Genomic DNA, 72,089 nt, shown 5'->3' on the forward strand with positions numbered 1-72,089 from the left:
CTGGTGGAACCAGCTTCGCTAGTTTTAGGTTTTCAGGTAAGGTGTGGGGGGTTGCCATTGGTGAAGAGTGGATAAGCAGGAGCAATGATAACAGCCTAGTCCTGCTGTCAGATCACTCACAAAACTTTCTTGAGGGATAACCTTCTTTGGGAAATTCAAGTGTGCACTTTTGAGTATAATTTAGGCACTACTAACCAACAACATCTTAAGGTAAGTCAAGAGGAAATACACTAGGTGATTAAGTTCACTGGTGGTAAACAAGTGGTCCTTATGTTTAATTAGGGACCTAGGATCTGCTCATTCAGTTTAGATACCTAAGACACTAGACTCCTAAATGCTTTTTTAGACTTATCTTTCAGTTGTCTGAAAGTACCCCCTTCCCCTTCAAATGGACAGAATTTTTTTTCTTTCTTCTTTTCAATAATGTTACCTCACCTCTCATGTCTGATATGAAGAAATATGAATCTTATGTTGACACACACCTTTCTAAAACCATTATATAAACTTACCTGGGGTAGCTGCTCAGTAATATGGCAGAGGGAAAAAATTTAACTCTCATCCTGAGCCTCTGCATCAGGATTTTATGCTTTGAGAAGGGCAATGTGCACCACTGTGTGGTCTTTATAATGGAAGTTCTTCCTGTTGATTTAAATAAAGTAATCCAAATATTAAAAAGCACTCTAAGTGAAATTGTCTCAGAGTCATTCTGTTGATGAGTTGGAGACACTGCACAGAGATACTTGGCTCTGCTTTTCCTCTGAAGATCTGTATTTCGTTTGTTTGGGAATTCAGTTAAGTCAAAGTAAAAGTTCTCCGTGGGAGGTTTGTAGGGTATTCACTGCATCATTATACATTTCTTTGTTATGGCATTGACTGATTTGTATCATGTTCTTGTGGTACTCAGCAAGCCTGGGAGCTCAGCCAGGTCTCTTATTACACATTTGACTACAGACATGAGTACATTTGGGAAGACAGAAGTGTTATTAAACTGAATCATGTTATGTCTTCATTTTTCTGCTTTAGAGCAGCATGATTTAGAATGAATTAAGCCAGGTTTGGGGCCTTTGCGTGAAAGCAGTGAGTTAAACATGAATCTGGTATGGACAGGGCAGTGATTTCTACAAAATTTCAAATAAATTCATTAATCTTAGAGTAGTCACAGTTTCCTCTTGGTGTATCTGTCAAAAAAACCCCCAAACCTCTTTAGTGTGACTGCCTCTTGATCTTTAACACGGTTTTATTACATTCATGCTTAGTTTGGCTCAGAGTCACGTATCAGTCTTAGCAAAAAGATGGCTTCTCCAAGTATTGCCCCTTCACATGCAAGCTGATCTAAAGATCAAGCTAACTTCTTTCTTGTGACTCATCAAGAACAATAATGTTTCTGCAAGACAATTCTGCCCTTAAATTCATGGCCTCACATTCATCTGCGCAAATAACTAAATGGAGAATTTGATCTTCAAATAAATCACTTGGGAAACTGTATTATTCTCCACAGGGTTCTGCAGGGATTCTGTGAGGTTAAGGCCCCCTCAACCTGTGCCTTGCTACAGATTTTCTCATATTTTTCACTCTAAAAGCAAATAAAAATACATACTTTTGTTTCTAAAGTAGCCAGAGAATTCCCTCCCATACAACTTTTTCTACATCTCTTCATAGTCTAGTCACAGGTCAGAACTGGGTTACAATTATATATTATACATTATCATTATAATACAAATTGGAACTGCTGCATTGACCAATTTTCTGGGTGTTTTGATATTATGTTTCAATTCAGATGCCTATCTAAATATCTGGAAAGTGAAAAATTTCAATCAGAGTAGTCTTAAATAAAAATCTCTTTTTATGAAACTTTTTCCTTCAAAATCAAGAAAGAAATATAAGTGCTCCTGGTTAAAAACTCACCAATTATGCAAGCCATTTTCAAAACAATACCTATTAAAGGAAAACTAATAAAATATTAAAGAACTGAAAGAAATATTAAACTAGCTGGTAAAAATATCAGCACAAGAGAAGGAGTTACACTAGCAACAATTCTACTGGGAATGAAGGTAATTGAGGCAGGTTAGGTTGGCAGGTGTGAAAATAAGGCACATTTTTGGAACAAGAAGTGTGGTTGAACACAATGAGAAGATAATTTATGATGAGTAACTAATGCAAGAGAAAAATAAATAAGAACATTCAGTAATAAGCCTGAAGGAAAGATGATCCACCCATAAGCTTTTCTAACTTCTTCATCAGCAATAGCGGTTTAATAGCGGCATCCCCAGCGAGGCAGGACCCAGCTGTGAGCGTGAGCACAGTGCAAACAAGGGGCTGTCAGAGCAGCAGAGCCACAGGTGAGGAGCCGCGTTACCCCTGAACCTGGGATCAGCTTCGCAGCTGATGCAGGAGAACAGGCCCCACGGTCAGTGTGGCTGCCGTGGCCAGGCCTGCACGCTGAACAAAGCTTCCTCCAAGGCAGGAGGTCAGAGAAAGGCAGTCACCCAGACTTGTCGGGAAGAGTACAGCAAAGGGTTTTGGGCTGTAGCAGGCTGAATGCCCCAAAGCACATTGGAAACAGCACCAAGTGTTTTTACCTTCCCAAGCATTGCTTTCAGCTCGCTTCAGACAGTCATCTGAAGGGCTATTCCCTGCCCTTTGCTGATGCATTTGACATAATTACGTGAGCAAAGGACAAGAAAGCAAAGGAAAAGAGTAGGGTGTTATCATTCTGTTGTTGGTAGCTGAGTGTGGTGGTGTGCTTTTATTGTTAACTGTTTGTTTATCCCAATGGTTGCCCCCAAATATTCCCCCCCCCCCCCCAAATGGAGTGGTTTCTTCCTAAGTTCCTCCCACTTTCCTTCCACACTCCGTAAGTGTCTCCTCTGTCACTCACCCCAAGACCCTTCCCTAAGTTCCAGAAGGGTCCAGGTCAATCCCTCCTTTGTCCAGTCACCCCAGGTTCCTGCTTGTCCATCATTGAAAACCCTGCCTTTTGTTCTAGACCCTTCCCTGTCCATCTCCTGACCCTCGAGGCCCCATTGGCCTATATGAGTGATCCTCTCCACCCCCCTCACACCTGTTGCTCGCTGTGTTGTAACCCCCTCCCCTTGTTCCTGCTATTGGTTGATGATTTGTTCTCCCCTCTTGCTCCTCCCCTGCATATAAGCTGCTGTAGCCCTGAATATTTTGTTTTTTGATCTCTGACTCTTCTGGAGAATAAACTCTGTGGACTTCATACCAAAGACCCCTCCTTTTCTTTTACTCTGGTCCTCAGTGCTAGCCTATCTCTGCAAACCACAGAGCATTGTGTCCCAGCCCACGGCTCCTGAGCCAGCTGCATTCTAGTCTGCCTTGCTTTCTGTGGGCAGGCCACTCTTGCTGCTGTGCCCAGAGCTGGCCAGACAGAGAGGTCAGGCACTCTGACAGCTAAGCCTGTGGTGTTTCTCCTTCCTCTTCTCCCAGAAGTCTCATGTGCATTTTGAAAAGGAAGTAAAAAAACTCCAGTTTTTCACTGCAAGGTTCACAGAAAGAGAAGTTGCATTTAATAAACCAGGAAGATACCTGGAAGACCACGCCTGTATATTTCTGCTACATGACAAAGACCAGTGCTAATGGTAGTGTGCTTTGCTCTGTAAAGGACATCCAGTAGTTTCATCAGGAGTGTTTAGTGTGTACTTATGGCCTGGAGGAAGTTTTAAAGTATCCTCAGCACTCACAAAACCAGATCATACACCAGGGCTAAGGTTGTCTTTCAGGCTTTATGATAGCAGGAAGTCCAAAAGGAGTTAAAGTTAATGTCATTGTCCAAAATTCCAGGATAAAAAGCTTTACAGTGTTTTGGTTACAAATAAACTAATCATTTACTAAAAAAAAAAAAACTATTTTTAAAAGACCTCAAAGATCAGTATTTCAAAAATTGAAATGAATGTTATGGAGTCTAATTTCAGTAGGAACAAAAGACTCTGAGATCATTCCCAAATGCCACTGTAAAAATATATATAGAACAATTTTACAAGAGACATGAAATGTGAAATGAGCTTGGATTTGAATATTGTTACAAGGAGCCAAATAGTAAACTCAAAAGGCTGGGGTTTTTTTTACAATGGAAACATCAACAATTAACAAGCAGGTCTGCTTCAAAGCTCAAACAAAAGCCTTGAATGCTTGTAAAACATTAATAATTTCTAAGGCCATTCATTCACAACTGGAAAAAATAATTTCATTTCCATGTTTTCTCCTCAGATCATTTAGGTTGGGCTATACTTGAAGTGCTGACCACAGTAAGAACCCCAGACATATAAAAGAGCCTGAGCAGTTATGCTATCTGCCAAAGACAACTGTTAGTTTAAGAAGTTGTGTGGTGAAAGCACGTCACACCACTTGCTGGGGTCAGACAAATGCACACAATTTAAAGAAAGAGAGAAACCAACCATAACTTAACTAAAATGTTGAAGACCTGGCATGAGTCTCCTATCTTTTTTTCACTCCAATTCAAATATAGGTAACACTTCTTCCATCCTCAGGCCTACTAAAAATAGGATTAAAGCAAAATCAAAGTGATGTTTTCATGCTAGGTGAATAAGTAACAGTGTAAAGAACAAGCTGGGCTCAAAGAGCTGCTTACAGACTGGCAATTCTACGTCAGATTCAGCTAACATTGCTCTGAGGCTACAAAGTGATTATTCCCCTGGTACAGAAGTAAAAAGCAGTAATGCTTAAGCATCATTGTAAGCAGGAGACCTATCTGCAGCCTAATAGTTTTCTTCTTAGTCATTCAAAAATTGTTTCACTGTCTTCAGTAAAAGTGTTACCTGAGGAAGAATTACAAATCAAAAAAGGATGTTTTTCTATGACTGAAGATAATCTGAATTAGACTGATGCATGCATCAGGCACATCTGTTGCTTTAGGTCCTTATATTCTTCTTTCTCTCAGTATAAAACTCCTTAAATAGCCGGTTCAGTTGCTTTTCAAGCAGATGATTGAAATTGGCTCTTTTTGAAGACTCATTGTTAAAGGTATTTTCTAAGGACTACCCTCTGCTGATTATACTAGGCTGTTGTCAGTTTTTCTGCATCATTCTGTTATGCTGTACATTTCCATATTCAATGTCTTTTTCTTCCAGACACTGGAAATCACAGAGACAATAAACTAAACTGGCCATGTAACCAGTCCAATAACCAATACATGGGGGAAATACAGGATCTGACACTGTGCAACCCCAGTTGCACAAACTGAGGCACAAACAAAGGCAGAGCAGAGCTGACCACAGAGTTTGTAGGAAAGGGAAACAGAAGAATAAACACCGAGGGAGATTCCTTTTGAGAAAGAGAGAAGAGGTGCGTCATTTTTAGAAAGGGTTCACTGTTTATTCAGGGAGAGAGAAGGTACAAAAAATTCTATTAGCCTTGAAGTTTATTGTTGTGTAAAAGCGAAAGGAAATAAAGTTAGGTAAACAGGCAAGCCATGCTCATGGTTATCCCAACCCTTTCAGAAAGAAAAGGAATTGCTGATGAAAAAAGAAAAAGTGGTATAAACTGGGAATCTGTAGAAAGTGTGTGATAGGAAGGCAGAGTTTGCTCACATGGCAGAAGACACTTTATCTGTGAAAAAATCAGGAGTCTCTTGCAATGAGGAGCATTCCACTGCAGGATTGTCAGTGGATCAAGACTTAGGAAAACTGAAAAATTCTCGTATCTCAGCTACTACCTCTTCAATTTGAACATTGGTTCTTTACACATGATCTATTTTTTTATACTGGTCCAAATATGCCATCATTTCCCTTTCATGTGGATTTATAGGACTTTATTTTTTCATTTAAACATTTTTTTGTGCTGGATTTTTTTTTGTGGTTTAAAAATCCAATGTATTTTAGTAATTCTCATCCTCTATTCTACGGAAAATATACAGAATTTTCCCATCAAAACAAAATACATGACTGAGTTGGGGTTGTTCAGCAGGGAGAAGATTTCAGGGGGACCTTAGAAAAGCCTTCTACTGGCTGATGGGGCTACGAGAGAGCTGGAGACAAACTTCTTACCCCTTATCCTAGTGATGATAATCACCAGGTAACGGCTTTGAAGTGAAGGAGGGCAGGTTTCAATTAGATATTGGGAAGAAACTCTTCCCTGTGAGGGTGGTGAGGCAGTGGCACAGGTTTCCTAGAGAAGCTGTGGATGCCCCATTCCTGGAAGTGCTCAAGGCCAGGTTGGCTGTGACCTGGTCTGACCAGCCTGGCCTAGTGGAAGCTGTCCGTGCCCTTACCAGGGAGGCTGGAATGAGATGATCTCTTCCAAACAATCGTAGGATTCTATGACACATTACAATGATATTCACTAGTTTGTGGGTTCACCCTATACTCTGGGCTAAAGCAAGAAGTTTTCCCAGTAAGTCTCTTTCTATTTCCGTAGCTGCTGATAATGTAATTTTCCTCTGTGCGACACATGCATGAGCCAAAGATGCTATTCATTTCAGAATTTGTCAAATGCCATCCTCCTCCCATAGTCCCAGATGAATAGTGAGATACTGTTCACCAATAAAACCAAAAGCACTACTAAGTTGCCACTGAGAAAGCGCTCTAATGTAAGAGGAACCAGAAGCAGAAGAAAAGATCTAAAGGATAAGAGTCTGAATGATGGCAGCTGGAACCTGCTTTTTTACCAAGGCCTAATTTCCTTACTTGAAAATACACCACAGCTGGATGATCACTTCAGGACATGGAATACATATTGAGATTTGTGTTTGAAATCCTGTCACTTTCCTGGGGAAATGATCTCCGTGAAGTTACAAATGTCTCAGATCAAGTGATTAAATTCCCAATATTACACTGGCACAGATCCATTCCACTTGTTTGTACTTAATAATGCCCAGCTGCAGTAGTCACAAGTACATTAGAAAGATGAGCAGTAAATGGAGCTGTGACTGTTAGTCTTCACCACATTTTGGGCTGATTTCTTCAAGCTTTATGCATGAATTTTGACAATAAAGGTGGCCCAGTTTGTAGTTATCTGTACTTCTGTTTTCTTTTTACATAGATCTGCTGCCTTTGACAGCCTCATGCTTGAGTAAAACCAGAACACAGTGTGAAACATGGATAAACTATCTACTGACCTGTCCGAGGTCATCAAATAAAACCAAAAACAATCTCACAAAATTTCCATCTGGAAGCATGAGCTGGCTGAGTTGACACACAAACCCTCTCAAGCCTTCCCTTAAGTCTCGCCAGGATATTAACTTTGAAATAAAGCCTAGTTTTTCTGAGCTCTGTTTTGAAGACTTCTGCCCTATTCAGAATGTCTGACTTGCCATTATTTTAAGAAAGAGGTAAAAGCCAAAGAGTGGAATTTGGAAATACGTGTGTCATCAGCTCAACTATATTGTTGTCTAGAAGCGAGTCATGCTGGCACATAAAACTAATTTATGGTTGCAATTACATGCATGGGACAGTCATAATACCTTTGCTTGCCCCTTCTAGTAGCTATGTCCACTAGAAGTACATACAACCCACATAAAATCAACTGTTGGTGACCCTCTGTAAACCCCATTTGTGCACCCTGCCTTAATACAATGAAAAGAAAGAGATTTGCAGGTCCATGAGAAATTTTTCAGAGAGCTCTCCTTGTAATAAAAGTTTCTAAAATCTCGTCCCAAATTCCTACATAGAGGGTCACATTCATGCTATGTAAAAAAATTACCACCTGGTTTTAAACCACTAGAAATTAGGGAATTGATTCAGATCCAATATCAATAGTACTCAATCCTGTCTGACAACACTATCATAGACCAGGAATCATGAAATGTCTTGATCCAGTGCCTACCTAAGTGAATAGAAAACCTTCTGTGGGTTTGAGGAAAAGCTGGTTGGGAAAAGGAAGAGATGCCCAACACTGATTCAGATATTAACATGGCTAGGTGAATTTTCAGACTTTAAGTCATAAGACTTCATGTTTCTGTGGAGAGGACGTGTGGTTTAGTGACTGGACAGCTTCATTTCTTTTAGATTCCTAATAGCATCAAAACAGTTGTTGGATGAGGATAAAACACATGCACAGACACAGACAAGAAAACATGTCACAACGTTTAGGCTAAAACCTTCAATTGCAAGTATTAGCCAGTTCTTTGAAAATACTAATTTTTAAAAATATTTTTTTCTGATTGGTTTTCTGCTGCTCTTTGGGAAATGAGGTTTTTATGGCTCACATTTTGCAAAATGATTCATCACTTTGAAACATTGATCATGTCTGGATTGTTGAAAAGCATGCTGTTAAAAAAAAATAAATAAAAAGTTTTGCCTGAGAATTTCAAACTGGGTGTTCTCTGCCCACATATGGATGGATACATTTTTTGTATTCAGTGCTAAAGAAATATTTAACCAACACTTTCACTCAACCAAGCTCATCTAAGTTAGTGGAAGTGAAGCCACTTACTCCTGACTGACCGAGCTTCTGTTCATTTCAAGGATACTACGTGTCAGATGTATTCAGATTAAAATACCAACTAGAAAAAGATAGGACATTATCAAAGTTAGCAAGAAACAGGAGATGAATTTGACAGATTCAGGGGATGTAGGCTGGTAACATATCAAGAAAGCTCTTCCCTGAGAAGGTATTATTGACTTAATAAGCAGAGATGATTAACAGGGACTACACACTTACACTACTGTCAAGAATTAGTCACAAGGTGCCATCACCTTCCCAGCTGCTGTCATTAGTGAGTCCAGAGCAGCAGTACTTCTACAGGCCCCAGGCTTGTTCTTTAAGCAGCCAAATACTTATAGAACCAGCTGGAAAAAAGGAGACACAAAGTTTTTATATACACACCACAAACAAGTAGGCCATCAGTGGTTCATTCTTGAACAACAGCATGGGAACCTCTCAGAACGTGTGTAAACAACAGCCCAAAGAGGGAACCCAAAGCAATGCAGCTGCATGATATCTCTGTGTGTGAAAAGTGAGCATGTGTGTGTCACTGCTGATGGAAGAGTGCAATTCCTCTGGAAAACTCATGTCAATAGTTTTATGTCAATACAACATAATTAAGTGCTTCAACATGATGTTTTAGCCCATTCACTAGCAAATAAATTATTTGCATGAGATGAGAAGAAAATAGGTATGCATTGCTAAACCCTCAGAGCATCCTCCCTAATTCTGCACCAGTAGAAATCATCAAACCAGTTGATTGTTCAGGATTTGCCCAAGTTATACAGCCTGCAAAGGGAAGGAGATAGCAAACAATGCTTTTCAGACTTTCATGCTATGGATAACAGACACATTCTTCATGGTAGGAACATAAAGTTTTATCTGTCATCTGCCCGGTTTAGTGACTACTGTAATGTTTCTCCTCTCAGCAGAGTATCTGATCTGAACAATTATCTGCAGGAGTATTTGAGATACACCTGAATCCATCAGGATCCATCCAATAAGACCTTTTCTTTATTCTAGGCTTTTTCTTCTGCTACCAGGCTGCCTCGTTCATGCAGCCCTTGGGAGCATCTTGGAAGAGGATGCTAATATGTTTGTGCATTGTTACTCCATCAGCTTATTAGTCCTTTGCTTTCAAGTTTACAATGTCTTTCCAAATTCCAAAAGTTCAAAGTAGGTATTATTTATGAATTCTTAGACTGGGATTCATGGCACCTATTTTTAGTTCTAAAAGTGGAGCAGACTGTCTAATCTGGCCATCCATATTCCTCCTCCAGGGAGAAGCAAAGCCCTCCAAAAAGCAACTCAATCCAGTCTTAAATGGATGCCTAAAATAAATTTAATGAATCACCCTTAAGAAGCTTCTGTTGTTCTGATAGTATGGGAAGCTTGGTAAACTAGTTAGACTGCAAGCCTAATTCTGTCTAAAGTTAGATGAGTCTAACAGAAACACTGTTTCATATTTTAAACTGTCCATTATGTGTATATTGTAACTTCAGAAAAAGTCTCGCTAGTAACTTTAAAATGCCTCTGAAGGAGGTGAAAAACTGCAGCTGCTATACTAAAACATAAATCACCTTGCTCTTAGAAAATATTCAAGAGCAAAGAGACCAGCCAAAAAGAAGAACATAGCTGGTTACAGAATTTCTACCACAGCATGCTGGATGCTCTAAGTTTACATGAGCCCAATGGGAGACAGAAAATGTTCAAGGCAGAGGGATCCATGAAGCTTACATATATCCCACACACCTTCAGGAAGCCAAATATTGTGACAGACTGGCATATTACCCTACACATACCTTCTCCTACACATCTGCTTTTGGCCACTGCTGAAGAGAGCACATAGGACTTAGGTAACATTGGTCTGACTGAGTAACCCTGCTCAGACCACAGACTCTCATGCATCTACTAGCCCCATTACCAGTTTTTGTTTCACAGATTTACTGGCTAGGAATTAACACATTTGAAGAACAGTGATCTAAACTAAATTTAAAACACTTGCCAGTTAGTATCACCTATCAATAAAGTTTTCATCTCAGCCAATTATTTAGACGAAAGCTCTTCCCTAAATTATACACATAAAAGTGGAAATGATAATTGCCTATTTTACTGACCGTATATATGCTTTTGGAGTTCTGTTTAACCCTGCTTATGCTTAGAAGACCATAAAATATGCTCAGCTGAACACTGCCTCATACTCAGTCTTTATTTATCATCTTTCCCTTTTTATTTTCTTTTTTAAAGGAACTACAGTAAGTTCAGCTGCACTATGCAGCCTCACTCTACTATTTTTGTTGTTCAACCTACCAAAAAGCCACATAAAACAAGGAAAAACTTACAGCTTTTATGTGGTCACTGCCACCCTAAACCAAACCAATTTTTTGGTATCATTGTACTCTAAGCATCTGGGTTTTAGCTTTGCATCCCGAAAAGGAGAGAGGTAATATCACAGGGTGCAGACAAGAAAAATAGGAGAAAAACAAAACTTTTAATGTAAAACCTCTGAATCAAAATTTTCAGACTGTGATGACCCTGTCACATGTTTGGGTTAGTTTTCAGTAGAAGCTGAGGGATGTGCAACAGTTGTGAGCTGTAAAAGTGGGGCTTGTGGGATGTTTCACTTTTCCTCTTCAGACTGAGAATTCATCACAAATATGCTCACAAGGACTTTAAGTAGCTGTCAGTATCATGACTGACACCACTGACATCCACCAGTTTGGACTGGGAAATTTCCTGCCCCTCAGTTCACACTGTGATCTGCAGCCACACAGTACCATGCCTGTAATAGCACTGACAAGTTACTCTCAAGTAACTTGATATACTTCCAAATGTAACCAGAAAAACTGGAGACACAGAAAGGGGCAACAAAATGGTAACAGGTCATATCTGGATATGATTTTTGTGTGAATTGGAAGTCATCTGAACAGGTCAGAGAAGGCTGATTTTTGTTGTCTACTCACTCTTGTACTAAAAGACCAAGGGCACAACTGACAAAACTGAAAAGCAAGTCATTTAGAGCTGCTGAAGGTAAGAAATACATAAAAATAAGGTTTTTTTCAATAATAATTCCCTAAGTATTACTAACATGTTACAGGAGAAATTGGAAGAAGAAAGCCATTATAGAACTTACAGAAAGATTAAGCACTATGTGGATTGTACAAATACCTTCTCTTGCACAAAACATGATTAAATTTTGGGTCTTTGTTCCTCAGTGAATAAGCAACCACCGAGAAATACAATTAGGAAGTTGCCCTTTGAGTATGCTTTACCATAATTTTCTATTCATGATTTTCTTGTGGATTCTCCTCATGATATTGCTCATGGATATCACTGGAGATAAGATACAGGATTATGTGAATTTTTTTGTATTCTAAGAAGCTCATGCCAAAAATCCTTAACAAATTATTCAGGTTCTTATCAACTATGAACTCCATTTGAAACCTGTAAAAACTGTTAAAAATTTCATGGCAGTCTTCCAAAGATACCTGAATTTAATCCAAAGAAGAAAAAGTCCTATTGAAGTAAATACTAAAATCTATGTAAAAAGAAATTTAAAATGAAAAGAAAAAATTTTCACTTGCTTTTCTATATCATTCCTAACTGTATTAGAAATTAGCTAATTAGACTATATAATCTGTGTGATTAACTTGCTCTTTAAGAACTATTTCTACGCAAGAGAAGCAATTAAATTTAAATCAGCAGTAAGACAAGAAAAAATTTTAGGATTTACTAATAATAAGTCAAAACACATCCAAAAGAATATGAGATAAACTGAATTAAGTACAAGAAGCGGTACATTCAAAGTAACACAGAATTGAATGAGGCTAATCCACATTGTTTAAGGAGATTGAGGGGCCTGAGGTGGTATTCTACATCCATTTAAAAAAACCCAGAACATCAAACAACAACACTTTTGAGAGATATGGATTACCTGGGAGAATAAAGACTACTTGGGAAAAAAAAGTTAAAAAGTAGCTATAGGGCTTAACTTTCTTTAGAAGAAAGAAGACCAAGAAAGACTTGATTGTAGCCCCCAATATATAGAAGACTGTAAACAAATTCATAGTATCACGGAATCACAAAATGGTTTGGGTTAGAAGGGACCTTAGAGCTCCCTGTGCTCCAAACCCTTGCTATGGGCAAGGACACTTTACACCAGATCAGGTGGCTCCAAGCCCTATCCAGCCTGGCCTTGGACAGTGCCTGGGATGGGGCAGCCACAGCTGTTCTGGGCAACCTGTGCCAGGACCCCACTATCGTCTGAGTAAAGAACTTATTCCTAATATCTAATCTAAATCTACCCTCTTTCAAATAAAATGATGTCTCATTGTTCCCCATAGCCCTGCACTTCTGTCATTTTGTGGAACACTACAAAGCAGACAAATCTCAAGGGAAGACTCCTTGTTCTTAGTGGGAAATCCCAGTAGGCTATGCCAAGGAGCACAGAAGAGAATTTAAGACATGAAAAGATCAAGTGCTTGTAGGTACACTGGAAAAATTGTAGCATACCACACAAGCAGCTTTTGTAATTCCCAAACCTGGTATGTATTCTTCGTTCAAAACTAACATGACACAGATGCCAAAACCTACATTGTTTTCTATGCTGATTTATATTGTGGTTAAAATACAGAAAGTGCCTACATTTTCATACAAAATATTGAATTCATATACAAAACCTCATTTTTTTGTCTTTTGAGTTACGGAAGAGCAAGGCCTTTTGAGATGCTTTGAGGCTGTAATCCAGACACTTTTGGGACGGACAGTAAGAGCCTCTCAACTGTCTTAGATGGAAAAGAAATGGGAAGGCCTAAAAGGTGAAGGATCAAGATTCAGTAGCAGGAGCTGCTGCATTATCATAGGCCAATTTCAATGTTTAATATCATATTTCTTTTACCTTTCAAAACACTAAGACTTAAATAATTTGATGTTATTAAGAAAATTTAGTTTTCCCATCACTTTTCAGTTGATTTAACTCTCAAATCTGGCTCTTTTTCTAATATTCGTCAACTAAAACTGCATCAAAATCAGATCCATCTGAATTTCATAAAAAAGATATTCTAAATCTTATTGAGTTAAGCAAGAATCTCTGCTATTTCATAATAATGTGTAAGAAAGGACTGATGAGAAAAAAATTTTCTATCTCATTCACTTTAGTTCAGATTCTTCCAAAAGTAACAGGGAAAATCACTTCCCTTGGACTATTAAAGAAGTAATAGTGAACTGAATTCTTTCCATGTCAGCCTTATTAATAATTATTATTAAGATAATGATTTTTCAAGAAGAGACACAGTGCTGTCAGGCACCGTATTAAGGCAAGATAAGCCACTGTTCATCTGAGAAAAATCACTTGTTCATTTGTTCTACGACACCTCCTGCTATGCCACTTTTTGGGTGCTCAGTTCCTTATCAGCTTGATGATGCACTTCAGGTCAGATCTGGACTTGGGAGCAGCTTTACAAATGATGTGTACAAAAGTGATGGCATCAAGGACACTGCAGACAGCAAAAGTTGAGGAGTTGGGGAATGATTTCATGTAGCAGGAACAAATATAGTTACAAAAAGTCATACAAGCAGATAAGAAAGGGTCAGACTGAAGTGTGGAAGGTGTATGCAAAGGTTATATTTATATATCAAATTAAAATTGTTGCAAAAACTCAGACTCTTTCAGTCAGAAGGGACCTACAGTTGGACATCTGCAATCCAACTTGCCTGACCAGGCTGATGAGAGTTAAAGCTTGCAATTCAAGGCATTGTCCAAATGCCTCTCAGCACTGACAGATTGGGAATATTGACCATCTCTCTAGAAAGCCTCTTCCAGTATTTCACCACACCATTATCAGTGAAACTGCTTTATTTTCCTGTATTTGTATTTATGTGTCAGCAATAATAGCACACCAGAAGACATGACCTCAGTTTTCTTTCATACATTTCATCAACTTCCCAATGTGTTCATTGTACATATACACCATTAATAAATGGTCTATAAATAAAGCAGGACAAGCAGCATGTTTAAACTCTCACTTAGCGGAAGAATTTAAAATGCAACGAAACTACTAGTTTTGGTATTTGACTGAAATTCTTAAACTTCACATGTCCTTCAATAACCCTTCTCCAGTCACATTAGTAGTGAGTACCTTGAAAGTTGGCAAACCTGGATGGGCACTGTGGAATTCAGTGTTCATGGAGCTTTGTAGAGCAAAATCAACTCTTAAAGCTTTCTGCTTCATGTGTACTTCCAGGTCCAGGGCAGTATATATCCTAGTTTTGCACTAAAGTATCTGTTTTAGAATATTTGTAACTACTCCCACTTTTCTATAAAGATTTAACAGCAGTAGCACTAAGAAGTCGCCATTCCATGCAATTCTGTGATTTTGAAATGATGGTTGGAAGATAAAGAAGTCTAACCTAAATAAAAAATTATTACCTCCAGAGGTGAGGCAAATGAATGAATTAACTTCTCCAGGGCTCCTCTGAATTCCATCAGTTCTCTGTTTGGCTAATATGGTAAGGGCATTCAACCCTTCACAGTCAGTCAGCAAGGAAGGTACTAAGGGCTTGATCCTGCAAAAGCTAAGTTACAAAATTATGCATGTTTTTGGAATCCCAGGAATGTGCAAAGATTTAGAATTTATACTTCTTGGATTACATTTTTTAACCCAATTAAATCTGACTGTGCCAGATGCAGTAGCTGAAATTATAGATTTGGAACAGCTATTTGGAGAATGTTCCAAAGTAGATGTAAATCAAGCACCATGATTATTTTTAAATTAACCAAGGAGCAATTTGTTTTGTTTAACAGAAGTTTTTTAATACCACAAATTCTTGCGTATTTGCATGTGTGTTAGCTGGAGTCTGGATTACATTGCATAATAAAGAACCAAAACGGAGCAAAAGTGTGGGGAGATTGTGAGAGATCACTTCTGTTCCCCTAACAGGATAGGCAAGGAAGGCAGTATGAATTGTACAGCATGTGTAGATGTGCAGTTGAAGTTCATTCAGACTATTCAAAACCTATGGAGATCTGATGCTGATAACATGTATTTTTGAATTAACTCTACTTCTGCAAGACCTACCACACTTCACCAAGCTCAGTGCTGGTACCTAACCCCAGCACACTGCTTCACAAATCCTGTGGAAGTCAGAAAGCAAAAATAAGAATGTATGAGTTAAGATTGTTTTCATACTTACCATCGTTGACAAAACTGGGCTATCTTATCACTGTGGCAACCATTTTCCTAACAGAACCAGGAGTTGTGCTGTCACTTAGGCAAACACAGTCAGAGCCTTCATCTGGACTCTGTGTGTGGAAAACATAGTATGTCCCTATTTTTATTATCCCTAGCTTTGTAAAAGCACAGAACATGCTGAAAAATGCTGAAAGACATTTTAAGTGAATTGCAAATTAGTTCTGTATCAGCTTAAGTAGTATTTTCATTGCAGTTCTGGATAGGAGACAATTCACTGAGAAGTATAGTTGTAAGAAAATTCCTTGGTTGCATTTGTCATAAGTTTGCATTTCTTTTCAGCAGTAGAATACAAAATTCCAGTGACAAGTGGATTAGATACAAAAACTACCTCAGCCAGTGACTCAATCTTTCAGTGTAATTATGGGAGAAACAGCAAGAGTCAAGTAGAAACAATATCACCAAACTTTTAACAACCTACCCACTGAACTGATGGGCTGAGCATGGATAACTTGGAGACCAGAATCCCCAAGGAAATCAATGATTTGCATGACACCATTAGTTTCCTGTGGCACAATTTTAATTTCCAGCTGACAATCCCATGAACTCATCTTTAAAGCTGACAGAACTTGTTCTCAGGCACAGCCTATCACTATGCATTTGTGTTTGTCACAAATCCTAAACACTGAAGTCACTGTATCTATCTTCCCGTGCCTTCTCTGTGGACTTTATTCTGTACATATCCCTCGTAACAATAAACAAAATTTTAAAAAAACACCACCACCACAAAAAATAACTTAAAAATAATTCTGCCCCCCCCAGAAAGTTCAAACAAACAAATAAGCCAAGAAAACAAAATCAAATCACCCACACAAGAATCACCCAGAAAGGGAGAAGTAAGTATCTTCCTTTTCTAAAGCCAATATTATTACTACAGTCATGCTGGAGATGGAGGTCCTAGGAGCACATATATCATTGTTTTGCAATATATTGCAACAATTGCAGGATTGGGGAGAAAACAAGCAAAGAAAACTAAGTATGGGTGCCATCCAGCTGCCTTTAAGAACTGTCTCAATTATGCTTAAATGGGAATGCCTTGAAACAAAGATTTCCTTATTAATTAATTTAACTTTTACAGAGAGTGTTGCTGCTTCTTGTTCCAAACTCTCTGAGGTAGGTCACAGTGGTAAAAAACCCCAATTTTATTCCTGTCATGAGCTTTTCCATCAGTTCTAAGACTAGAAACTGTTCAGACTCAGTTTCTAAAACACTGTATCCAACAATTCCTTTACTTAGACCTCTAGGTAGCCTATTTGTTCTCAAATGGAAAGAACCTGACTTAAAGTTAACAGATGAAGTTGTCCAGGAAAACAGTAGAATCTGAGAAGAGAGAGAGCAATAACTGACTCCTCTTGATGTAGCTGGAACTTGCCAAAAAAGTATTTCACTTAATCATAGAATTGTTGAGGTTGGAAGGGACCTCTCAAAATCATCAGAGTTCCTCAGAGCTCGTATCAAAGAAAGAGTCAATTCTAGAAGATCCCTTGTGGTCATCCACCCAGCAGAGACATGAGCAGGTAGAATTTTTCACAGGAGCCAGTCAGAAGTACAGTTCCTCAAAAAACCCCGGTATGTATTGCAGGAAACAGCTGACTCTGATGACTCTACCTGGTAAGTCATGCTGATTTCTGTAGAAACTGATGTGCAGCCAAAAGTCCATTAAGTCTTCAAGGTTTTCATGGAATCTTAGAATGGCTAGGGTTGGAATGGGACCTTTAAAGGTCATCTAGTCCAACCCCCCTGCAATCAGCTGTGACATCTTCAGTTTGATCAGGTTGCTCAGAGCCCCATGCAACCAGGCCATGAACACTTCCACAGATGTGACATCCACAGCTTCTCTTGGCAACGTGTGCCAGTGTTTCATTACCTCATATTAAAAAATTCTTCCCTATTGCTAGTCTCAATCTACCCTCTCTTAGTTTAAAATCATTATCCTTAGTCCTACTGCTTCTGCCCCTGCTAAAAAGTCCCATCTTTCTCATAAACACACACTAAACACTGAAAGGCTGCAGTAAGTTTTCCCTGGAGCTTTCTCTTCTCCAAGATGAACAATCCCAACTCCCTCAGCCTTTCCTCATAGAATATGTGCTCCAGCCCCTGATCACCCTTGTGACTCTCCTATGGAACTGCTCCAGCAGGTTCCTGTCCCTCCTGTGCAGGGACCCCAGCTCTGGATGCTCCAGCTGGGTCTCAGCAGAGCAGAGCACAGGGGCAGAATCCCCTCCCTCCCCTGCTGCCCACGGGGCTCTGGGAAATTTAGAGGGAAAGCTTTACAAGGAAGCTGTATCTCGCTCCTACGCAGAAGTTTCTGTGTCAGGTTTCAAAATCAGTATTTCTGGGATTGACAGAGCTCAGCCCAAACTGAAAATTCCATCTGTGGATCTGATCCTGAACATATCCTCAGAATGATTTTCATCCAAGACACACTCATTCTGGTACAGGAATTCTTTATCTTTTGTGCTCTTGAGTTATGGAAGAAGTGGTGTTTGGGAGGTGGCTCAACAAAAATGCTGGTTACCTCAGGTACTGAATTAGGCAAATAGTCAAAGATGGATGGAAAGAGAAATGGACCTTGAACCTCACCTCTGCACCTCCTTGGCAAATTAGGTTGGCAATTAGGATTTTCATCCTCATTTGACAGCATTCCAGCTCTAGGCCTATCAGAATAAAGAGAAAGGGGAGGCAGTTTGCTTTAGAACCAGTTCCATCCCCAGCCTGCTTTACTACCAGGGAGCTGACCTAGTACATTTAGTGCACAATATGTCAAAAAACCCCCAAAACTCTTTGGAATGACTGATAAATCTCTGAATGGATTACTACCCATTTTCTTTTACAGCTGGCTATTGAAAGAAGTGAAATATCAAGTCCACAATCCAGCTGTGAGACTTGGCAATAATCAAGACATTCCAGCATAAATAGAGACAAAAATGCATAATGTCTAATTTCTTACTGAATTTACTGAGATTCTTGATGTCAGTGGGATGATGAGATTCAGAACTGAGTTCACTAGTGCTTCAGGAGTAAGCCAGAAAACTGAGACAAAATACCTGGTTTTTTTCACTGAAGCTTGATATGTACAAAGACACTGAACTTTATTCAGATGCCTGAAAGATTGGGTTTCTGATATTCAGTGGCATTCTGAATGACCATGAAAAATGTTCCTTTCATCCAGTAATATGCATTCATGCCATCCTCAGGAAAAAGAGATTGTCACATCCATATCAGAACATGGACCCTGTGCCTAAAACTTAATTGGAATGTTTGCAGGCACCAGGAAAAAGCCAGTAAAGAAAATAACTTGGTCACTCATTCAATAATCTTTTTCTTAAATTTTAGTCAATACCAGCCTAGAAGGTGGGTGGTAATGTGTGGTTCTAAATCTCAGCTGCCAGTTATGTGCAAAGGTAAAGAAAACATGAAAAGAAGGCAGAAAAACACAGCAATTCACTATTGTATTTTATCACTGGATCATATTTTACTTAAATGCGCACAAAATGTTTCAAATTCTGAAGTTTAAAAAAATACTGCAGGAATCCCAGTGGGTGGGGGGGTTTCATAATAAGCTTATATAAGTGCCACTTTCTAATTTGGCAGCAATTTACCCACTGACCTCTCTCTGTGCTTTTTTCCCTGTTGCCTGGAATGCCCCTGAGAGAAATCCTTGTCTGAAAAATCTACCTGTGCTGTGAAGACTGAAAAAATGCACAGCTTGATATACACTTATCTGTATGTATTACTAGAAGTAAAGCTTTGCGCTTCATATGCATTATTACAGGAGGCAGCTCCAGTCTTACTGATAGCTGTTAGTCTTATTTTCTCTTCTTCTTGTTATTTGTAAATATAGCTCTGTTCTGAGCCGTGCCTCTATGCAGCTACATTAATTTAAATTGTTCTGAACGTGATAAAGCAGAAATTGCTGTGATCTTAACAAATTTAGCTTCTACATCTCCTTGTTAAAATGAACTGTGAGCTGAGTTTAGCATCCATTTTGACTTTTGCTGTCACTACATTTTAAACATCTTTTAGTGCAGAAATAAGAAGTAACCTTTGTAACACCTTATAACACCTTATACATTATGAGGGAATTTTTTATCATCACCCAGAGAGTAGCAACAACTGGAGAAAAGAAAAAAACTACATATCTCCTTGATACATATGAGAGGCTTTGAAGCACAGCTAGATATGTTTCATGTCAAGACACAACAAAAAATTGACCTGAAATACTGTATGCCATTCCCACCTCCCATGACTTGATGAAATGAAGTCAGAAGAGCTTCGGTGCATTGCTAGCAGAAGCATTCAAAAGGGCACGTAGGGAATAGAAGTTTTGTTTTTCTGAGTCTGAAAGGAGAGGGTATTGTTCTCTTCAAATACTCAGATAGACATTAGTGGTGAGAAAATATATTTAAACTGAAAGACAACCTTTTCAGTATTTGTACCATGACATATCAAAAGAATTAGCTAGTAAGAGCTAATAGTGAATGACTAAATCTAAACATTCTTCTTTAAAAGAGCTTTTGTAGAAGGTTTTCAGATGAATCAGACTACAAAATTCAATTAGTTTCCAGACAGGTTTTAATCTGCTTTCTCTGCTTTTCCCTATCATAGCTAGGTAACTACATTTCATGGTTCCTTCCTGAAGTGTCATTGTACACAACACAGCCATGATACACCCATTTAAAACCCTGGATTAGGTTTAACATTTTCAGATAGGTCGTTGATCTGTTGTTACAAGCTGGAACTTGGGAAAGACTACATATTTTAATTCACTCTATCTTTTTGTTATTTGAAGCATCAGAAGATATTCTTTCTCATTTATCTAAAGTGAGCATTCTCACCTCTTCATATATGTTAATTATACATAGGAAATTACATAAAGGACTCTCTACCTTCATACAAAGGTTAATAAAAAGTGCAGGAGGAGACTAGGAGACTCTTCAGAGAAGGCCAGCCATATGACAGATTTTCTCTAAAGACCATTTACATTCCATGGTAGACATCACAATTCTGTAAGTCCATGCAAAGCTCTTCAACCAAACTGGATCTCTGTAACACACTCGTCTCTCCAATAAAATGCCAAGCCAAAAGATCAATTAAAATCCTATGTCTTGTTTTCAAAACAAATGTTTCACATCCAACTATAAATGAAAATACTGACCTGAGCAGAAACTTGTACCTGCCTCTCTGTGATTTATTTCCAGAACCATTGTGCTGCCAGTACTTGGTAGTGCAATGCTGGTATAACAAAGTCCTTCCCAGAGAATATATTTTGGCAATTACCAGTTCACATATGACTGATAGACACAGGTACTGCACAAATCACCGACTGCTCTAGCTGTGTAATGGACAGCTTGTGTCCCACTGTGACTTGAATTTCAACAGTGGAATCAAGGTTAAAAATGAAACCCTGAAAATTAGTTCAGCTTTGGTGCTTCTTCTCTAGACACCATTTTCAAAAGCATGTCTCTCAACCACTTAGACCAGTTGAATATTTTAAATTTTAGAAATAATATTGTTATTAGATACTCAGGCATTTCTGCAGTGCAAGACAAACATCACTTACTAATTCATACCCTAAGACCTCAATTGTGATGAAGCCAGAGCATTTGTTCCAGGAAGGACTCCTATCTTTTTTTCAAGAGTCAGGAATTCAGATTATCACAGTTAGGTGCCCTCACAGAGAAAATGAGACCAAATCTCTGCATCTGGTCATGCCCATACTACTGTTTATTCTGTGAAGACTTGTTTTCCTTCTGAAATTCCTTTGTGAGCTGTGCTGTCTGCAAAGAGCTGTAGAGGAGTAACTCCATTCTTTCACATAGCACCACTTGGATTTTTGTTCTGTTTTACTAATAAAGACTGTGGGAAAAGTAAATTAGAAAAAATCAATTTAGAGCCTACACTTCATCTGGGAAGAGATGGACAAGATGACATGGTTTGTGGGGTTTTTTACTTGCAGAGATTTTTATTACTTCCTTGTATTTATGTCTAAAACCAGCTTGAACTTTCCTGCACACAGCTTTGGTGAGTAACTGGATACATTACAGTATCTCAGAATCTTAGTCAATTTCTGAGAAAATCTACGTGTTGGAGGGGACGAAATAAGGTAAATTACCAAGGCTTCTGCATAACAAAATGTGAATGTCCAGTGGAGCAATGAGGAACCAGAGCTTCACAACTTCACAGCTACTGGGAAGCTAACTGGAAAGGACACTCAAACACTTATGCACATGAGTGTCTCAAAATATAGTCCTGCATTACATGATTTTTTTCACAGCATTCTGCAATATCACAGGTCTGTGAACTATAGCAAATAGCCCTTAGCTGTTAAAATCAAGAAAAAAAATTCATCTTATCCCCTTTCCCTGAAAGCCTTCCTTATGTTGATTAGATAATTATACTTTTTTGTAGTAGTAGTTAAAAGAAACATCTCTGACCTCTGTGGAATCTGTTAGTTCCCTGAAGCACAAAATGTAGGCTTTATTTTACGAAATTGAGGGCACTTATGTTGGGGTTGACAAGCCAAGTAGAATTAATTTGAAGAAACAGGATTCAAAAGCGGGCATCAGTCCAGGAGAAGGAAAAGTTCCCAATGGGAACATTTGCAACCTGATGCTTTTGCACATAAGAAAAATTAACTTAGCTACCAGTAAATCCACTACCAGTTCTCAGCTTTGAGGAGGAGGGAAAAAAATCTTCCTCTCCAGACACTTCCCCTAGAGATCCAATCAAAGCATGCAGGAAATGCAAAAACACCAGCATGCCTCATCAACACCATTCCTTCAAAACCTCAGCTCTCACGCCAATGTGAAGAGTTTCAAAGCACTTGGAAAATTTCTAAACAAATTACTGACATGGAAATCATGTGTTGGATAGGTAACTCTGAAAAAGGTGCCTTGAATTCCCTGATGCCTTATTTTCTGCTGCTTCCACCAGCACTGTTAACGCTCCATTAAAACAATGGACAGTTCAGCCTAGAGAAATGGACATCCTTAGTCACTGTTTTATGAATTTGCCTTACTTGGAGGTAAGAAGAAACTAGTAGCCTTTCTTTTGTAATACTGAGCAGCACAAGGGAACTTCAGATGGTTTGGCACTTTGCTGTTGATCACACAGGTCACATTCACACCCCAACAGATAACACACATCCAACAAATGTAAGACAAAAGACTTGCACTGATAAAGTCATAAAGCCTAAACTCTTCCACATCTTCCCCCAAACTGCACAAAATGAGGAGAATTATCACTGCTTTTGCCTGTCCTGATTTAATTAAGGAAATGTTACTTATATTAGTGAGGCTGTGTGCTTTGGTTGCCATGAGTATCATATCATACTCAGTGAAAATATGTAATGGAAACTCATTAACTCTGAAGAGTGAGGAAGCACAGTTAACACAGTCACTGTTGAACAAAGATATGCAGTCTACTAACTGAGAAAAAATTCCAAGTGTAGATCCTAAAGCAGAGTGAGTAGTTGAAGTGATCCTGTGAAATATGGATATACAAGCCAAGTTAATGAACTTCTCAGAATAATAGATTCACATACCAAATAAAACAGTCCTTTCTAGCATAGTCAGCTATATGATACAAACTGACCTTTTGGGCAATTTTGTAATCACAAGAGCGAGGACAAAACTGGAGGATTTATTTCATTTTAAATAATGGCAATACTACATACTTAAGTTTTATTATTTCTGCATTAAAAGGATGCTTTTCAATAATAAGTGAATGTTATGCTTTACCTTGGTGTCCATATTATTGCTTTACAGTAAATTCTACAAACTATAATATCATGGAGCATTACAGGGCTTCACTTGGGAAACCTGAACAATGAAGGATATTCTGTTCTGGCAACAGTGGTTCAAAGGACAAAGATGGGTTATTGTGATAGCCAGTAGATTCAATTCCAATGGTTATGAACACACAGTAAATGATGAGGTGGAGATATTCTGCAAAGTGTTCCAAATAAGGAAAACCTTGGCTTTGATGTTACTTTAGATAAAGCAAACTGCAGGGAAAAGAGTTTTCTGTGAAAAACTCCCTGCCTCCAGTGTCTTGGAAACTTAGTACAAAATGCCTTTTGCTCTCGCAGGAGTGAGGCAGGGCTTGCAGAAGAGAATTCACAATGCACAAAGGAGGGCCCAAGGCACTCTGTGAGAAGGAAGTGCTACTAGCCATTATTAGGCCTGGGGCTGTGAGAAAAGTCACCCACTGGCAGTTCACTGACAGCAAAGAAATGGAAGGTTAAGTTGCCTGTGTTATAACAAAAAATTACAGTCACTGGTAGTATAGTTGCCTCTAGAATCACCACTCAAGATCAGCTTTACAGACAATCTATAGAAACTTCATAAAAAGAAATGTTATTTAAGGTTAAAAAAAAAATAAAAAAAAAAAAAAAATAAAAAAAATAGAGGGATTTCTGTCTGTTCTTTACATGAGGAAGTCTACTGAATTTTTCCTGGAAGACCAGGGATGCCTGGAGAACAGGTGGGATTATCACCATAGCATGTAAGTAAAACCTAAGTAATAGAGAGGGGAAGTGGTTTATTATTTGGACTGTTTAATGCTTTGAGTTATTTTTATTAACACCTACTTACCTCAAACTCTGAGAGACACCTGGAAGAAATATCTGATCCATCTGCATTTCAGTGGAGGACTGAGAAAGCTCATAAAACACCTATGGGGCTTCCAAAGAGCCTTTTACTGAAAGCAGGAGAGATCTCATTTAATATAGCTAGCTGATACTTTTAAAAGGAAAAGAATCCATGACTACAACACCCTAAAGGCATATAAAAGACGTCACAGCTTCTTTTCCCTAATTTTTCAGTACTTTGGCTGAATTTCTCATAATGCAGTAGGGAACAGTATCCTCTGACATTATCCCACAGAGCAAGGACAGAACAGTCTGCCACACCACACCAACACACCAAAAACTTGAGTACTTCATTTTGCCACACCAGGATTTTGTTTTATTTCATAGAAGTGGAAACCCAACCTAATTACAGTAACTGGTGATCTTCAGTTAGATTTCCCCCAATATTTTCTGAAGTTGCATGAGCATTTTGATTGTATTTTAGAAGTGTTTTCTGGAAGGAAAGGGTCAGGAAATGGCTGACAGCAGAGACCAGAAAGGAGAGAAAAGGTTGCTAAAAAGATACCTTAAGTCATAGTTAAAAGAGTTGAAAATAAACATGGTTATACTATTTTTAGTTGTAGTAATTGTAATTGGAATAGTTTAACTCACCGTTTGCATTGAAGGAGAAATCTTTTAATAGGAACATAGTACCTTCACAAATACAGATAGAAAAAAGACACCAATTTAAATGATGCAATGGAAATACTTACTGCTACTGAAAAACACAGAGCTATGGATTAAATCCATTGGGAAAATAGGGAAAAATACGTAACTAAAATAGCATTCAATACCTAGACTAACAAATACCACATCACAAACACATTCTCATTTAAAGGCACCTTCACATATGAGATTAAATAAGGTCACATATCCTTTTAAATATTTAGTCTCAAAAAAAAAAAATAAGCACAGGTTAGATGCTAAAATCTGAAATTTGTCTACATCTGGGGTAGACAGACAATTAAATAGGTCTATATGTCATATCATATGTCTCTAAAGACATTATGGTTAACTGTATTCTTTCCCCTTGACTGGGAGTATCTCCTAGAAACAAATAAATATTTTACTTATTTATTCATTATTACTTTATTTACTAAAGTAACCTTCCAGGCTATCAGGACTGTTCCTCCAAATCACAGCTCAAGACAACACAAGGTATAAAAGCCAAACAATAGTAGAAGAATAACCTCACAGCATTCCTGTCCCCAGTGGTATTTTGCAGTTTAAACACTGCAGCTAATGAATGCACTTGCTTTACAGTGAGCTTTATCTGCACTGCAAATGTCTCAGGCCAAGAGTTCAGAGCATCTAATAAAAAACTTGGATAATCAAAATGAAGTGTTCCAAACAATCCTAAAACCAAATCAAACACACAGATTTATTTACCCATTACTTCAACAGTACTGGCAAGCAAGTGGCTTTTTTCCCCTCAAAACACAAATGTTGTTTTGGTAACAGAAAACAGGTTCTCTAGTTATTCATATCCAATTTACAGGAAGTTTGGTCCCTACCAACATTCAGTTTCTCACCTTTGTTTTATACCAAATTCCTTGAACTAACCCCAGAAAGGTGAGTGGGTTTAGGCTAAAACAGCCACAAAGCATTTCAGTTATCTTTGTCAGAGTAACAGCATTTCCTAATCAATGCCCACCGTTAAGGTCGATATAAGAGCTAACATTTTCACATGTCATATTTTGCAAATTTTTCACTCTGGACTCAAAGTTTGAAAATGCTTAGTGAAAGAAATTTAACAGTCTATTTATGTCTTAAGAACTTTGCATTATTTACCTTTCACAATGAAACCATAGGGACAAATGTAGTGACATAAATCCAAAACACACACACACACACATGAAGTCTGCAAATACAGGAAAACTTTCCAACAGACCCGCAGTAGAGTCTTCACACATTTTGTATGCCAGTAGAATTTTAATGTTTCTTACCTGAAATCTTAATCTGATCCTGTTTTCATACACTACAATCTTAGCAATTTCATTACATGAATAATATAAGTAGCTGCTAATACCAGAATTCCATTATGCTGTAAGACAAGAATGGTCATGAGCAGGTGACAGTCTCAGTACACTGCCTAATCATTAGAATCAATATCTCCAAAAGCATAGTTAGACCTCCTTGCCTTTCACCTTCCTGAAGTCCTGTGCCTTTTTAAGGGTTTTGCCAGGGACTTCACCCAGCACATGTGCACTGCAGGGAGTGGGACAGAGGAGACTGGGTTTTGTCAACACATATCACTGCTCTTTAAGGCCTAAACCAGGTGCCATTTATATAACAGCTATGGATGAACAGTCAGGGAGGGGGGATATGTTCTGAAAGTGGCTGTGAATATATTTCTGTGTAAGACTGTTATGGTGTGTTTGTTATATTGTTAATATTACGTCCCTGAAATTGGTATGCTCTGTCACCCCTCGCTTCTGCTGATTTATTCCAAGTTGTGCCCTCCTACCCTAGTTGTCTATCTTATCCTAGACCTGGCCCTTGTTCCTGAATGTTCCCAGTCCCTCCTCCCCTCACAGGACCTCCCTTCCCTTAGGCCAGCTCCCTTCCCAAACCACCCCTTTGGAAATCCCCTATTCCATTGGCCCATGTAGACCCACTGGTTAATGTAATATGTAACCCTGCCTTGTACTCCTCCCCAAGACATCCCTCACTGGTTCATGATTTCTGTCCTCCCCTTGATCCTCCCCTGTATGTAAGTTGCTGTACATTTGTATTCTTTGTCTTTTGTCCCTGGGCCCTCCCTGGAATAAAGTCTTCCTTGGAACCCATTAAAAAAAAACCTCCTCCTTGTCCTTAGCTCCACTCAGCACTGACAGCTAAAACTGTGCCGTAGAACATTTGCTGTAAGCCGCATGTTGGGTCAGCCTGATCCGAGGTGTGTCCCGCTCCTGGCGTGGTGCTGGCTCTGGCACTGCGCCATGAGGCAGCTCTGGGACATCCTGTCTGTAGAGTACAAGCACCATCCTGTCCTACAGAAATCTGAAAATAAATATGCTAATAGTGCTAGCCTAAGAATAACAGAATCATTAGGAAAGGACCCCTGGAGATCATCCAGTCCAACGCCCCTGGCCAAGGCAGAGTCACCGGGAGCATGTGACACAGGAATGCACCCTGGTGAGGTTTTTATGTCTCCAGAGAGGGAGACTGCCATCTCCCTGGGCAGCTGTTCAGTGCTCTGCCACCCTCAATGCAAAGACATTATTCCTCATGTTTAAATGAAACCTCCCTTGACCCCGCTGATCAAACTCTTCCCAATGCACCCCAGGAGCCCGTTGGCTCTCCCTGGCTGCCAGGGAACACTGCTGACTGTCAGTCAGGGCAACCTATCACCCACCAAAACTCCCTGGTCCTTCTCAGCAGAGCTGACTTCAGCAGATCAGACCCACCTGTGCTGGTGCTTGGGGTTATTCCTCTCCAGCAGGATCCTACACTTGCCCTTTCTGAACCCGCAGCCCAACTCTCCCCCCTGCCTAAGTTCTTACTGAATAGCAGCACAGCCTTCAGGTGGATCAGCCAGTCCCCACAGTTCCATATTGGAAGCAAACCTTCCAAGGGTGCATTTTATCCCTTCATCCAGGTTCTTGATAAACAGGTTTAATAAGGCTGGACTCAGTATTAATCCCTGGGGAACACCATGGACTATAGGCCTCTAACTGGATTCCTCTCCACAGATGACAACCCTCTGAGCTCTGCTGTTAAGACAGTTTTTCATGCACCTCAGGGTCCATTCACCCAACCCACATTTTCTGAGCTTTCCTACGAGGATGTTAGGGGAGACATTGTCAAGTCAGGATAGACAACATCCACTGTTCCCCACTCATCAACCCATTCTGCCATGCCATCATGGAAAGCTCTCAGATTGGTCAAAGATGATTTCCCCGTGGTGAATCCATGTTGATGGTTATGGTGATTCCTCTTGCATCCCTCTAGGGAGCCTGGATGGTTTATTGCCTGAGGTGCCTGTATACAAACACAGCATGGGGAATATAAAAGAAGAGCTAGTAATCTCTGTGTGGCCACAGAGCAATGATTTCATTGGAATTACTGGGACAATGGGATTACTCATATGACATGACAGAATGCTGTCTTGGATGGCTGTGTACTTTTTAGAAAGGACAGATCAGAAAGGCAAGGGGGTGGAGTTCTTTATGTGAGAGAGCAACAAGAATGTCTCAAGCTCTACCCAGGAACAGACAAACAAGTTTTTTGAGAGATTATGGCTGAGAATTAAGGGTCAGGCTAAAATGAATGACACTGTTGTGGGAGTTTAGAATCAGCCATCTGGTCAGGCAGAGAAAACCAACAAGACTTTCTTTTTTAAATCTCTTGCAGATGCTCCTGGTGATTCCCCCTCTATGCCTGACTGGAAGAAAAACATGTGAGGAAAACAGCAATTACACCTTCAGGGAACAGTGTTACAGAAGACACAAAAGCAGGATAAAGCAAGGTAATTAAAAAATTAGTTGGTGCTTAGATTGTCCTCTACACACTAGAGGAACTGGAGTCCAAAAGAGGAGGGGGGGAAATCTCCAAATGAAAAAAAAATGGCACCTGATCATATATGTGGAGTACGTCACACAAGTAATTCTCTGAAGAGCACCAACCTCTTTCATAGCCTTTCATAGGATTTTCTAATCCCAGTGTCTGATTTCTCAGCTTTACTGGTGTATTTTACTGGAAATACCTGTGTGAACCAGCTATGTGACTGGAAATGTACATAAATAGCAAGAGACTAAGAGGAAACTTCAATTTTTCTCTTATGCAGCTCTAGTTTTTGAGGCAGTCCAGTCTAATCAGTTTTTCAACCTGACTGCATTTCACATTCACAGACATTTTTACTGATGAGCAGAACAATACTGTGCAATAGAGTAATACCTCCATTCAGAATCTACTGTGAAACAATGGAAGAGTTTCTAATTAAATTTTGTCTATTTCCTACTTTTTCCCCCATCCAACTTTTTTGATTTTACAATCAGATGACCATTTATCAAATGCCAAGAAAGTGTCTTTGAGAATTCATGGAAAAAGTAAGAACTAAGACTTAAGATCTAAATTTAGTAAGCCACAGTCTTGGGAGCAGGGGACGTGAAGCTGAAACACATCAAGAAGATTAATTGAACCTACCAGAGTCTTCTACCACTCTCTTCCCCAGAATGTAACCTCTGAATTACTGCATAAAGAGCACTTTACCACTTTGGCAGAAAGAGGCTGTTCCATTTTGTGAAGCTGAAATGCTCTGAAAACAGTTACGTGACCAGGAAAGAGATAAACACCTTCTGGTGCAATTCCAAGTAAACTGAGATGTGCTTATTGGTACTTTTAGTATTAATATCTTTGGCTCCTACAGATTTAGGCACCTTCAGGATTAGGCAACAACTCAATACAGATTTTGAGAATCTGGCTGTTGGGTTTAGCCACCCAAATCCCACACCAGCATCTAAGGCATTTTGTAGATCTAGGCCTTGGTTCAATAGAGCACCTATTGCTGGGAAACAGAGCAATGTCCTTCGTTAGCAGTAACAGTGAGGAGAGTTATTGAAAAGGAAAGATAATTTTTTTAATTTTTCTTTTTTTTACAATACACAAGGTGTAAAAAAAACCAAATGTGTTTTCCAACCAGGTAAGTAGAGATTAATCACAATCCTTAGATGAACAGTTGTGCATAACTTGCTGTTTTCTCAGGCCAACTAAAACAGAACGGAGGAGAACCCCTCCAATGAGTTTCGCAATCAACAGAATAGTCCTTCTTCACATTAGAAAAATTCTTACAGTCTCTGTTAAAACTAGTTTGTTGTTTCTTCAATTTTGTGTGAGTCAGGAACACAAAAAATCAGTCTCTAAATAACTCTCAGAAACTATTAAAAACAAAGAAAGTTCAGAGAGAAGAGCACCCATAAAACAACCAGACAGAACAAACAGGTAGAATTATTTTTTGCATGAGGTAAGCCAGATGGAAAGTTCTTAAAACTCAGCCAGATATATATAGTTTGGAAGCATTCCCCTTAAATTAATTTTTAGTGAAATGAAGTGGAGAAGAAATAGAGAAGCACTTCAATGTGACAACAGATTGCTACCGCTGTATGTATCCTATGTTTCTTTCGATCTTTTTCAGAAGAGTCCTCCAGCCTTCTCCTGTTTGCCAGTGTTAGAGCAATTGCAATTTAATATAGATTGAGATCCAAAGAGATGATGAATGTTATGGTTAACCCTCTTTCTGTCTTTTATAGAGATGCTATCTTTTTCTCTTTTATCTGAGTTCCCCAGCCTCCATGACCCAAATGATTAAATAACTATTTCCAGTGCACTTGAAAAAGTATTCATTAGAGCTCATACAAAACAGTTTCTTTGTAGGGATTAATAACTTGGGATTTAAAAAAGCTTCAGCATTCAGCTGCATTTTGAAAATAAGATTTCAAAATATGTTGTGTTCATGCGGTAAAAAAAAAAACAAACCTGCATTCTTTTACATAAGCAGTAACACTTCAAAAAGTCTGAGAATGGGACATCATAAAGAGATCCTAGAGAGATCTCCTAGATCCCCTAAAACTAAATAAGCCTGTCACATCATGGGACACCTACCCAGAAAGCTGAAGTTCAATGGGATGTATCCTTTTCATTTGCTTCTGGTCTCAGTGAACAGACGATATAAAAGGTGTAGAGTTTTTTCTTATCCTCCTCTTTCAATGAACACCACACCAGAGCTAAAAAATCTCTCTACATTTAAACATTTTGGAAAATTACTTCTTCACGGTGCTCTTTTGCAAAAACTTGTGCAGTATTCCTGTCCTGAAGATCTTTTTTCAGTTTTAAGAGACTTTAGATAAAGCAGAAAAAAATTTAATGCTGGGTTAGTCAAATGGTATAAATCGTTTTAACAGTATCTTTCAGGAAATTGTTTTTAAACAGTTGTGCTACCTGATAAACTTAATAGACTTTCCTCTGTTTCACAGAATTCCCTTTCTGCAAACTATACTGTAATCTTTCTCTGAGGTTAAAATGCACCTTTCATTTGGGAAAAAACCAAACCAAACCAAACCAAAGCAAAACAAACCACAACAAGGAAAAAAACAACAAAACAAACATTTTCTTTTTTTCTGGAAATGTTGGACATAAATACTTGTGAGCACATTCCTGATATTTGCCCCCAGGTAATTGCCAAGTCTCTTAAAGTCAAGAAGTGTTTTTTGCTTTTTCTGGAATTTGCAAATAGTAGGCATTTGTCATGTCTTATAACTCTCCACCTCCACTGAACTATCATGCTGGAAAAGAAAACATATTAAAAGATGCATCTGTGCAAGTTAACTTTAAAACAACTTCTAAGCCCACAGTTATGAAAATGGAAAAACTTTCTCTGTACAGAAAATCTGCAAGTTAGATAATCAAGCTTTAGCCTCAGGGGTTCAGGTTGGTGTCACTAAGGGCTCTTAATATTGCACACATAAAATCAGCCCACAAAAATAACAGAGATTTAAGCCATTCCACCCCAGTGTGACTCCTTTCCACTTTGCCCAGCTGCATGTTCAGGGTGGTACTCCAAACTCCAGCACAGCATAGAAATACTCAAGCCAGTTTTAAATACACAGATTGAGGCATCCAAATTATACTAGGCTCAGCAGCACTGTGCTTGGCAAAATCTAATTTACACAGGTAGAAAGAAGGCAGCCAAGGCCATTTCAATAGTTCCAGACTCTTCTGCTTCTATCCCTGTCATCATTTATTGCCTTTTTTTAAGGAGACATCAGTACAACTAGGAGGTGTTTTCTTCTCCATCCATTGGAGAGCTGGAAAAAAACACTGCTGAAGTTTGGGGGCAACAGCTTTTAACCCTGCTTTTCCATATCTTAAACTTGAAGCTGACTCAGGGGGAAGTAAATCAGCATCTGCAGCTAGTGAGAAAATGAGCCTGGTGTGATTCTTTCAAAGGAGGACTCTGTGCTGAACTCTAGAGAGGATGCAGGTTTCCCCCTGAATGCAGGCAGTGTAGCAGTAGGCTGTTTCACCAGGGAGAAAGCAGAGGCTGGCCCACCATGACAGAAATGAGAAGCTTTTTAGAAGGAATAAAAACCAAAGATTATTGGAAGGTGCAAGATCGGTTGAGACTGTAAAATCCAGGCACTGCTGCTGTCTTTGCATATTCACCCAGCAAATGTGACCGTGGCACATTTTGGTTGTGACTTACCTTTCCTTTGCGATGAAACCAGTTGCCATTCCCTCACTGAACAAAGTCATTTTAACAGAAAATAAAAGAAAAAAATAGCAAAAAAGTTCTTTGTTTCCCTCCCACGCCCCTCAATTTGCCATCTGACCATGTGTTTTAAATGTTTAGAAGCATGAAACAGTAAATGTCAGGAATCAGGCTTTTCATATGTTTATACTGGAGGCAAATCCCAGTGCTTCCAAATAGCATGTCCAAATTCATGTTGCAAGTATAAAGAACCTGACTGTTAGCTGAGATTTTCACTTTATTTAAAGGGCTGTGTGACTACAAATATGCCATTTCAGCATACATTATTTTATCAAACTGAATTAGAAAACTGTCATGATCTTAAAAGTAAAAGCTGATGTCACACTGATGTGGTTTAATTTTTTTAAGAAATCTAATACAGTACAAAAAATGTCTTTATGTGAGGTTTTTATGTTTAGGGTTTTTTCACCAGACACCTGCTTCCAAGTATATGGACTAATATATTCAAGGTGTACCTTCATATGTATTTGAGGACATTGAAAAGATGGCATTGAATGAACGGCTGAGATTGGTCATGATGTAATTATTTTTCTTATGGAACAGGTAATATTCAGAAGCTGATCCATTTATAGTCAACATTAAAGCCAACCAACCAGGCCACTGCCCATCCTTATGAATTGTCATCTGAAGTCACTAGGCTGATGACAGGTTACACCAGGGTCTGTAATCCTGCTCAGAGTACAAAAACCAAAATAGTGACATTAGTGTTTCATGTCTAGCTTTCCCTATTTCTTATTTATTGCCAGCAGTGAAAGAGATTCATATATCAGATCTTGCTAAAAATCTGATCAATTTGCATAAGCCTACATTTTAAGGTGCTGTGCATTTCATGTCAATATTACCGATTCTCATGCTCCTTGTCCAAAATCTTTAGGCTAAGTTGCCTTTCAGCATCTAATATAACAAAAGGAATGTTTATTTACCTCATTCTTTCTGATTAAACCATTCAGATTGTTAAATTATTTTTAACAGTTTAAGCATGCTTTCAAAAGGACCGTTATGAACTATAAAGATATGCATGTATCACATTTTCATAAATAATTAGAAGACTAATTTTAGTTTTAGGGTAAAATCCACAAGAAATAGATGACTCATAATAAACTGAGAATTAATAATACTGATTCCTAAAATACCTGAATAGCATGAATGTGATAACTGTGTGTTAGCTGAGTTGTATTCATCATGGTTTTTCAGCATGTCTTGGGTTGCAATGCAAGATGTACCCAAAAGTATGTATTCTATTACCATCTGTTGAAACCAGGCAGGGCAGTGTTCTTTATCTCTTCCATGACCCATCCCTCATAACTGGGAGAGCCAGCTGTTAAAACCAGCTGTGGCAGTGTTCTTTATCTCTTCCACCATCCATCCTCCCTCCAGAGGGATCTCTTCTGTTAATGGGCCATTGAGTCTCACTGCAGGACTGATGAAATTGCATCATCCCATTGTGAGATGCTCCAGCCAGGGGGAGGAGCCAAGCATCTAAACCTGTATACCTTTAGACTCAGAACACCACAGCAGCCTCCCTCCACTAAACTCCCAGAGAGAGACCAGACCATCTACGCCAACACTGGACCTTCAGAGGTAAGCTACACCCTTCTAGAGGATCATTACTTCAACAGAACCACATCTGTCACTCCAGGAGGACTGCAGACACCATTTAATCTGACTACTACCAACACCCTGACCAATATGATGTCAGGTTGTATTCTGACTCTGTCAGAGGGTTCGGTTTTTTTGTTGGTTTTCTTTTTTTTTTTTTTTTTTGTACTATTGCATCTTTATTTTAATTTTCCTGGTGAAGAACTGTTATTCCTATTCCCATATCTTTGCCTGAGAGCCCCTTAATTTCAAAATTATAATAATTCAGAGCAGAGTGGGGGGGGGGTAGTTTGCATTTTTCCATTTCAAGGGAGGTTTCTGCCTTCCTTAGCAGACACCTGTCTTTTCAAACCAAAACACAACAAGTCACCACCATTTAATATGCAGATATAGGCAGAACAAACATACCAATCTGTTTGCCTTCTGATGGAATGCTGTTGCTGTAAAGTTGATGAGAAGTAATTATTTAAAGAGAGAAATCATTTTCCTATTGTGTCCAGACCAAAAGGCCTTAAATAAAGTCTGGAGATTCGATGCATCACCATAGAAATACAAATAATACCACTGCCTTCGGTTCTGTGTCTGCAAAATGCAATACTTATGGTCTGATAACAGTTATAGTTTGTAACAGGGGTGAAAGTTTAATTGCAAAATGTTTGTAATGCATTATTTTTTTATCTACTACAAAAAAGTCTCACCTGTGAGGAAGGTTGCTCCTACATTTCTCTGGGAAAAAAATATCCCACACTTTAAGAACTGCAGTACCTATCATCCATCCCCTCTTGTGTTTCTAATAGGAGACAAATTTCCTGTAGATTGTTTTAACTGAATCCCTTGTTTTCTAAGTTTTCACTGAACTCCCAGATAGAGTTTGCTCATGGCTGTCAATGGGTAAGGACTACTAAAACTAACAGTTTTAACCCCCAAACTTGGCAAACAGAGAGGTAAGCAGCAATCTGCAGGGATGAAATGAACAGTCACACACACTTACGAGCCCACACATTAGAAACACATTGCAAACAGGTGAATGGTACCACTGCTGACATGTAAGATATGGTGTTGCAGAACTGGAGAGAAGACCCCATTCCATACGCCCCAAGGACCCTGTGCTCACTGGCACATCTGCTACTGCCTGTGGAACCCCAGAAAGGATGAAACAAGAGAAAAGTTGTGTGTGCACCCTCCAAACACAGACAGTGCTATGCACCATGGCAAGCACTGCTTCCAAATCAAAGAACATTTGTTCTGTGCTCCACTGGATGTCAGAACATACAGTGTTCCTTCAGTCCAGCTCACTCAGCCTTAAGCAGGAGGTTTAGGGCTTAGGTCTAAGGGAGTTATTTACATGAAGGGGTAGGGTGTGGGTCAGGTTCAACAGGAGGCATTAGAATACACAGAACAAGACTACCACAAGATTGAATAAATCCAAATATTACCATATTTTCTGGGAAGAAAATAAACACCACCCAAGAGAAAAAGTGGTCAGAAATCAGAGACGTGTCTGACCTGAGTTGTACATACCACAGTGTTGTTGCTCAGATTGACATTCCCACTGAATCACTGGCCAGAACAACACTGCCGTGGGGTTCAGTCGCCGCACTGCAAACCCAACCATTAAATACTGGGAACTCAAACAATAACTTTTCTAATGCACTGAGATAGTTTTATTCCCACCCAACTTTCCTACCTGCCCTTTCACTTTATTATTTAAAGATCTATTACCATGGGTTCATACAGCAATTTAATCATACAAGGCCTGATCTTGTGAGGTGCTGAATACCTCCAGCTAGCACCACGCATCACCAGAGGAATGTTTTGTCTTTGGCTGCATTTTCAGCCTGGCTGTTTCCCCTGTCTTTTCCACATAGTGGTGCTACATGATCCATGTAAAGGGTACTTTCAATGTTCTTTGTATGCCTGATACACAGAACTTCTAAAGTATTTAATTTAAGAAAGTGATTATTTTGAGAATTAATTAGGCATGTTTCCAAGTTTACAAGCAGGGAGTATTTTCACTGATTTCAGGAGGTTTTTTTCACTTGATTTTATTAATGCACATCTATCAAACTATGTTGTGTTGTTTGCACAGCAGCAAATAGATGTAATGCAGATCAAGACTTGCTGGGGAAGGGCACCTATCCATCCCAATCCTACCAGTCAGATGCCAACACCTGTAATGGGTGCCTGGAACAGTGTAAAGGCATTCCAGATACTCCAGCCAGTGAGTCAGCTTTATGCAGGGCCTGACCCAGATGTCTACTCCCAAATGGACATAGGAAGGAGGAACCAGAGATGCGCATGGATGATACTATTGGCATCACGGAGACACAGATGGCTCCCAACACTGAAGCATTGGAATGGGAGTTTTCAGGCTTCTTAGGAAAGACAGGCTAGAGAGCTGAGCATGGCGTGTAGCCTCTACGTCAATGGTCAGCTGGATTGTATGGAATTTGCCTGGGGAAAGATGAGAGGCCATCCCAGAGCTTGTGAGTGAAGTCTGAGGGGAAGGCAGGGACAGGAGTTGTTTGAGTGGGGAATTGCTACAGGCCACACAGGATGGGGTAGATGAAGTCCTCTGCAGACAGTAAGAGTATCTTCATGCTCACAAGTCCTGATCCTCATGGGGGACTGAAACCACCCTGGCTCCCGTTTGAGGGACAACACAGCAAGGCACAGGCAACCAAGGAGGTTCCTTGAATGTGTCAACCACAACTTTCTTACACAAGTGATTGCGGAAACAACAAGGAGAGGTGCCATGCTAGACCCTGTGCTCACCAACAGGGAGGAGCCAGTGGGGGATGCAATGCTCCAAGGCAGCAACCATGAGACAATGGAGCTGAAATCCTCAGAGCAATGAGGAGAGCACTCTGACAGCTCACTGCCCTGGGCATGCAGAGTGCAGAGTTTGGCCTCCTCAAGGATCTTCGCGGTAGAGTGCCATGGCACAGAGCCCTAGAGAGCAGAGGGGCCCAAGGATGCTGGCTGAATGTCAAGAATTGCCTCCTCCAAGCTTGGGAGCAATGCTTCCTGCCTGACAAGGAAAAAATTGGGCAAGAATGCCAGGAGGCCACCATGGATGTATAACAAACTGCTGAGCAAAGTCAGAATGAAAAGAAGCAGCTTTCAGGGGGTGGAAATAAAGACATGTAGACTGTGAGGAATACAGGGAAATTGTCTGGGAAGCTAGGGATAAGGTTATTTCAGTATCTTTGCTGGTGGAATCAAGGGCACCCTTCACAAATTTACTGATGGTACCAAACTCTGTCGTGTGGTCTATATACTAGAGGGAAGGGATGCCATCTAGAGGGATCTGGACAGACTTGAGAAATGGGTCTGTACAAACCTCACAAAGTCCAGCAAGGCCAAGTGCAAGGTCCTGCACCTGGGTAATGGCAATCCCAGGCACAGATAGAGGCTTAGAGGAGAAGAGATGGAAAGCAGCCCTGGGGAGAAGGCCTTGGGGTGACAGTTGATGAAAACCTTACCGTGAGCCAGGAGTGGTGCTCACAGTCCAGAAAGCCAAATGTATCCTGGGATGTATCCAAAGGAGCTTTGTCAGAAGGTCAAGGGTAAGGACTTGTAAGTTATTCTCCCCTTCTACTCCGCTCTAGTGAAACTCCACCTGGAATCCAGTTCTGGCATCCCCAACGTAAGGACATGGAAGTGTTGGAACAAGTCCAGAAAAGGCCACAAGGTTGTTAAGAGAGCTGGAACAGCTCCCTAACAAAGGCTGAGAAAGTTGGGGTGGTTCAACCTGGAGAAGAGAAGGTTGTGTGGAGGCTCCATAGGAACCTTCCAGTATCTGAAGGGGGGCCAGACAGAAACTGGAGAGGAACATTTATTCAGGAACTGTAGTGATAGGACAGGAAGTAATGGGTGTAAATTTAAAGAGGGGAAATTTAAGCTAGATGTTAGGAAGAAATTCCTCCCTTTAAGGGGGGTGAGACACTGCAATAGGTGGCCAAGGAGATTATGGATGACCAATCCTGTGGATAAGGCCTTAAACAACCTGATCTAGTGGGAGGTGCCCTTGCCCATGTCAGGGAAGATTTGGACTACATGAGCTCTAAGGTCCATTCTAATCCCTGACCATTTTATGAGTGTAAGGTTCTGTAAGTCCCTGTCCATAAGAATTAATCACCTGAAACAGAATTACCTGTACAGAGAACCATAACAGATCTTTAAGGAGCTTTGTGCATTTTAGATTTTTCAAGGACAGAGGTCTCCATTAGGTCTATCAATAACATAAAATAATATACATATAAGATTCTGAATCTCTTTTTAATAAAGAAATGTCATATTTCTCAAATTCTAACACTTCCATTATACAGCTGCCAAATTTCATTAGCTTTCTATTTCCAGTCAAGCATAAAAAAGGAGGTACCAGTCTCCAATTTTGAATAAGCAAATTTTCCACTGCCTTTGGGAGCCCGATTTTGTGCGTAAGAATTTCATAAAAGGAAATGACTTCCTAAGGTTTTACCAAAAGTTGTAAAATTATTAGCTTGACACACATGCTAAAACCTATGAATGTCAATAGTGTTCACACCTAGTTCATATCTCCCCTTGGCAACATGAAGAACCAAAACTGACCATTATTAAAATCACTATTGGGAGATTTTCTGCACTTTGGAGTGTTCTGGTCTCAGGTTCAGGGAAATGTCAAGCTACTCTTTAATTAAAATAAATGAATTGTTGTTTTCTTAGCCTGTATGAAATACCAAATGCCCATATCAGTATCATAGCACTGTTTGATCACTAACTAATTGTAGTGTCTGAAATTTGAAAAAAAAACCAATAAAGGTAAAAATCTTCCAGATGAATTTCTGAAATAGACATTCATTTTCCTGGCTACAGTTAGGAAAACAAAACTTAACATTTACCAAGTCACTAACAAAATACAGCTTAGCACAAAATCAGATTTTCCATGAATATTTGTGATTAGTGATTGATGGTTTATGTTATTACTATAGGCAGTAGCTAAATATTTGAAAAAATAAACATTACAGAGAAACAACATAAAATATTTATCTCTAGTGCAAGGAGGATAGAAATATTCGGATAAAAATGATTTGTATGTGGAATGAGTATATTATGTCAATGGGATTTAAATATTTTAACTGAGTGGTTGTGTACAAAATCTAAAAAATATCTAAAACTGTTGCAGAGCAGAATGAGTTAAACAACATGAACAGTATGCTTGAATTGCTAAAGGTTGTACAGCAAGAGCTGTGAGAAAAACTTGTGAAAAAAAGCCTGCAGAAACTGAGAAAGATACATAAAGAAAGAACTGCAAAAACTGTGTCCCCTTCCCAAAGAACAAAACAACTTCCTGTGATAAGTAATTGCACAAAAAAAAGTATACATTATGGCCTGCTATGTACAAAATTGCACATAGACAAGAACGATTAGAAACTGTTATGCAGAAGCTAAAACAATATAAATATTTATGCCTTTTGTCAATAAACGTCCTTGCATCATCACACTGCTTAGTTTGTCTTTCAATCACTGTTATAAAGCAATTAATGATCTGAAACTAAACTGTTCCTCAAGACTTACAAGTTGTGTAAAGATTGGAAACAATAAAATGACATTGCAAGTAGAGGCAGGAAATACTTCAATGCACTTTCAAAATCCAGACAGAAAATAAAATGTTGTTACCTGCAGTGAGTTGTACGCAGAAAGAAGTGTATAGTTAATATTTTTGCTAAACTATACTCTTTCCAAAATTGGACCCTACACAAACTATTTAATTTCAAAAACTATAGGAAAAATTCCATTACATTGAACTTTAATCTTCAATATAGCAGGTCAAGATATTTTAATAAGAATTAAACCTTCTCCAAAAGACATAAACTCATGAAAATTACTGTAATTTCTCTCCACAATTAAATTAATTTGACAATCAGAAAAGGCAGAATTTTGCGTTTTATACTATGTATACAAGGAATGAGATGTAGTTTTCCTGTTGAATGAAGTACACCAGAAATGTGCGCAACTACAAGTTTACAAGTCTTTAGTAAACTCACTGGTCCTGAATTAGGTGTATCTTTAGAAGTGTTGCAGGGTTGAAATAGAAGGTTAACAAGAATTTTAAAATTTTATTTATTTTTTCTATTTATTAACAAATAATAATTATAAAATCATACTTTATTAATTTCAAAGTAAATTTCTTTCCACAAATATTCAGCATGTAGCATTGAATGGCAGTAAAATTGCTGTCAGGCATCTCAAAAAATTACTCAGAAGAAACAGAGTAATATGCAGGAAAATACTCCAAAAGAGACTGGTATTTGCAGGCCTTAAAAGACAGAGCTCCTAAACAACTACTCATGACTGAGACTACTCAGCACCTATTTTTCCTGGGGCAGAACTACACACTACTCAGCACTCAAAGCTAGTCTGAACCCAAACTGCACTTTTCAAACCCTTCCTTTTCCTCTCTAGGTGACTTCAAAAATAACTTCAACAGCGAGATAAGACTGATTTACAGAATTACTGCCAGTCTCAGCAACTTCAAATCTCTCAGTTGAATGCTTTTGAAATTAACTGTTTCATGTAGTAACTCAAAGCTTCCCTTGAGAACAGCTCCATGGTATCCATGTGTATAAGGTGTATTTTGCAACAAACTGCTGTTTCACTGCCAACCCCTCATCTTTAAGGACCCTTGTCTTGGTTTGAAAAGACAGGTGTCTGCTAAGGAAAAAAGAAACCTCCCTTGAAATGGAAAAAAAAATGTAAACCACATCCCCCCCCCCCCCTCCAAATTATGAGTTATGAAGGATGGATCATGAAAGAGATAAAGAACACTGCTCCACATGGTTTCAACAGCTGATAACAGAATGCATACTTTTGGTTACATCTTGCACTGCAACCCAAGAGAAGCCTTTACTTAAATTTCATTTCTGAACTGAAAGTAAGAAATCCATATTTGAATGCAAATGATGATTTCTTTCCAATCTAGTAACCTGATGAAATCTTTGTGAGGAAGTTGCTTTGTGATCAATATTAAATTACTGCTGCTTTTGAAAGAAAATACTGTGTAGAACTGAAAAACCTACATTTTGATCTACAAAACAGTTAATATATATTTCTGTCTGATTTTCTTTACAAAACTAGGCTCCACTAAAATGAGCCCTGTTTTAAGATTTATTGAAAGTTCCCCAGAAGCAATAAATCATATTCTCCCAAAAGGTTTCAGCTATAATCAGCAGTGTGGAAGGAGGTAGTGTCTCAAGGCTGTTGAAAGGCACACTGATTATAAAAAAACCCATTAAGTTTTAAATCATTTCCATAATGGATAGGTTTCAGAAGATGCTGTAAATTATTTTGATTGCCTCCATCTCCCATTTCTAACCACTCTACTCTCACTTTCCTAGTAAACAGGGAAAGCAGGAAGCCTGCTCAATCTGATCTTTTCTTTGCAAACTATTATACCATACTTCAAAACCCCAGGAAGGTGATTTCAAAACTTTTCAGCTGTTCAGGAACCCAGACTAACCCACTGAAATCTACTGACCTCACACATGGAAAATAACCAAGTAGGAACTACTGTGTACATCCTCTTTGAACTTCCTCTTACACATTTCAGACTTAAGAAAAAGGCTGTAAAGGAAAAACAATCTTTCCTATAAACATTAGGCTTTACAATACCATTTGCTTTCCGTTCTCAAATTAAACTGGAGCCCCTATTTTGTTATGATTTTAAATTGTCCGCAGTAATAACATCTTCCCCACTTTTAAAATGTAGAAGGCAAGGCAAATCCAGGATCACGATGTTTGGAATGTTTTTAAACCACTTAGGAAGTCTGCAGAAACTGAACTCCCACAACTGCTTTTGATGCCTTAGGATTTTAGCTTGTATATTTTTCATATATTTGTAATCCTGTAATTCTTTCATGTATAGCTCTAAATTCCATATACAGTGCTAGCTACTGTCTTCACATTTTGCTCAGACAAAACAATTCCCCCCTAGGCCTGGGAATCAAGGACACCTCACTGTCTCAGGCCCTGAGAACTGTGAATGAAAGTGAGTTATGGGGGAGAAAACTTGGGGTAAAATGACTTCATCACCTGAAGTAATTGGAAGATTAACCCCCAATATGCAAATGGACCAAACTTATTAAAGTGTGAAAACTCATGACGCATCATCCTTTTGGGTGTAGCTCCTGGGGCTGCTTTGTCTGCCCAAACGAACCTGAAGGCTCTACATTAAATAAATGTACACACTTTTTACTCCCTTTACTCTGTCTGGCACCTGTTTGAGGTTGCCCCATAAAAGGCATCACTGCACTGGGAGGAAAGTAGGTTCCAAAAAACAGCAAGAAGTCTTTGTTTTAGATGCAAGACAAAGGAAATTCTTTGACAACAAACAAGCCTCAAAAGACCTTCAAAACAACCAGAGCAAAAAAACACCAAACCTTTCTGTTACAGAGTATGAAAGAAACTATTTTCAGTGTATTCATTAAACTTCCTATGTTTGTTTTTTTTTCGGAGGCACTACCTGAGATGGTCCCAAAGCCACAAAGGACGTTCTCCTAAAAGATGGGTGCATTCAGACCCCTGCCCACTGCACTGTATCTCTTAGGAAGTGCTCAGAGAATTGCACACTCATTGCCAAAGTTTAGCTTCCTGGATATTGGTGCACTACTATTTCTCAGCAGTTTTTCTTCCCTAACTGCACAGCTTTCTCCTGCTAAGTGGGATATGTTTGGCTGAATGCAGCCTTTTCCAAACAGACTCTTCTTCCTGAAAGATCAAGCTTTCTTTTCTTGTTTTGTTTCATTTACTAAGAGACCAGCTGAGTGTCCTGATATTTCTCTTCATCATACCTCCATTATTTTGCAGAAGACTTTTGCTGCTCTCTTGCCTCTACAGTTGGTCCTACGTGATTTAAATGTGTGCAAGTTTTTCTACTGAAATGCATGGGAGTAAAAAGAAGTCCTCAAATCAAAGTTAAGTTCGTCAAAGCCCAGCTCAGTTGCCTTTCTGACCAAATAATGCTTTTACTTTTCATATATATTTGTTTTGTTTACAGCATGCATTCTGGTCTCTAGTAAGGATATAGCAGTAAAATGTTCTGAAACAACAGAAGAAACAGAAACTCTCAAACAGATATCTCAAACTCAGTACCTTTTTCTGTCAGTTAAACTCATAAATTATAACAAGGAATTTCATAAAGCTCTTCATGACTACCATCTCCAGAAAAGTATTTCAAGCAAGCAAAGAAACTGAACATTCACATTTGAAGTCTGAATAACAGAAAGCTATAATTTCATTAATTTTTCATTCATCCCCAACATAATGCAAAATTCACCACCACATCACCTTTGCCTTCTCTCTCTTTTTATAGGAACCAAAGAACATGTTATGAATAGATGAAACACAAGTGATAAGTGTGTTGGAGCATTGAGGGAACTATTTACCTTACAACACTCCTCGTATGAGCCAGTAAAAATGCATGTGCTCAATTTCTCCAGTGAGTAGAAGTGTTAGCAATGCTCTTTAGACCCCCCAAGAAGATTATATTCTTGACCTTCTCACCTCCTCTGCAACACAAAATCTTAATTTCAGCATTTGATTCCAAAGGCAAATTAAAGTTTTTCTCCAAGATCTGAAGAGGAAGCCGCAAGATTCAAGGCTATGCTTGCATCCAATCCTCACAGATGCTCCTTTTTCCATTCATAATAATAAATAAGTAAATACCTACTCATGTTCATATTTCTTTTCAATAGTCTGTGGTATTGATGGAATAATGAGGTAAGTCCATCAGAAAAAGGCAAATCTTTTATACTCCTGCCATGAGAGCTGCAACCATGATTTAGGAATGGTACTCCCCAATTCAGTGCTCCCACAGAAACCATGCTGCTGCTTGCCTGCTCCCCCTGGTTCCCTTCTCCCTTCCCCCACCACTGGGGTGGAGAGGCAAAGTGAGGCACAAAAGGGGGGGATCAAGGGTTGAGATAAGAACAATTTACTAATAACAGCAGTGAAAGAAAACTACCAGTAACAACAACAACACTAAAGACAGAGGGTACAAGAAAAGAAAATCCGTGAAAAGACACAATACCCAACCTCCCCTCCAGCTCAGAACAAGCATTAACACAACCACTCCCTCCAGCTCACAGCCAGGGCCAGCCCACCAGTCCCCTGACCATGCTGACACGATGGGAGGTAACCCCTTACCCTTGGAAAAGACAACTTTCCCCTTCTCCCATGCAACGATGTGGGTGGTATAGACTAACCTCTAGGTCCAAGCCAAGCTCCTCCTGGCTACTGCAAAAATAAATGCTCCCCTTGTTGCAACCAGGACACCTGCTTGATATAAAGCCAGTGGCTTGAATTTACAAGACAATGACTGAAGGGAATGTAAGAGGAATGGTGCCAGGGCTGACACTTCTGTCTATGTTCTATGAACCAAATGAGGTGAATTGAAGCCATCCACCATTTTGTCACACAAGGCACATCTCAAAGCTGCATCAGAAGGCTGTGGTATGCAACCAGCTTTGTCAGCATGAAAAGGCAGCTTGGATGAGGCAATGGCAGCAAGAGCAGAGCAGCAGGGGCAGAGAGTGGCAGACTCAACAATGAGTCCCACACACCCCCACAGCTGATGATATGTCTGTCTGGACACAGCAGAATAGATCAGGTGTGAGGTCATGGGCAGGGCTGCAGTAGTGATCCAGGAACCCTATGAGCAGGCAGAAGAACAGAGGGATCTGGAACAAGGCTCCAATTAAATGATGAGAGCAACAGGCATGTCTAGGATTTGATGGGTCTGAAACTTCTTGCAGACGCATTTTGAGGCTGAAAAGTTGATGATTTTTCAACAGTTCCTCTGTGTTTTGTTTTGCCTTCTCTCCCCCTCCTTGTCTTCACAGGTCCCCAAGGTGCTGAAACAAGGTTCAGCTCTTGTCACATGAAATAGTTATAGTTGAATAGTTAGTCCTATAGCTCAAAATGTCCCTCTTGCCTGGATTTAAGATGAAGCAGAGACATTACTCCCACTGCTAGCACTGAGATCCCACAGGACACGGCAGGGCTGCAGCCAACCTCCAAACAGACCTTCTGCCCTGCCCAGCCCATGGAGAGTCTCTCTGCATAAGAACTCTTTGGACATTTGTTTCTCCATTCTTGGCAGTGAAAACCTTTAAAGAAAATCTCATTTCATCTTCACAGCTCCTTGTGCAGGTAACAAGAGGAACAACCTTTGCTACTCAGCCATAATGGCTTGACTTATTTCAGAGCAATGACTGACAGTCACATCACAATACACATTTTGCCAGCAGTCAGCTTTGCTGAAGTCCAAGAAGATGAAATTTTGTGGCTTTCCTGGGACAACAAGATAGGTTACTATTCTGAAGAGAGAAATGTGATTAGGCAAGCAGAACTTTACCCACACTAAGCCATGTTGGTGCTGACAATGACTGACTTGTCCTCCAGGGCTTTTTCAGTACTTCCCAGAAGACTCTTCCATGCTTTTACCAGGTACTGCAGTGAGACTGACAGGCTTGTAGTTTCCAGGGTCCTCCTTCTCATCCTTCTTGAAAATCAGGACCTCTCTGGATTCTCAAGATTGCTCAGAAATTGTCCAGAGATGCTTTGCAATGACAGTAGACAGCTTTCTGAGCGTTCTTAGATGAATTCCTCAACACATTTGTAGGGATCCAAATGGAGCAGCAGATCCAACACATACTCAAAATTATGATCATTTGATCATTTTCACAGGCTGCTAAGATCCTCTTGGTCCATCACCCCTGGGCAAGAGAGAGGCCAGTGTTACTGTCCCTCTTGGTGAGGTGACCAGCCTCATTCTGTAACAGGCTGAGGTTATTTCATCATGGTCTTTTTGCTATTAATGTGTTTGAAATAGCCTTTTATTTTCCCCACAGTTCTGGACAGCTTCTATTCCAACTGAGCTTTGGCTGCACAAGTTTTCTCCCTATGGCAGCAAGCAGCCTCTGTTCTTTCCTGACTTGCTTCCTCTGGCTGTAAGCCTTCCCTTTTTCACCTTAGTTACAAGAGAAAGTCCTTGTTCAGCCTTGTTGATCTGCCTCATCTCCTTGACTTCCAACACACAGGCATTACTAAGTGCCTCCTCCTTTCTACCCTCACACTGCAAGGTCTGATCAGAACAGGTGGAATGATCAGAAAATGCACCCAATGGAGAGCCAGGAGTTAACCTGTGCCTGTGTAAATCCCTCCCCAAGAAGGAGCAGCTACTGGAGCCTTGAGGGCTCTGTGTCCAGCTCTGTAACAAGCTGAACAGGTCCCACCCACTCTGGTCAAAGCAGATGACATAACCAGGGGCAAACACAGCACCATAGATTAAGGTTCACTCTTAAGGGGTTGGGCAAAGGCCAGGGGTTCAGCAATCACCAAAAGACCCCCAAAAGCACCCTCTGAAACTGGGCAGACTCCAGCAGCTTATGAATATGTACATCCCTGGCTCCGAAATGCTAGTATAATCTGGTGCCAAATATGCACTGTAATCAAGAAACACCTGTGTCATAACACTGCACTGGTACTAAGGAGATTTATTCCTAATTTTCAGTGGCATGAGGAGAATCATTGTGTAAAAAGAACTGTATTTGTATTGCTAACAAAAGCTGCTCGCAATCTTTCATTTCTGGAGACATAAACGTAGCTTGACATCTGTTTATTGCAGACTGTGGTGAAGGTATGCAATTTTTTAGCTGTCTCTTTATTTGTTCAATTTAACCTATTATAAACATATATTACAAATAATTATAACATATTTAAAGGTAGAAGCCTTTAAAAATGAGAGTTCAGTGGTTTAAAACTGAATTGCTGCTTCTGCTTCAGGCTAGAATTAGGAATAGAAAATTTGAAGGGGCAACTTTTGGCTTCTACAACGCTTGTGTGAGTCCATTAGCACCCACAGGACTGTGCAATGAAAATGTGGGAACTGAATCAGCTAGGAGAGATCTTACCTTGGACTGGGTTCCTGATATGAAGGGAATAAACCTGAGGCCTTGGTAGGTGGGGTGCTGGGGGGATGCTACTGGGATCATTCCCTAATAGGTCATGTCCCTGGTCCATGTTCACAATTGGGCCCCTGCCCTCAGATACTCCTATACATTGTTAAGTTCACCATACCCCCAGGTCTTTGGAAGCAGCCCCTCGGGCCATGTGAACATTAAAATTAATCTTTGGGCACTCCATCATACTCATCTCTCCATTTTGCCACACCTGCCCAGCTGGACAGTCCTGGAGTCACAGCAAGCTGACTTTGATATGAAAATGGGGACAGAGTTTTGTAAGAAGAGATTTGGGAGTGCCACAAGGTGAAGAAAGGGTTTTAAAAGATATTTCAGAGATCCTTGTATTGTTATGATACAGCTGAGTGTTTCCTGAACCTTCCTAATTTAAGGTCATAAAGTTCACTGTCAATGTGCAGAGAAGGAAGGACACAATTGCCCTCAGCCTTTGCTCCTGGGGAACAACATCACAGACTCCCAGTAGCAGCATCCATTACATTCTTGTAAAAGAAGGAAAGCAAAAAAGTTTTAATCCTTGTTTTCTTCTATGGCTTCAGTGGGGTTGATGGAGAAACTCCCTGTCCATGCATTTTGGGGATCCCCAGCTTCTCTAGATTCCAGTTCTTTTCTTCCCTCCCACCCATCCTTCTGGGAAACAGGAACCTCTTGTGAACTTGCTCATCACAATCCACTAGGAAAACCTCAGGAGTCCAACCAGATTTTAAAGCCCAAGCTGATCGTGCTTATTTGAGAAAGTTCCTTCTGGGTGTGTAGTGACCACAAAAATCAGACCTTATTATTCTGGAAGAGAAGAATTTTGCCTCATGATCTCTGAGAATAAGAAGTTATGCAGATATTGGCAAACTATAAAAAAGGAAAAAAACTAAAGGAAGTCTCTCTGCTGAGACATGGGGTGGCCCATTGTGAGAAATAAAATAACATTTTGCTGCAGCTCAAAAAAGATTATTGAGTAAAAGAATGGAAGTTGCTGGTTCTGTTTCCTATTAATTTTCTATGGTTTAGATGTGTTTTGGTTGATCTGCTGAGTGTTGTTGAGAACTGGGAGAGGGGTAGGGTTGAAAATAGAACCAAATGATGAAGAGGGATGAGAGGAGAGGGGACAGAAGGGTAGGTGGTCAGGAGAGAGAGTAAGTCCCAGAGTACCCAGCTGTGAGAGATGAGGTGATATTTTGCTGAAGCCAAAAGGTCATTAAGTTAAAGAATGAAAGTTGTAGTTTCCATGTGGTGTTGTTTGTGGTTTGGATATGTTCTGGTTGTTTTGTTGGGTGTTGCTGTGAGAGGAGCAGGGTTGAAAGCCTAACTAAAAAGGAAGTAGGATGAGAGGAGAAGGGACTGAAAAGTGGATGGTCAGGAGAGAATGTAAGTTCCCACGTACCCAGCCAGTGGGAAAGGCAACAGGGACCCCCCCATCCTGGCAGGGGAAGGGATATAAAAAGTTGCCATTTTGCTGGAGTGGGTGTGTGTTCTCAGGAGGAAGACACACACCCAGCTCAGCGGAATCATTACTAATTAACAGTTTTCTTTGGCTTTGACAACTTTGTCCCCATTCAATTTCATAAAAAAGTTTGCTCATTTCTAGTAATTTGGGTTCTCATCCGGGATCAACCTCTGATTCTGGGAGGTAGGACAGTGGGAGGAGGGGAAGGTGTGTGACCTGTTGTCATGCACCATGCGGGCTAGAGGTGAGACCCAGACAGGGGATTCTCAAGGCCCAACAGGAGAGAGGAAAGGCAGAGAAAGGGCAGAGTTCGTGCATATTAGGTGGTAACACCTGAGCACAGGATCCAGGTAAGAAATCGGCTGTCAAGTATTACCTGGGCAGGTAAAAAAGTTGGGTTTTTTTTGGGAAAAAGTAGAGCTGAATGAGTGATCTTGAGACACAGAATTGGCTGCAAAGTGAGTATGGATTCTTTCTAATTGTGGTTCCATTAGCCCACAAGTGGTGCAGCCTGTGAAGGGATCAAGTGAGTGGTTATGAAAGAAAGGAGCCCTGCAGGGAGTATTAGGAAGTAGGCAACAGCTGCAGCAGGAAGGTCAGGAGGAGTGGAGAGGGATGTAAGGGCTCCACTCAGAGCATAGCTCTGGACAGTCCCTTAGGAAGGATGCTCAGGAACCGGGGACAACAGGAGCTGGCTTGAACCCAGGGGAAGGATCAAGGAAAAATGATTGAGTATTTTATGTTTGAATGGACAAAAGAACCTGTTGGGCCAGACCTATTGTACTGGCTGAGATATGGATCATCAGATGAATGGGTATGTCAGGCACTAGATTTTTATGTAAATACAAAAGAACCTCAAAAGATAGAAGAGAGAGATTATGCTACTTGCTGGAGGAAATATTCATCTATAGTTGGGACCAGGAGTTTAAGGGATCTTAAAGGGGAGCAAAAGAGGGAAAAATGGGACCCCTTAGGCCACCTACTCCCTACTTAGCTAAGGATAAATAACAAAGCCAGCTGCTTTACAAGCTTTTACATACCGTTGTATAGCTATCTATGAGAAATTATTTTAAGAAACTTTCCTAACTACTTATTGAGAAGTGTTTAGAATATACTGGGGAGACTATTCATATAAGGCCTGGACTCTGGCCAAGTCCTAGCCTTAACTGGTCAGGAAGTATGCCAAAAACTCAGGTGTTTTCTGCAACAAAACTGTACTCAAGTCATTTTGACTTGCCAACTTTGGATCTATAATAGCTGGAAATCCTTTTAAAGTGAACTTGGAAAACTCTGGGAATAGTTTTCCAAGCCCTCACTCTAAAATGAGGTTTGCCAGTTACTGCAGACTCAGGATGATGGTACAGTATTTAAGGATTTTATAATGCATTGCTTTAAATCACCATTTTATTTCTTATATACTATTAATTGCATGTATTATCTGATTTATTTTTGCTTGGTGTGAGTTTATTGTTTTGCTACATGTTGTTTTAATTGCCATGTTAAATATTGCATTGCTAGATTATTCAGAGGTTTGTTCTGTTCACTTTCCAAGTCATAAGCTGTTGCAAGCAAAACTGAGTTTCAGAGAAAAACCCATGCTAAGTGAAATACCTTTAGATGCTGTAACAATAATTACTCATGGTTCAGAGGAAACACACAAATGAGTAATAGTATGGCAGAACCAAACAACTAAAACATGGGAATCAAGCATTCAAACAGTAGAAGGTTCTTCTCAAATTATTGAATTAGTAGCTGTAGTTGGAGCATTCTGGCTTTTTCAGGAACCTTTCAATTTAATCACAGATTTTGCTTATGTTGCTATTGTGATTAAAAGAAGGATCAATTTTAAAAGACGTTATAAATGATACCCTATATTTTTAGCTTTCTTGTCTTTATGCAAGTTTGCAATACAGAACTAACCAATATCAAAGAGATCCACAACTCAGTGTTACTTCCCATCATCCTGTCTACAAAAAAACTCAAGTTTTTGGACCACCCCTGTGTCCCCTAAGGGTAAGACTGTTGATCTTTACAGATTGCCACGGCAATTGCCAAAAGGATATTGGCTCATTTGTAGACACAGAGCCTGGCAGAGCATTCCCTCAAAAATTAAAGGTGGCCCATGTAGCATCAGACAGCTCACTGTGATAGCACCTAGTGTGAAAAAGGCCATCAAGAATAAACATAGGGGAAAGAGCTTTGCCCATCATTATGAACTATTAATAGCAATTTTAAACCCTGGAGCCCTACAAAATGAGTTACATCACATTTGTTTCTACCTCAAATTGCCTCAGTTATAGCATTAAAGCAATTAGACCAATTGGGGTGATCGGTCGAGCAAAGAAACCAATGCCACTTACATTGTAATTAGTGATATGATGACAGATGTTAATGCTGTTAGATATGCAACCTCACAGAACAGAGCTGTGATTGATTTTCTCTTACTAGAAAATGAACATGGTGATGAAGAATTTGAAAGCATAGATGTCACAGCAGACAACCATTTTGTTGCAAGTTTTCCTCTTTCTATTACGGTCATATCCTTCCCATTTACTACAGCATAGCCTGATACTCTTTGTCTTTCCACTACTCTTGAGGAGCCATCTACAAACAGTGCCTCTCCTTCTAGTAAGGGTTGTTCCAGTAAATCCTCTCTTACTTTAGTTTGTAAGTCTATTGTCTTTAAGCACCAGTGTTCTAATTCCTCCTTTAGTTCCCCATACAAAAACTGAGCCGGGATTCTGACTCCTAGTTGGTGCCAATTCCAGATTTTCAATGTTATTCAGTGTCAACTCATATTTCAGTAACCTGCTGTCAGTGACTCGCTGACTCACTCTTTTATTTAATACAGCTCTCAAGTCATGGGGAGTATGCACTTTTATCTTGTTTCTGAAAGTTAGTTTGGGGCCTCCTTCTACTAATGTTACAGTTGTGAATAGAGCTTGCGCACAAGTTAGCCATGCTCTAACTACTGGGTCTAGCAATTCAGGCACATACGCAATGGGTTTCCTCAGCCCACACCAGTCTTGTACCACTGCTCCAAAAGCCACCCCTTCTTCTGCATTTACAATAATTCAAACTGTCTTTCCGGATCAGGTAAACTTAAAACTGGAGCAGACACCAATTTTTCTTTTAATTCCTTTAATTGCTGTTCATCAGTTTCATTCAAGTCTAAAAGTTCATCTTTTACCAACTTATTATACAGAAATTTTACTAATTTGGTGTGTCCATCTATCCAAAATTTACAATATCCAATTAATCCTAGCAACTTCCTTTATGCTGCTCTGCACGGGAGCTTCAGCTACATCTACACCTGACATCTGTCACCCTGGTACAGGCAAGTGCCAAGAGTAGGGAATCACTGGGGATTTGGTTTTTCCCACAGTGAAACCTCCGGAGACTCAAGCTGCCCCAAGCTCTGTGGAGCACAGCGTCAGGGGTGGAGGTACTAAAGCAGAGGAGTCTCTCTGGACTGAAGTTCCCAGTGACAGTTTATTGAGGATAGGGTGAATAAGGGACCCACACTGGAAGGGGTCAGGTCTGAGAGCGCCCCGAGCGCTGCTGTGCAAGGGGTTAAATACAGCCCACTCTCCAAGGGAGGGGACAAACAACAGACCAATAGGAAATCCTGAGGGGAGGAGTAAAGGGAGGGGATCACAAGTTCAGAGCCAATGAGGATACACAGACAGAGGGAAGAAGATACACTAACCAATAGGGCCTCAAAGGACAACTGATTGTCAGGGAAGGATCTGGAAGATAGGGTGGGGCTTACAATGGGGGAGTAGGGGCAGGGGAGTAGGTGACAGACAAGGACCTTTCAAGAAGGAAGGGACGGTTTTGCTTTGATGGATAGGATATGGAAGGGATAACAACGGGGAGAAAACAATACATTTAACCTGGCGGAGAAAAGGGCCATACCAACAACCAGTTCAACTTTAAGTAAACACACTACAATACTTTCTTACATCCTTGTTCACTTTTGGGGCTGGTAATGATAAAATTCCCTGTATCAAATTTGATTCCAGATTTTTATACCCTTTACCAATCAAGTGACCTAAATTCTTCCCTTCTGCTTCAATGAACTGTAACTTCCTTTTTGATACTTTCAGGCCTTTCTCTCCCAGAAAATTTAGTAATTTTATAGTTGTCTTATGAACCTTTTCTTTCTACTCCTCTAACTCCTAACCAGCAAATCATCAACATACTGCAAGATCTGTACTTTGCCTTCTGACTGAAATTGGTGTAATAAGTCCTCTAGGACCTGTCCAAATAAACTGAAAGCTTTTGTGAAAGCCTGAGGTAAATGAGTCCACTGAAACTGCTGTTTTCTTCCAGTATTTTCATCCTGCCACTCAAACACAAACAGTCCCTACTCTCTCTTGCCAAAGGGTAGGCTCAGAAGGCATCTTTTTAATAAATCACACTGAACCATGCATGTCTTGGCGGCGCTTTACTCAGTAGAGTATATGGATTGGACACCACTGGATATCGGGAGATGGTTTGTCTGTTTACCTCTCTCAGGTCTTGGACCAACTGTTATGTACCATCGAATTTCCTTATTGGTAATATCAGAGTATCATGTGAAGTTATACATGGTTCTAAGACTCCACCCTTAATTAAATCCTCAATTACTGGCATCAAACCTTGCTTCTCCTCCGATGACACAGGATACTGTTTTACCTGCATGGGTGGAATTCCTGATTTCATTGTGACTTCTTTGGGGGGGATACCTCGACCTCCTCCTTCTGCTCTTCCCTTCAGGTCAATTTCCTTCTCATCTGCTGGTTCCAGTACCGTTATCTTTGCCACCATCTGTCCCTTCTTCAGTATCACCCCAATTCCTAACTGTACTTTTAAAACCCAGCCCAATAAGTTACACCCTATAGTTGGCATGTACAGTAGATCTACACATCCGTCTCTCAAATTTCCTTTTATGATGACCTATTCTGTCACTGATACCTCAAATGGCTCAGTACCAGCACCTTTTACTTTACAGCTTTGATTGCTTTAAGTATGTTATTTTGGAAATTCTGGAACACATGATCTGTCTGCTCCAGTATCTACTAAAAATTCATATTCCTCCCCCTGAGATCCCACTTCTAGATTTATCACGGGCTCTAATTTTTGGTTATATATATTTCCCAGGGGGTAGAGCCCCTGACACCCCTAATCATCATCTCTCTCTGCTTCTAATTCCCTATACAGTCTCTTATCCCTTTTAAACTTTTTTGCAATCCTTCTTAAAATGTCCTTCCTCTCCACAGTAGAAACACTTTCCACTCCACAAATCTCTATGTAACTCATCTTTTTCTTTTTTTGGACTTCCTTCTTTCCTTGGTCCCTCCTTTTCTCTGTCTCGACTTTCTCGAGCTACCGCTACCATGATCTTTGCCTTCACTTTTGTCTTTTCCTCTTTCCAAGTATACTTTTTGTGACTCTCTCAACAATTCATTTACTCCCTTTTCTTGCCAGTCTTCCATCTTTTCTATCTTTCTTCTGATATCACTCCAGGTTCTTGTCACAAATTGCACTTTTATCAATACTAGTCATTCCAGACTATCCAGGTCAACACCTGAATATAACCTGAAATTCCTCTTTAGTCTTTCCAACCAGGCACTGGGGGTCTCATCCTTCTCCTGCTGGCCACCAAAATCTAATTTAACATTAGTTCTCCTTGGAACAGCTTCTCATATTCCTCTTATTATTAAAGATCTGTAGTATTTCATGTTCCTTCACCCTGCCTCATCATTCAGATCCCAATTTGGCTGAACATTAGGCATCTTTTCATCCCCTGGAGGGCCCCTGGAGGCCTGTTCTCTCTTTCCCAAATCCTCATTCCCACAGCTCGTATGAATTGAATTTCTTCGGATGAAAAAAGGATGCCTAATATTGAATTCAGTTCCTCCCATGTATAGATACTGGGACTTAAGAACAGATCGACCTGATTTGCTAATCCTATTGGATCTTCCAATAGTTTCCTTATCTCCTTCTTAAAACTTCTCACTTCCGAGGCAGTCAAGTGTGTGCTCACAAATCCAGTTCCTCCCCTAGCACCCCTAATTGGGACCTCCTTTAATGATAATAAATTTTCTACCACCTCTTCCCTAGATGAGTGCTTCTTTGCCTGGTATCAGGTGTTAAAGGGGTGATTCTCCAAAGAAGTTACATCTTTTTTTCTTTTCTCGTGCAATCCCAAGAGCAAGCTGCTTCTGACCCTTCCATCAAGGGCGTCTTGATGGCTTGGGACCCCCTGTTCCTTTTCTATCCTTTGTGTAACCACACTAGGGGAGGTTTAAAAAGTTAATGGAGCGTTAGTAAGAAGGGACTGGGATGTAAGAGTGGCATAGGGAAAGTCTGGGGAGTTGGAGTAAAATTAAGGGAGAGGGGTTGAGGAGCAGCAGGGGTAGAATACACAGGCAGCAGAGGGGAAGATACAGAAAAGATTAGAGGACAGAGTGTTGGAGGCCCCGAAGGGGCAGGGAGTGATATTGGGGGAGAGGGGAGGGGTACAAGAGGGGTGTGGGGACGTGCAGGTGGGGGTGCTACGGGAGAAGGAGGTGTAAGGAAATCTAATGGATCCCACCTCTTTTCTAATTTTTCCTGTTCCTTCTCCCTTCCTTACTTAATTACCTTATATAGCTTAGTTTGTGTATTCCAAATTTCACACATCAACCATCAGGCAGCATATTGTATTTCCTCTTTATTGTTGGTATTTTTGAAATTGCCTGTCTATTATATGCTACACAGATCCATCATTCTTTAGACCCATACCAAGGCAAATACACGGGTCCAGTTTGTATCTTCTCTCTTGGTCAGATTTTGTTACTGTAATTAATTATTTTAACTTTGTCCAATTCTCTTAAATTTTAATTTTTTTCAGTTCTCTAACATCTCACCCAAAGGGCCATCAGGTGGGATGTCTTTTAATTTAGACCCTTTTACCTTCGCCTTTTTGGAATGCTTGCCTGTACGTTGACCCATCTTCTATCCTTTTCAATAACTTTTAATTCTTGATAATTAAATAATGGAAATACAGATTAAGACTTGCAGAAACTAAAATGGTTATATAAAAAAAATGTCACTTATACCATGGGAAAATAAACTAATTGTGGGAAAGTAATGTAACTTCGTTGTGGGAAAATAAACTAACTATGGGAACTCAAACAAAAATGGCTTTGTGACCAAATACAGGCATCTCTAACTCTGTCAATCACTCTTGGAAGCTCCCCATCTTCCAGAGGAAACTGCTCCCTTCTTCTGGGATATTCCCTTTTACTTTCAAAATGGCCCTTCCCAAGCACTAACAGGAAAGTATCACCACATGACACTAGCTAACACACTTCAGAGCATGTCCAACACCAAAAACTTCTCTGCAGCCCATTTAACACTTACAATTCAACTTGATAAGTGGTCTGAAGACTCTCAGTCTCTACCTCACCTCAGAACCTCGCTTACTAAGATCTCCCAATCATGCAATCAAATAAATTTAAAGGAAGACCACTAGCAACAGATACCAAGAAATTAATGTGTTTATACTAAAAAATTGGTATATTTATTATATATAATAAAATTATACATAAATCATGAAAAATATTGTTCTATGTAATAATTAATATTTTAAATAGTAAATAATTTTTATTGGCAAAAAAATACAATTTTACCAACAGAATATGTCTAGGTAGTCCTAGACTCAAAAAAAAAAAAAAAAATAGATAACGAACTTGAAAACTTAATTATATTTTCAAAATGAACAGCTTCCCTAACCAGCAGGTTCTAGCCCTTCCCTCCACTCCTAACAAGTTAGGGAACTTCTCTTAACTGGTGGTCTTCACCCTCCCTGGCCTGGCACTACGCTAAAGAAGAAACCTCCCTCTGACCAGTCTCTACCTTGAGGTCCTACATCCCCTTGGTCAGGCCCTGACTTTCTCTCCTTGCTAAAGGAGAAACAATCCCCCAGCTGCTGGCCACACCCTTGGTGGGTCTCTGGTTCGGAGTTTTCCAGCCCTGCCCCCAAGGGTCCTAGTTCTCCAAATGTGTCTGGATCTCCCTGATCCATTCTAGAGAACCACCCTTCAGGTCGTTCTTTAGCTGGTGATGCACTGCCACCCCCTCCCAGTCAGCCGCCCCAATGCCTGTTGCCACCCAAGGAGACCAAGTCCCAGAGGTCTTTCTCGTTATCCAGAAAGTCTCCCCTAACCTAACCCCCACCTCCAGTTCCTTCACCTCTTCCTGATGAAAGACAGCCCTAGGAGCCCCCTCCACCTCAGGTAAGGGCAGACCTAAGAGAAGGCACTCCCCCTTCTCCCACTCCCGGGGTCCCCGGGGTACCACACCACACTCACTCCTAAACTTTCTCCTTTCCCGGCTGGCCCCCTCATGGGAGTCTGGAACCACGGTACTCAGAGGTCTGCACTCACTTCTGGAGTCCACTCTACATGGGTGGCCCCCATCTCATTCAGCCGCCACTCCACACACGCTCACACCCCTCTTGATTGCACCCCACTCATGGCACGTACCCGTGCACCATGAGCCCCACTCCCTCTCAGAGCGTCCTCAAGGTCCGAGTTGTTGTGCTTTCAGCCATCCCTTGGGATAAACTGGTAATCCATCCACAGTCATGAAGAAATCCAAAATCCAGACAGCCAAAAAGTCTGGCAGGACGTGTCTCCCCAGACTTCTCCAGGACCGCTTCTGGGTGCGGTATCCTGGACAAGTCCCCAAAATTTGTTGTGAATGAGACTAATCACTTTTTCTTTAAAAAAGTAAACTCGTTTATTAAAAAAAACCAAGAACAGCTGAAAACAAGGCTCTGAGATAAGCCCAGAAGCCTACACCATCAAGTCGGATAAAAGGAAACCTTATACAGCCTGTACACCATCGCAGCTGGGTGTTCCTCATGACTCAAGTTCTGTCAGAAGACCTCAAGTAAAACTCTCAAGCAGTCTTTATACCCTCTGGGGATTTGTGATTGGTGCCTTCTTCAGTCCTCTTGCTGACTGGCTTGCAGTCAGGTCTCTCCACTTTATCTGTCAGTTTGTCTTCCAATTAAAATTCAGTGTGCTGTCTTCCTCCATGTCGTGGTTTTAAACCAGTAACTAAAAAACTACTTATTTTTTTGTTGTGAGATATGGATTAAAACAAGAGCAAAACAGGCTTAAGACTTAAAGGAATAAAGACAGTTTATTAACAAACTACAAGAATGAGAATACCAGAATAAACTTTCAGAAAACCTCCTTATCTTCTACATCTTAACTATTTCTCTGTACACATGACAACATAGAGACAAATAACTTTAGGACTTTGGTGGTTAAAAACAGTCTTAATTCTTGCTACCGTCTTTCATCAGTCTTTGTAGAGAAACAGAAGTCTCTTTCTGTTAGCTTACGGAGTTTCTCACGAGAAAACTATTTTTCATCATAGTTTTCTATTTCTCTAATGCCAGCTGCCCGGAAATCTGTCATTAGATCTTCTCCTCCCATTTCACATCTCCAAGGTGTGTATGGGTCACAGAGTTTAGGAATCTTATTTTAAGGATAAGTTATTCAAAGGCAGAAGTCTTCTTCATTTGTCTCTGTGAGCCTTCCTGGAAAACAGTTTTCTCTTTGCCCTCAAAGCTTCAAAATCTTCACTCAACTCAATTCCAGCAACTCACAGTATCACAAGCACTCTCTCTGTCTCTCTTCTGCTCAAAAGTTACACTTTGAATATCTCACTCCTCCTAATACTCTTATCATGAATTAAAGGAGTCTTTTTATACTATTATTGTCCATCTCCATAGCTTTAACAGAAAGATATTTCAGCTGTAAAGCATCTCCTTATTCTCTCTTTCTTATTTAAACTTAACTCTTTTCTTCACTGTTTTTGGTGGTTCTGTGATGTCTCCTCTATGTTGATTGTCTCTCTCTCTCTGTCTTTCTGAGAAAAGGAGTAATCTGTATGTTTATCCAGGTAGTAAAAGAATTAAAAGCTTTAGGAAAACTGCAAGAGTTCATGGTGTTAAGTTTCAGTCTAGCAGCAAAAACTGAAAACCAAGCTCGGCTGGCCAGCGCTGCTTCTCTTCTCCCTCCCCCCACCTCCACCCCGCGGCCTTGTAGGCCTGGAGAGGGGGGGAGGAGGCCAAGACAGAGCCTGCTACCTTGTCCGAAGCCGGAAACCAAAGAGAGCAAGAGAATTCTGTCTGTACTTCTTAAGGGGGTGTTTACAAGTTGAATTCACTTTTTAATGGTCAGATCTGCTGTCAATTCTTGAAAATGACCGATAATTGGTCAGGAGGGAAAAACTCCCATCAGCCACCAGCAGCTTCAACTTCCTCTCCCTCCAAGCTGTCTTAAAGGTAAAGCTACCCCATGACACTCCATTATACTGTTTCCTAGAAAATTCCTCCTAATTTATATCTCTCCTCCCATATGGACTGAACCAACCGTTACATCATCTTATTCTTACACCCGTACATTAACGCAACCATTAAACAATAGTCACTTGTAACACTAACCGCCAGAAATTAGTTCATTTATAACACTTCCCAATTCCACATTTCTCTTGGTGGCTTGTCTAAGTCTGTGGGCCACAGGCACTGCCTTGAGCAGTACCTCACACCTGGTGGAGTGGGCTGTGTCCAGCAGAGCCATGGCATTGGTAGTGTGACTGTGGCAGGCATGTGCTGGGCTCTCTGTCCCTTCCCTTGGGGCTGTTGCTCTCACTAGTATGGACCAGTAGAACCCAGAGCCAACTTGGGGCTGCCTCAGCCTCCAGGGGCAGACAGGGGGGGACACAAGTGGAGAGGCAGCAGCTCCTCTGCCTGGAGAGGGGAAAGTATAAGTCAGTACAGAGTGGAGCAGTTGGGGAAAATCGAAGAGTCACAAGGGGTGAATGGAGTGAGGTGGGGAGAGGTGGCTGTGACTGGCAAGGGAGAGGGGGGAAGATCCCGTCTCAACCAAACCCCCCTCGCTGATTGAAAAGGCGGGAGGGGGATGCAGCTGCCGCCCAAAGTGCAGTGGGGAAAAGTCTCTTCAGGCCTTAGCTAGGGGCAGAGGTGGGGGCAGTTCTTGCCTCAGCAAAGCTGTTCTCAGTCATTGGCTGGGCAGGGACAGGGGCCAGGACAAGGGCACAGCAGGGAAGGTGCCTTTGTGGAATCTGTGGGGTGCCACAAGAGACAGAAAACACCGAAGTGTGTGCCCACTGCGGGGAGAGGGAAGAGGGAAGGAAACAAGCAGAGGACTTTGAATGCAGCAACAGCAGCAGGGATATTTCAGCTGGACACAGCCAAATCCATGCAGGTTTGGGGGCCTGGGCAAGGCTGTGCTTGGGATCTGGGGGCAGTGCAAACAACCAGAAGATTGGTGAGAGATGGAAGAAAGTATGGATGAGATGACAGTAGCAAGTGCCACACCTGAAGGATCTCAGGGCAAGGAATCTGCCTTGGCCAGAGACCATGAAGGAGAAGCTAGCACAGCCATTATCACCCCAGCAGATTGGGACGAGCCCTCTGTGGTGGGGGAGGAGGCAGGAGCTTGCCCAGATCCACACCAGATCCTTACCTACAGCATTTCACTTTTTTATTCTTGCAGTCCGTATCACTTGCCTTTCCTCCCATGTGTGTAAGGTCCCCAAAATAGACTATGTTTCATCCCAGGTGTGGGAAGAGTTAGATTAACTGACTGGAAGATGGCACGCTGTACGAGGAGAGAGGGCCCCTTCCTCCCCACCCCCCGTTTATGCTTATGGCTATGCCCATTATGCTTATAGTTATAATGCCAGCTGCAGGTGGCAGTGACATAAGCAAGCGGAAATGACGTGGCAGGCTAAAAAATATAAAAAGCAAGATAACTTCCTAATAAAAAGCAAGATAACTTCCTAATAAATGCCATTTGCCATCCACCACGTTGGTGTCTGTGAGCTTGTGGCCCAAGGCTTGAGGTAGTCGCCATGTCGTTCCTGAACCAGGTCACCCAGCCAGTTTAACAGCTACAAGTGGTGCTGAAAACCAGGAAAAACACCTGGGGGACGGGATTCACCTGGACGGGTGAATGACGGCTGGAGCGGCAGGACCAGCCCGGCGGGGAGGAAGCTCCCAGACCCACAACAATGGAATCGCTCGTGAAGGTCGTAACCCAGATACATAGACAGTGGGGGATTGATTGTAAGCCCAAAGATTTTATCTTCACAGTGACGAGGTTAATACAGATAGGGGTCATTGACTGTCCGGTGGATATACTCCACCCTGAAGAAAGCGCACTGAGGCACTCGCGGAGAACACGATGTCCTCGGGAAGTGGGAAAACGCTTGAATTGTTTTGAATTGCTTTGAATCGAGGGGTAGGGTTGTCAATGCATTGCGGAAAGCTTTGCAGGAGCAGGAGACATGGAAGGCTGCGCAGGCGTGCCTTTGAGTTACTCCCAAATTAGGGGTTGGGGCGACAACCCAAATGACCCCACTGGGTCCTCGCCCTTGCAAGAGCAAGACCGGTCCATACACTCCCGAAGCTCTGACACTCTTGTGGGGGAACCGGAGTGGATTCGGTTCCTTCGAGACGATCCAATTGTAAAAGCTAACCACTCCGTGGCCGACTTGGGCCTAAAAGAAGTTCTAGAATGGCCCCCACCCTATGCACCACAAGATGGCGCCAAGTACCAAGAGGGAGGGCGGGGTGTGCAAGTTGGTGGCAGAGGAGAAGGAGAACCATTTGACATTGAGGGAATGCGCAAGCGACAGAGGGCAGACCTCCGCATAGGGGGTGGTGCCGAGGTGGATTGGGTCGAGGGGGAGGATGCTAGTAAAGGGAAAAGAGCCAGCTGGGGCACCCGTCAAAAAACACACCCTCACACGACTAGAACCTCCACGAGCAGGAGGTGGAGCAAGCCCAAACGGGAAGAATGCTCCACCCACAGAAGGGGAGGTAGGCGGGGGCAGAGCCCAACAGAAAGACACCGCAGTCCGGAAAACTGAAGTCAGTCGACTTCCAGCTCTGACTCAGACTCCAGCTGGGACAGGTGGTCGGATGATGGGTCCACAGCAAGCTCCAACTCAGAGAGCTGGACATGCCTAATTAAAAGCCAACCCCCCTTCCCCCATGCGAGTAGAGAGCGAACCATAAAAAAACCCCTTATTGACTGGAGAAAAATAGGAATTTCTTGTGCCGATTGGGGGCTGCTGGGCCAGCTGGCATTTCCGGTCCCGTTGGGATGGCAAGGCGGAAACCAGAGAGTATACTCACCAGTAAACCCCAAAGAGGTACAGGCGGTTGTTAAGGCAATCAGAGACAAAGGAATCAATCCGGCAATGGTCTCCACCCTCACTGACGGCATTTTTGGGGGAGGTGACTTGTTGCCATTTGACATCAAACAGATTTCTAGGATGATTTTCAATGGGGCAGGGATGATCGTTTTTAGACAGGAATGGGAGGAAAACTGTGCAAAGCAGCTATCCACAGTAACTGGGGCACATCACCCGCTCCACGGCTCTAACCTTCAGCGCCTGATGGGTACGGACCAAAATATGCTCACCCCCCAAGCGCAAGCCAAGGGCCTGCGGGACCAGGAAGTCATGGCAACCACACACACTGCCAGAGAAGCCATTCGCTCAGCCTGCAGGGTCGTCGCCAAACCATCCCCTTGGTCCACTATAAAACAGAGTGAAAGTGAAAGCTTCACTCAATCTGTAGATCGCTTGTAGGCAGCAGTCGACTCTTCAACCTTGCCGGCCGAAGCAAAAGGTACGGTTCTTGCAGAATGTCTTTGCCAGCAGTGCAATTCAACCATCAAAGAAATTCTGTGGTCCCTGCCAGCCGGAGCCAGTCTCGCTGACATGATCAAACATGTCGCGAGAGAGGAACATCTCGCCCCCATTCAGGCAGCTGTGCAGATGGAGATTGTTAACGTAATGGCTTGCTTGAATTATGGTAAACAGGGTCATGTTGCCATTAACTGTCCCCAGACAGAGAGACCTCCCCCTACATGCCCTTCACATCCCCCCCACCAGACTCGACCCAGGGGGCCCTGTTGGGCCTGCGGAAAGAAAGGGCATTCTGCCAAGGACTGCCGCTCCAAGTTTCAGGGAAAAGGGAAGGGGAGGGGGCAGTTGGGCCGCATGCAGTCCCCTCCCACTTGGGACGCAGTGCGGTCCAATTATGTCACTCCCTGGGTTGGGGATCTTCTGAGCCCAATGCCTCCGCAAGAGGCAGTCGATTTCCCAATGACACCGGTGGCCCAATCGGACCCCTTCATGCCCCAGTGGGCGGGACCAACTCCCAAAACCCTGGCCCCTGGGTGGCCCTGGCTGTGAACTGTGATAACCGCTCAGTAGTTTGGGGGATTTGCCATCTCTATGATGTCCATACACACCCTTGGTCAAGCTCCCCGAATATTGTGACCATCAGCGTTCCAGTTTTAATTGACACCGGACTGGACGTTAGAGTTATCCTAGAATCCCACTGGCCCACATGCTGGGGATTAGAAGAAGCCCCTACCTTGGGTGGAATTGGAGGTACGTCCCGGGCACAGAAAAGTACTCAGTGAATCTCAATTACGATCCATGCTGAAAGGGGCCTGAAAAAACCACCACTCTCTTCCCCTATGTCATGCCCAAAACACCACCTTTGCTGGGAAGAGATGCGCTGAGCCAGCTGCGAGTCAGGATAACAAATTTATCCTGACAGCCACTGCCATAGACCCACTCCTGCCAATTAAGCTAACATGGGAATCAGCGGACCCAGTGTGAGTCAAGCAGTGGCCCCTCTCCAAGCCTCGAATGACCGCCCTCCTCGCACTGATTGAGCGCGAGCTGCGACATGATCACATTGAGCCTTCCACGAGTCCGTGGAATACCCCAGTTTTTGTCACCCCAAAGCACTCAGATGAAGGCTTTCACCTGCTGCATGACTTACGTGAAGTCAATAAAACAATTGAACCCATGGGCCCTGTACTGTTGCATTCTGTTGTTGATTTTGTTTGTTTAATTTGTTGGTATGTTCCTGTTATTCCCCCAAGGTTATATGATGGTTTTACCCCTCTTGTCAATTTTGTGAACCCTTCCCCTTATTCTTGAACCTTCCTTGTCCATTACCCCCAGCCTGCCCCCAACCCATGTCCATCATGGTAAACCCTACCCTTCATTCCAGCACCTTCCATGCCCTTCACCCATTGCTCAGGTTCTGGTTGGTTCTCTAGCTGCTGTCCCGCCTTAGTCCCATCCCTATTGGTCCCCAGTATTGTAAACCCCTCCCTTAGCTCCTCCCATGTTGTACCCTGATTGGTCCTTAGCTTGTACCCTCCCCCATTTAAATCCCAAAGCACGGAGGTGCTCGGGGCTCAGCTGTTGTCGTCGTTCACCGTCCCAGTCCCTTCCCTGGCCACCACCCCCTTTTTCCTCAATAAACCTGGTTCCTGGGAAGCAATTGAGACTCTGAGCCTCCTCCATCCCTTCGCCAAGACCCGCAACACCTGAGACCGCAGAGTCTGACTGCTGAAGGCTCTGAAGGTTTGGTCTGGGGAAAATCGCTCCCAGACCGTTCCCCACTCTTGGCATTGCCAGCAGCCAGAGTGCAGAGCTAGCCAGGGCGTAGAAGGCCGCAGAGAGCAGCGTCACTGTACAGACCCTGTTGCCCATTAATTCAATGATACTGCAGGGACAGCCCTGCGCTGTGCTGGACATTAAGGATTGTTTCTTCTCGATACCGCTGCATGAAGAAGACAGGAAACGGTTCGCCTTCTCGGTCCTATTTCCAAATGGTCAGCATCCAAACCTGCATTATCAGTGGAAAGTTTTACCCCAAGGCATGGTCAACTCATCCACCATCTGCCAGATTACAGCTGACCGAGTGTTAGCCCCAGTTCGGAGTAGCGATCCAGCTGCAACTATCATACAGTACATGGATAACATCCTGGTCGCCCATCCATCTGCAACCAGAGTTGAACAACTTATTCTAGCCATTTCAGCGGCATTGGAAGCAAAGGGATTTGAGATAGCTGCTGCCAAGGTAAAAAGAGGACCGTGTGTGACCTTCCTGGGGATTCGAATTACAGACCTTCACATAACCCCTCCTCAGATAAAAATCAAAAGAGACATTCAAATCCTCCACGATATGCAACAAGTAGTAGGATCCTTACAGTGGCTCCAAAATGTGGTAATGGTGCCCCCCAAAATCATGACCCCTCTGTGTGATCTCCTGAAAGGAAAGCACCCATGGGAACGTAAAGTCCTAACACCAGAAGCAGTCAGTTCCCTGGACTTCATCGAACAACAAATACAAGTAAGCACGCTTTCTAGGTGCAATCCTGGTCTGCCGCTTGACCTGTACGTCCCCTTCACCAGTGTAAGGGGAGTGGGAACATTAGCCCAAGGACCCCCTGACAGTGCTTGGCCGATACAGTGGGTAGTACTGGGAAAGCCATCATGGGCATTTTCCCCCACAGCAGAGTGCCTCGGTAACTTGGTTGCGAGGGGCAGGAAGCTTGCCTTGAGTCATCTTGGCATTGAGCCAGCCACCATATACCTACCTTTTCGCAAACAGATCCCAGTGCAATCGCCAGCAGTTTTGGAATGCTTTGCCTTAGCACTTACAGGGTTTGGAGGGGAAATTCGGTACACCACCAAGCCACCTTGGACGCAATTCCTGACAATCATAGACATCAACATTCCACAGAAAGTCAAAGACCAGCCCCTGCCAGGACCAACGGTTTTCACTGATGCATCATCAACTACCTTGACCGCAGTCGCAGTGTGGCAGTCAAAGGAGTAGTGGCACTGCGTAAAAATGACATGGTCATAACCTTTCAGTACAGCAGCTAGAGGCATCAGCCATGGTCCTAGTGTGTGGACTGTTTACCACAGAGCACCTCAACATTGTCACCGACTCTATGTTTGTGGCCAAACTTTGCTTATCTATGTCTGGGCCAGGGGTAGCCATGTCTGCAACAGCCACAATGCTGGAGGAAGCCTTGTGGTCCAGGAAAGGCACCGTATCTGTCATCCATATTAATAGCCACGACCCAATTAAGGGATTCTGTCAGGCTGGAAACAACAAAGCGGACGCCGCGGCCAAAGGGTTGTGGACCCTCAGAGATGCCCGCCTGAATCGCTCCACATTGGGGCCAAGGCACTTGCCAAGAGATGTGGAATTTCTGCTACTGAAGCAAAGCGTATAGTGGCTATGTGCCCCCATTGCCAAAAAGCACCGCTGTGGCCCTGCGGGATCAAGGCCTCAAGGCCTCAGAGCTGTGGCAGACTGATTTCACACTCTGCCAATTGTTGAAGCCCCAAGCTTGACTGGCTGTAACCGTGGACACTTATAGCGGGATGATTGTAGCCACACAGCACAGGAAAAGCAAGTCAAAAGCAACCATCCAACACTGGCTGACAGCCATGGCATGGCTCGGTATCCCAAACCGAATAGAGACTGATAATGGGACAAATTTTATCTCCAGCGCCGTGAAGGAGTTTACCTCTAAATGGGGCATCACCTTAGTGCATGGTATCCCCTACAATAGCACCAGGCAGGCCGTAGTTGAGTGTGCTAACCAAACACTGAAGACCAAACTAGAGGTGCTGGCCAGGTCGGAAGGCTTTTCTGGCACCATTCCAGCCAAAGATCAAGCACACCTGTTAGCCGCTGCCTTGCTAGCTCTAAATCAATTCTCTAGGGGAGACAACAAGAACAGCCCTGCCCAAAAGCACTGGGCCGCTCAGGCATTGGAAGAGGGCCCACTAGTCACAGCATCAAAAATGAGCTAGGCCAATGGGAACGGGGGTGGCGATTAGTCTTGACTGGGAGTGGGTATGGCACCATTAAAAAAGATGGGGAAATCAAATGGTATTCTTTGAGGTCCATTAAGCCGGACTTTAAATTAGATTCAAAGGATGATGCTAACAAAACATTGAGTCTCTGCTTACAGGGCTATTCCCTCAAATGCCGCCGTAAGACAAGGAGAGACAGACACAAGGACACCCATCAGCCACATGAACGGGCGAGGGTTTTGCTTGGGCAAAGCCACCATCATTGACAAAAAGGCCTGTGCGACAGCCGTGCAGGTTGACAAATCTAAGAAATGGGCAATCGCCCCCTTGTCCAGCACGTGGGTTTGCAACCACAGTGGACTAAGCCCTTGTATCTATACCCAGAGCTTTAACTCCTCCGCTGATTTTTGTGTATTAGCTGCTATCATCCCCAGGGTCCTATACCACTCCGGAGAAGAAGTGAACCAGTACCTGGAGCGAGCAGGCCGCCTTCAGAAAAGGGAGCTGCTGACAGGACTGTCAATAGCAATGCTGCTCGGCTTGGGAGCGACCGGTACGGCCACTGGTGTCTCTGCCCTGGTAACCCAGAGTTGGAGTCTCTCTCAGCTACAGACAACTGTAGATAAAGATCTACAGAAAACTGGAAAGTCCATATCCTTTCTAGAAAACTCAGTCTCCTCACTCTCTGAAGTTGTTTTACAGAACGGGTGAGGTGTTGATCTTCTGTTCATGCAGCAAGGAGGCCTCTGTATCGCCCTGAAGAAGGAGTGCCGTTTCTATGCAGATCACACTGGAGTTGTAAGAGACACCATGGCTGAGCTACAAGACAGACTGTCCCAACAGAAGGAAGAGAGAGAAGCCCAGCAAAGCTGATTTGAATCTTGGTTCAACCAATCCCCATGGCTGACCACCCTGATATCTACCCTGACTGGACCTATTTCAATGCTAGTTTTAGCCTTGATTTTTGGACCTTGTATGCTGAACAAACTGATGGTTTTCATCAAAAGCCACCTAGAAACAGTTAATATTATGTTGATTGAATGCCAACAGTTGCTTTAAGTTTCAGTTTGGAACTCGCTTGTTTATTACCTTTTAACCATATTTTAGCCTTTTTTACAACTACTAACAACTGTTACAACTCTTAATGTTATTTCCCTTTGCAGTTCACAAAGTTTAAATAGTTGTTAATATGTCATGGGGAGGGGGGGAGATGTGGGAAGAGTTAAATTAACTGACTGGAAGATGGCACGATGTATGAGGAGAGAGGGCCCCCTCCTCCCCACCCCCAATTTATGCTTATGGTTATGCCCATTATGCTTATAGTTATAATGCCAGCTGCAGGTGGCAGTGATGTAAGCAAGCGGAAATGATGCAGTAGGCTAAAAAATATAAAAAGCAAGGTAACTTCTGTCATCTATAAAACCTTAGATTGGTTTTTGCATATAGAATTGTTTGTTATTGTTGTTTAGAAGTTGCTCATTGTAGAATTGTACTGGTTGTTTTTTTGTGCATTCCAATTGAATGTTTGATTGTCATAAGCATTATCCCTATTTTTGTGGTCCCTTACTCACTTGTTTGTTGCTCTTGATGCATTGTTTGTAAGTTTAATAATCCCTTTTAAATTCGTTACTTTCGAGGTCTTCAAAGCAAATCCCCTCACCAACAGCATCTTACAAAGAATTTTTAACCTGCCCCAGAAGACTTGTAACTTGACACCACGGCAACGGTGCATACTAATGAGGAACTTTCCCTCCAAAACCTCAGTTACCCCAGTGACAGCAGACTGTTGGAGGAGAAGATGTTACCAGCACCAATCAACAACAGCTATAGGGGTGGGACTGCCAGCAACAAGCTGAGGGGACAGAGATTATAAAAGGACCTGTGAAGTCTGAAGAACTGCCCTTTAACTGTGGATTAGCTGCAGCTGAGCACCCAACACTGCAGACTCCGCTCTGTTTTAGAGACTTTTTTATATAAATTTGAGTGCAGATTACCTGCATTCACTGCAGTGCCACTGAGTTCTTGCTTTGGGACCAAAACACTGGTTCGGCCAGAGGATTCCTCAATCCTCAGACCTGGGACTTTTTTTTAATTCCTTTTCTTTTTTTTCTCCCTCACCCATTATCCCTTCCTCCCCTTTGTTTTTTTTCCCTTAATAAACACCCTAGTGTATTTGAACCCCCAAAGTTGTGTCTTTTTCCTCACAACTTTTTGGTGCATTGGCCAGGAAATCCTTTTGGCCATTTTACCTTTTTCTTTCTATCATGGATTTTTGGGCCATAATCGGATTACACTGAGGAAGAGAGGGCCATCCCCAACACAGGAACTCAGGTAACTGAGACCAAATCCCATATGTAAGAGACCTTAAGTCAGGGAAAACCCTTTTTAAAGGGCTATCTCCTTTTGTCTTAGTTTTGAAGGGTGAGCTCCCAGTGGGACCTGTGTGCAGAGTGTGAGTGTGAGGTGTGGCCAACCTCAGTGTGAGTGAGGAACAAGTGACAAGTTCATGAAGTGGAGACTGCAGTGAGAGATCCATTCCTCCCCACGGGGCTCTGAGAGGGAGGGGGGATCAAAAGCTGTCACTCTTCAACGGGAGGAGGAACCATTTTGAAGGGGGGCAGTGTGAGCCCTATTTTAAGGTTATGATTGTGCCCCTAAATGTGCGAAGTCTATTAGAGTATTGCGGATATTATATATTATGTTATAAATATTATTGCGGAGTATTAGATTTTATATTATTTACTTGAACCATTTATTTAATTATTTAAAGTATATTTTATTTAGACAGTCGTTAATTACTGGTGGGCAGTGCCACTATTGTAAGTTACCTGAAAGTTGTATGTGTGATCTATTTTTAATTGGATTTTTATGGTCAGTGTTAGCCAGTACCTTTATTCTTTCAGTTGCTACAGATAGTATCATTTATTGGACTATTTTATTATTGTGCGCTGTTCTTTTTAATACTAAAATACCAATTTTGTATTTTGTAATATTATTAATTATTTTTCTTCTAATATTTGTATTTTAATCATTTAGAATGTCCAGTATCTTAGGTGGGCAGAGCCACCATTTTAAATTAGTACCCACGGGAAACTTTGTTTATTGTATTGGGTGGGGCCACTATTTTCCTTTGAATTGTCAGCTATTTCTCTAGAGGATTATATTGATTTCTCCCACCTCCTGTGAAGAGGGGACCATATTTCCTCTCACATGAAGTCAGCTGTTTTGAGTGTTTTAGTTTTTATTTTTGTTATTCCCACAGTACTCCATATTGATTCCCAAGGTTTAATATTTCTCACTACTGTTATATACAGCTTTTCTATTCAGTTTATTATTATATATACTGAAGTTAATACAATATTTCTTGATGCATTTTTAATTCTTTTGTTCCTCTTAATATCAAAATGGGACAAAAGAATAGTAAGAACAAGCAGTTACAAAAACACAGTATCTTCCCTGAGAGTCCCCTGGGAATCATGTTAAAGCAATGGGAAGAACACCAAATTACTAAAGATGAAGATCCACAGCTTATGAATATTGCAGATTGAATATTGTTTAAATGGTCAAAGAGAAAATGGAAAAAGGGAGGTCTTCTTTGGCAGAAACATGGCTCTACCGAGATGTGGATTTGTAAAGAACTTTACAATTATATTCAAAATAAATCAAATGTAAACTCAATTGAATTACAATATGCAGAAATCTGGTGTAAATATTGGAATGTAGACAAAAAAAAAAGAGACAGAGAAAACAAACCAAATCCTCCCTGTAATGACCAATGATAAAGACATTAAAAGGAAATTCAACCAACCTAAGTGGGACCCGTTAAATTTCCTCCCCTCTACTGCACCTTCTAATGAATCAGCTGCAATTGCAGCTGAGTCATTAGAAGCTTCAACGAGTCTTCCAACCAGGAGGACTGTAGAAACTGAAAATGAAAGTAAGACAGTAGAAGGGACCTGTGATCTACCATCCTTCTCCAACCAAAGTACAAATGCATCTGTATAAGAAATTCCTTCCAGTCAAGAAGGTCCAGCCTTCTTCACTTGAAAGAAAACTCTTACAACACAAGAATGTTCCACTTGTTTTGGTAGTAGAGCTGAACCAAAGATGCTACCCCTCAGAGAAGTCCCAATGGGGGGAGTGCAAGGTGGAATAGGGTACGTGAATGTACCTCTCACCTCTTCAGAAGGGATTTTAAGAAGGAAATTAAGGTGTTATTAAGTGACCCAGTGGGTCTATCAGAACAATTCGACCAGTTCTTAGGCCTTAATATTTACACTTGGAAGGAATTAAATTCAATCACGCAAACCCTTTTCTCTCTGGAGGAGAGAAAAATGATTCGGACTGCAGGAATTAATATATGGGATAGAGAAAATATTTGGAGAGAACAAATTACCGTTAATAGATCCAGATTGGGACCCTAATTCAGACCAAGGAAGAAGCACAGCAGATTACAGAACCTTAATTGAAAGAGGAATAAAAGAAGCAGTCCCCAGAATTAGTAACATGAGAAAAGCCTTTTGTGGTGAACAAGAAAAAGACAAAAGCCCAACTGCTTGGATGACTTGCTTGAGGAATAACATCCAATTGTATAGATCAGAAATAGATCTAAATAGTGAAGGAGAAAGACAATGCTAAAAGTCCACTTTGTGTTGCATTCCTGGCCTGACATAAAATGAAAATTAGAGAAATTAGATCAATGGCCAGAGAAAGATTTAGATGAGTTATTGGCTGAAGCACAGAAAGTTTATGTCTTTCGGCGAGATGAAGAGAAAATGAAAGCTAAAGCTAAGATTATGGCTGCTGTCCAAACTCCTAAACTAACTAAGCAGGATGGGGAGAATACTCAATTAAAGAAACCCATTTGTTTTTATTGTAAGAAAGAAGGTCATACACAATCCTGCTGTTTTAAAAAATTGAAACACCTAGAGATTCTCCAAGTGGAGAATCAACCCTTGGAGAATTGAAGGGGTCAGGGGCTCTTCTTCTTGGGCCACAAAAATCATCTCCAAGAGCCCTTGATAAAATTAAGAATAGGACCCCAAGAGCAATTAATGGAATTTTTAGTGGACACAGGAGCAGAGAGAACTTGTGTGATTGAGAAACCAAATGGATGTACGATAAGCAAAGACACTTTAAATATTTGTGATGCTAAAGGAGAATCCTTCCCTGTTCCCGTCATTAAGGATGTTACTATAAAAGGCAACCGATTAACCAGAGAAGGAGATCTGCTCTTTTTACCTCAAGCAGGTAACAACTTACTTGGCCGGGATCTCCGGTTACCTTTGAAAGTTGGAGTGGTTCCCCAAGCAGGACCGATGAAAGTTAAATTGTTTATTTTATCCACACAAGATGAACAACTGGTCAATCCTATAGTGTGGGCCTGACCAGGTAACAGAGGTAAAATGGATATTACACCCATTGTAATTAATCTCCTTCCAGACATTACACCAGTAAAAGTACCCCAGTATCCTCTTTCAAAGACCAAAAGATATGGGCTAAAACCCATAATAATCGAACTGTTGCATGATAATATATTAGAACCATGCACTTCCTCATAAAATACGCCCATTCTAGCCAGCAAAAAGCCTGACAATACCTACAGGCTAGTTCAAGAACTAAGTGAAGTAAATAAAAGAGTGAAAGCTGCCATACCCATTAGTTCAAAACCCTTACACTTTGTTAAGTAAGTTACCCCCTACGCACTCTTGGTTCTCAGTGATTGATCTGAAAGATGCATTTTGGTCATGCCTTT

At 41.2% G+C, this 72,089-nt stretch overlaps 1 long non-coding RNA gene across 1 annotated transcript; it reads left to right on the top strand.

The window, feature by feature from the left end:
* Positions 1-2,256: 2,256 nt before the first annotated feature.
* Positions 2,257-52,151, top strand: LOC147648562 (uncharacterized). The gene is made up of 3 exons (XR_015280314.1): positions 2,257-2,339; positions 28,633-28,747; positions 43,497-52,151. It is a non-coding gene; the product is annotated as an uncharacterized LOC147648562 (long non-coding RNA).
* Positions 52,152-72,089: the final 19,938 nt, after the last annotated feature.

This window comes from Cyanistes caeruleus, chromosome Z (genome assembly GCF_971803275.1).
Source record: "Cyanistes caeruleus chromosome Z, bCyaCae1.hap1.1, whole genome shotgun sequence".
Taxonomy (NCBI): Eukaryota; Metazoa; Chordata; class Aves; order Passeriformes; family Paridae; genus Cyanistes; species Cyanistes caeruleus.